Here is a 72,089-nt window from a genome sequence, read left to right as displayed (position 1 = left end):
ACAGTTCAGGGTGAAAAAGCTTACAGGAAGGGAGTTTGCATTTTCCTGTTGTCATATGGGCATGGCATTTCCTAGGGTGGTCATAGTTGCACGTCCCATCTGTTTTTCCAGATTTCCCATGCCAGCAGATACCGAGTGCATAGTATGTGCACAGGCTTGGTTTCCGTTTGCCTTGGGTTTCTGTGACTGTATTCCCTGTTGGTGCATGTTTCCCTGTCTTACTTCTATCCTCCCTAGCACCAACAATGGAGCTCCCACCATTTGTTTTTGGTAATATATCCTCACTATTGCTAGTGGAGTCCTCTTGTTTGCTATTTCCTGCGGTATTTCTAGTTTGCAATATTGGTTTTATCTTATCTTTGACTACACTTGTTTCCCTACTATGGCTCCTGTCCCCTATGCGGTCATTCATATGTATTCCTTCCTGCGTATAATTCCCGACTACCTGGACAAAATCTCCAGCTTCACCATTACTGTCTCCCAGGACAGCATCTCCAGCTTCCCCATTACTGTCTCCCAGGACAGCATCTCCAGCTTCACCATTACTGTCTCCCAGGACAGCACCTCCAGCTTCACCATTACTGTCTCCCAGGACAGCACCTCCAGCTTCCCCATTACTGTCTCCCAGGACAGCACTATCAGCCCCCCATTTACTGACTACCAGGACATCATCTCCAGCCTTACAGTTTCTGACTACATGGCCAGTATCAAGGGCAGTACCATTCAGCCCGGACTTTTTATGTTCCCATCTGTTGTAGAAAGCTTCCAGGTTTTCTATGAAAGCAGCTTTGATGTTGACCTCTTTTAATACCCTTGTGATTTTAGTCCACAGATTTATCTCATTTGGGCATACCCAAAAACACTTCCCTGTTTTAATACTGCTTGTAGCTAGTTCTTGGATATCTGCACAAGGGGCGTGACACCAATTTCCACAGAAATGACAATTTATGCATGTGGAAGCCCGTTTGTTTGACTGACCACAGACTACACACAGCTTCATAATGATTTGAATGGTTGATTTACTGCAATTCTACTAGCAACCTCTTGAATATTCTATTAATAACCTGCTAGGTGGTGCACAACGAAACCGTTTGAAACCAGTCCAGGGTTCGGACCAGTCAAGGGTTCGGACCAGTCAAGGGTTCGGACCAGTCAAGGGTTCGGACCAGTCTATCTGATCTGATCAGTGGGTCACTTATTTAAACCATACTGGTCGGTGATTTGAGCTAACACATGAAGGATCTACTGGAAATTATCTACCCGAGTAATATGTGATTTGATTGATACAAAAGTATAACTTGCGTGTTGAAGAGCCGGTGACTGCTGGCACTCCTACAATGACGAACGGTCGAGCCTCCACCTTTGTTTATCAATCGCTGTATCTAGCTTCTCTATTTTTTTTTTTTTCCGTCTCCACCACAATAAATGCTATATTATCACTATAGTTGACTGGTGCAAATTTTGGAGGAAGGGCGCTTTTTCTGTAGTAATAATTGCTTCTCGTTGTGTATATTGCGACCGCTGGTAACTACAGGTTATATGAAATTCACAGTAACGTCTGGTATTTCAAGAAAAAGAAACTAATGAAAGTCACTCCACTTCACTAAGTACCATTATAATACTGGTTAGTTGCTACTACAACACTGTATTCTGCTATTCACTGGTATCACTAGATTATATGCGAGTACACTAGCAGGCCAGGAAGATTATTAAAAACAGCTGACCTGTGGTAAGTTTCTGGCGACTTCTGGCACCTGCCTCTATAGGCTTATCACTTCATTTACAAATTCACCTGTTTTCAAATGACACTTTAGCCTTTATCATCAATATACTAGGGAGCCACTGTAGTATACACTATACACTATGTATACTCAATGCTTTCAGGGAGACTTTCTTTCCTCTGACACAAAGTTCAATATTATTATTTTTCCACACGGGACAGGCCTATGATTCCCCTCTGGCAGTAAACTCTGCTAGGAAGTGCACACTAATTCTCCTTTTTTTACTCAGTATATAATGTTTTCCGCCCAAGATTGGTTCCAGGCGCTAGAGGGATGTATCGTATAGGATTGATGACACAAATTAAAGTTCTAGCACGTAAGAGCGACCGTGAAAACACCAGAAAAACCGGGAGCACAACGAGGCACGCTGACACGCTATCCATATGCTCTCTCGCTACCGTCCACAGGATGGATATGGGGTGCACAATAAACTAGCCACTTCGGTACCAAAATCTAAATCTGCTGACCCGAAAACGGACGATTGCTGAATGTTTACACATGAAGCATAAGACCATTTTCCACAGAAGTTGCATGCAATCCAGGCAGAAGCCTGCTTGCCACTGAATGTGTAGACTACACAGTGTTTCATGATGGTAGTTTTGTGCTGGCTATTCTGTAGAGCCAACACAAAAATGAGATTAAGTCAGGAGTATCAGAGAGTTAGAGCTAAGGAAGGGGTAGCAATAATGTTGAAGGATCAGTTATGGAGAGAAAGTAGGGAATATAAATGTATAAATTCAAGGATTATGTGTATTAAAATAAGGGTCGGATGTGAAAAGTGAGTCATAATAAATGTGTATGCACGTGGAGAAGAGAGGAGTGTACAGGTGAGAGAGAATTTGGGAGATGTTAAGCGAGTGTGAAAGAACTTTTGAACCAAGTGAGAGGATAACTGTAGCAGGGGACCTAAATGTTAAAGTAGGTGAAACGTTTAGAGAGGGTGTCGCAGGTAAGTTTGGGGTGCCAGGTGGAAATGATTATATGGAACATTTGATTGAACTTTGTATAGAAAGGGGTTTAGTTATAGATAACACATATTTAAAGAAAAAGAGGATAGATAAGTATACAAAATATGATATAGGGCGTAATGAGAGTAGTTTGTTGAACTACGTATTGGTAGATAAAAGACCGTTGGGTAGACTTCAAGATGTACATGTTTATAGAGGGGCCACAGATATATCAGACCACTTTTTAGTTGTAGGAAAATGGAATCAGCAAGTAGGAGAGAGGTTAAGGTTTGTAAACTAAAAGAGGAGGCAGTTAGGGTAAGATATAAACAACTGTTGGCGGACAGATGGGGTAGTGTGAGTATAGGCAATGGGGTAGAAGATATATGAGGTATGTTTAAGAATATAGTGTTAGAGTGTTCAGCAAAAGTTTGTGGTTACAGGAAAGTGAGTGTGGGAGGGAAGAAGAGCGATTGGTGGAATGATGATGTAAGGAGAGTAGTAACAGAGAAAAGGTTAGCATATGAGAGATTTTTACAAAGTAGAAGTGATACAAGGAGGAAAGAGTATATGGAGAGAAAAAGAGAGGTTAAGAGAGTGATGAAGCAATGTAAAAAGAGAGCAAATGAGAAAGTGGGTGAGATGTTATCAACAAATTTTGTTGAAAATAAGAAAAAGTTTTGGAGTGAGATTATTAAGTCTAGGAAGCCTAGGGAACGAATGGCTTTGATAGTTAAAAATAGGAGAGGAGAGTTATTAAATGGAGAGTTAGAGGTATCGGGAAGGTGGAGAGAATATTTTGAGGAATTGTTAAATGTTGATGTAGATAAGGAAGCTTTGATTTCGTGTATAGGGCAAGGAGGAATAACATCTTTTAGGAGTGAAGTAGAGCCAGTTGTGAGTGTGGGGGAAGTTCGTGAGGCAGTGGGTAGAATGAAAGGGGATAAATCAGCTGGAATTGATGGGATAAAGATAGAAATGATAAAAGGAGGTGGGGATATAGTTTTGAAGTGGTTAATGCTTTTATTTAATTTTACTAATAATAATAATAATAATAATAATAATAATAATAATAATGATAATATAATATAATAGGAAGAGTAGGGGGTGTGTAGACCAAGTGTTTACAGTGAAACATATAGGTGAACAGTATTTAGATGAGGGTAAAGAGGTTTTTGTGGCATTTATGGATTTGGAAAAGGCGTATGACAGGGTGGACAAGGGGGCAATGTGGCAGATGTTGCAAATGTATGAAATAGGTGGGTTATTGAAAGCAGTGAAGAATTTTCACGAGGATAGTGAGGCTCAGTTTAGGGTATGTAGGAAAGAGGGAGATTATTTCCAAGTAAAATGTAGGTCTTAGACAGGCATGTGTGATGTCACCATTGTTGTTCAATATATTTATAGATGGATTTGTAAGAGAAGTGAATGCTCGGGTGTTGGCAAGATGTGTGGAGTTAAAAAATAAAGAATCTAACACAAAGTGGGAGTTTTCAGAGTTGCTCTTTGCTGATTTAGATTAGACTTTGCCACCGGAATGGCTAGTTTATTGTGCACCCCATATCCATCCTGTGGACGGTAGCGCGAGAGCATATGGATACACAAAAGGCCTAGGAACTAGGCCCCAAAATGGTTAACAGGAATACATATGGATTTATATCTACATATCTATAGTTCACTTATCTGTTACAAGCAAATTTAGGAAATTTGCTTAGTATATCTGGTATCTTATTTTCATTAATAATAAGATATCTTGACATGTCACATAGGTCTCTGTATTCTTCATTAAGTGGACAATTAAGTACATAGTGCTCGAGACATTGACCATATGCTTGACTACATAATTTACATTTAGTTTTATCATCGTCTGTGTGTCTCCCAAACTGTCAGAAGTACTTGTAACCAAGCCTAAGCCTGGCCACTACATCAGTTAGTACTTGTAACCAAGCCTAAGCCTGGTCACTACATCAGTTAGTACTTGTAACCAAGCCTAAGCCTGGTCACTACATCAGTTAGTACTTGTAACCAAGCCTAAGCCTGGTCACTACATCAGTTAGTACTTGTAACCAAGCCTAAGCCTGGTCACTACATCAGTTAGTACTTGTAACCAAGCCTAAGCCTGGTCACTACATCAGTTAGTACTTGTAACCAAGCCTAAGCCTGGTCACTACATCAGTTAGTACTTGTAACCAAGCCTAAGCCTGGTCACTACATCAGTTAGTACTTGTAACCAAGCCTAAGCCTGGTCACTACATCAGTTAGTACTTGTAACCAAGCCTAAGCCTGGCCGCTATAACATCAGTCAGTCTGTTCACATTGCAAGTTGTTTCATAAACATACTTATCTACGTTCATGTTATCATAGTGGGTTATAGATCTACTCAGGCTTCTAACTGCATTCCTATAACAATCATTTTCATTATTTACTTCTCTCCTAATATTATTCCTAATGCTAGACACAGATATACCAAAGTTATATTCTACACTCTCTTTCAGGGTACTCTTCCTGGCTAACATTTCAAGTTTATCATGAAGGAGTAATCCTATGTGTGATGACACTGTGCTTTTGGGAGATTTTGAAGAGAAGTTGCTGAGGTTGGTTGATGAGTTTGGTAGGGTATGTAAAAGAAGGAAATTAGAAGTGAATATAGGAAAGAGTGATGAATATGGAGAATACATTTTTGCTAATTTTACTGTAAAAAACCTTAAGACGCCTATAACAATCGGTGCCATTTACCGGATACCCCACACAAACATCCCAAATTTCAGTGAGAAATTAAAGGAACTAATAACAAACAGACAAATGAATAAGCACCACCTTCTCTTAGCTGGAGACTTCAACATCAACCTTGGCCTAACTGATTTCATCAACAATATGAACAACACACTTCTCATACCAACAATAACTAAACCAACCAGGCTCACTGAAACAAGTGCAACCATAATAGACCACATATGGACCAATATACTAGCCCCCCTTAAATCAGGGATAATCACAGATAGCACTACAGACCACTACCCTACCTTCCTCCTGACAAACATTAGTAAACCACCACTTGAATACAACAAAGTCTCATTTAGACTCCATGACGAGGCCTCAGTAAGGAAGTTCACAGCTAACCTAGAGACTGTTGACTGGCCTACAGAATTCTCCAAGGCCAATGGTATTGATGACTGGACAGACATTTTTCTTAACAAATTACTTAGACTATACAACAAACATTGTCCTATAAAAACGGAACAGATCACAAACAAATGGCTTGGTTGCCCATGGCTAACCAGCACCATTCTGAAATCCATTGATAAGAAACATCAATATAAAAAGCAATATAGACAGGGCCTAATACACAAAGATATTCTTAAACAATATTCATCAGTCCTCACCAAAGTAATAAAGAAAGCCAAACAACTATACTACTCCAGTAGATTCACTGACACAAGAGGATATATAAAAAAGACCTGGAAAACACTCTCTCAGATTCTAGGGACCCACAAACTGAAAAAAAAACAAGAATATTGTCCTAACTAAACCTAATGAAACACCACTGCATCCCACTGACACAGCTAACAAGATAAACGACTTCTTCTCAACCATAGGTTCTAATCTTGCCAATAAAATCCCACGTACCAATACCCATGCCAGGGACTACCTAGATGGGAATTTCCCAAATTCCTTCTATCTTGCTCCATCTGAGCCCACGGAAGTCACCAAGATTATAAAGTCACTTAAAAATAACTCAGGGAATCTGTCTTATGTCCCACCATTATTGTACAAGAGAGCGGCCCATGTCCTCTCGCATGCTATCTCATTACTTTTTAACAAGTCACTAGAAACTAGCACCTTCCCGAAACTACTCAAGATGGCAAGGGTTACACCAATACATAAAGGTGGTGACCCTACAGATTTAAACAATTATAGGCCAATATCAAACTTACCATTGCTATCCAAAATCTTTGAGAAACTCTTGCACAAGAGACTATATTCATTTATAATGGCACAAAACATGCTCAACCCCTGCCAATTTGGATTCAGGAAAAATAAAAGCACTAACGATGCAATCATAAAAATGCTAGATCTGCTTTACACAGCATTAGAAAATAAGGAATATCCGCTAGGAATTTTTATTGACCTAAGAAAAGCTTTTGACACAGTAGACCACGGCATCCTACTCCACAAACTTGAACATTATGGTATAAGAGGCCATGCGCTTGCATATTTCAAATCTTACCTTACTAATAGGTATCAGTATGTCACCATTAAAGACACAACATCACAGTTAATTTTAAGCCAGCCCGTAATGCTATGCATAGTATAAGTGTCTTTGGCATACTGCTCTTACCTGTATTTGTTGTACCTCTGTATGTGTGCTCAAATTTTTTAAATAAATAAATAAATAAAAACAACACAGCCACTTGATACTGGAGTTCTGCAAAGCTCCAGGCGGACATCAACCAAATCTTTCAGTGGGCTGCAGAAAACAATATGAAGTTCAACGATGAGAAATTTCAATTACTCAGATATGGTAAACATGAGGAAATTAAATCTTCATCAGAGTACAAAACAAATTCTGGCCACAAAATAGAGCGAAACACCAACGTCAAAGACCTGGGAGTGATCATGTCGGAGGATCTCACCTTCAAGGACCATAACATTGTATCAATCGCATCTGCTAGAAAAATGACAGGATGGATAATGAGAACCTTCAAAACTAGGGAGGCCAAGCCCATGATGACACTCTTCGGGTCACTTGTTCTATCTAGGCTGGAATATTGCTGCACACTAACAGCTCCTTTCAAGGCAGGTGAAATTGCCGACCTAGAAAATGTACAGAGAACTTTCACGGCGCGCATAACGGAGATAAAACACCTCAATTATTGGGAGCGCTTGAGGTTCCTAAACCTGTATTCCCTGGAACGCAGGAGGGAGAGATACATGATTATATACACCTGGAAAATCCTAGAGGGACTAGTACCGAACTTGCACACGAGAATCACTCACTACGAAAGCAAAAGACTTGGCAGACGATGCACCATCCCCCCAATGAAAAGCAGGGGTGTCACTAGCACGTTAAGAGACCATACAATAAGGTCAGGGGCCCGAGACTGTTCAACTGCCTCCCAGCACACATAAGGGGGATTACCAACAGACCCCTGGCAGTCTTCAAGCTGGCACTGGACAAGCACCTAAAGTCAGTTCCGGATCAGCCGGGCTGTGGCTCGTACGTTGGTTTGCGTGCAGCCAGCAGCAACAGCCTGGTTGATCAGGCTCTGATCCACCAGGAGGCCTGGTCACAGACCGGGCCGCGGGGGCGTTGACCCCCGAAACTCTCTCCAGGTAAACTCCAGGAAGTGTCCTTGGTCCCCTGCTCTTCCTCATATACATCAATGATCTCCCAAACGTATCTCAACACCTGAACCCCATTCTCTTTGCTGACGACACGACTTATGTCATCTCTCACCCTAATCTTGCCACCCTCGACACCATTGTTAATGAGGAGCTGATCAAAATATCGACTTGTATGACAGCCAATAAACTTACGCTTAACACTGACAAAACCTACTACATTATGTTTGGTAGCAGAGCAGGAGATGCGCAAATTAACATTAAGATCGACAACACTCTAATTGCCACGCATAATGAGGGCAAATTCCTAGGCCTATACCTCGACAACAACCTGAACTTCAGCACCCATATCCAACACATAACCAAAAAAGTATCCAAAACGGTTGGGATCCTCTCCAAGATACGATACTACGTGCCGCAAACTGCCCTTCTCACACTATACCATTCACTTATATATCCATACCTCACCTATGCTATCTGTGCTTGGGGTTCAACTGCAGCAACACGCCTAAAGCCAATAATAACCCAACAAAAAGCCGCAGTAAGAATAATCACTAAATCCCATCCCTGGCAACACCCCCCCCCCCCACTCTTCATAGATCTAAACTTACTCCCTGTTCAGTACATCCACACTTACTACTGTGCAATCTACATCTACAGGACCTTAAATTCCAATATTAACCTTGACCTAAAATGCTTTCTTGATAGTTGTGACAGAACCCACAGGCATAACACCAGACACAAACATCTCTACGACATTCCCCGTGTCCGACTAAACCTTTACAAAAATTCAATGTATGTCAAAGGCCCTAAAATCCGGAACACCCTACCTGAAAAATCTAAAACTGCAGACACATTCATCACCTTCAAAACTACTATCAGAAAACATCTTATCTCCCTGATACACCCCGTCAACTAACTACACGACTACCACCTGGTGGTTCACACTTACACTCACTCATTTGACCATAAACAGAAATATTAATCTCAATCTTAAAATAATGAATCCAATGATACTCCAATACTGAAACTATGTACTGTGCCAAAACAAAAGCATTCACATTGCTAAACTCACAAACTAGTATTTAGTCACTTAGCCATAATACCAACTTACCTCATAATTTGTAATATTTTACAATTAAGAATAAAACTAAGTCTGCCCGAAATGCCTAGCCATGCTAGGCGTTCTAGTGGTACACTCTGTAATCATTATTTAACTACATGTAAACCACACAACAACCAAATTCTGTAAATTCAACATTGTAATCCTTATAGAGAACAAACTTTGAATTGAATTGAATTGAATTGAAGTATGCATGAACATGTTAAATAGAAGTGAATGGAGATAAATGGTTTCTAGGACTTGATGTGCTGTTGGATTATAAGCAAAGTAACATTTATGAAGGGATTCAGGGACACCGGCAGGCCGGACTTGAGTCCTGGAGATGGGAAGTACAGTGTCTGCACTCTGGAGGGGTGTTAATGTTGCAGTTTTATAACTGTAGTGTAAGCGCGGCCGTTTCCCTGGCGGAAACAGCGGATGTATTAATAATGAAAAAAATAATACTCTGTATATTATTCCACTAATCCCACGGATTAGTTCAGTTTTGTCTCAGGATGTGACCCTTACCAGTTACCTAACACCCAGGTACCCATTATACTGCTAGGCGAACATCGACAACAGATGTTTTATGGAAACACGTCCTAATGTTGTTTGGTAGCAGAGCAGGAGATGCACAAATTAACATTAAGATTGACAACACTCTAATTACCAGAAATAATGGGGGAAAATTCCTAGGCTTATACCTTGACAACAACCTGAATTTCAGCACCCATATCCAGCATATAACCAAAAAAGTATCCAAAACGGTTGAGATCCTCTCCAAGATACGATACTACGTGCCGCAAAATGCCCTTCTCACACTATACCACTCACTTATTTATCCATACCTCACCTATGCTATTTGTGCTTGGGGATCAACTGCAGCAACACACCTAAAGCCAATAATAACCCAACAAAAAGCTGCAGTAAGAATAATCACTAAATCCCATCCCTGGCAGCACACCCCCCCCCACTCTTCAAAGATCTAAACTTACTCCCAGTTCAGTACATCCACACTTACTACTGTGCGATCTATATCTACAGGGCCTTAAACTCTAATATCAACCTTGACCTAAAACGCTTTCTTGATAGTTGTGACAGAACCCATAGGCATAACACCAGACACAAACATCTCTACGACATTCCCCGTGTCCGACTAAACCTTTACAAAAATTCAATGTATGTCACAGGCCCTAAAATCTGGAATACCCTACCTGAGAACTCTAGAACTGCAGACACATTCATCACCTTCAAAACTACCATTAGAAAACATCTTATCTCCCTGATACACCACGTCAACTAACTACACGAATACCACCTGGTGGTTCACACTTACACTCGCTCACTCATTTGACCATAAACAGAAATATTAATCTCAGTCTTAAAATAATGAATCCTATGATACTCCAATACTGAAACTATATACTGTGCCAAAACAAAAGCATTCACATTGCTAAACTCACAAACTAGTATTTAGTCACTTAGCCATAATACCAACTTACCTCATAATTTGTAATATTTTACAATTAAGAATAAAACTAAGTATGCCCGAAATGCCTAGCCATGCTAAGCGTTCTAGTGGTACACTCTGTAATCACAATTTTACTACATGTAAACCAAACAATAACCAAATTTCTGTAAACTCAGCATTGTAATCCTTATAGAGAATAAACTTTGAATTTGAATTTGAATTTGAATTTGAATGTTTTACAGCCATAACGGGGATCGATCCCCGGACCTCAGGTTGTGAGATAATCTGCTGCTAACCGAATTATGGGGACTCACTCGATCCTAGTCACTGGTGACAAGCTTCATCTTCCTCTATGTATTATAATTGCACTCATGTGCACCTGTGTGTTAGTGAACTTCATCATACACAGCTCGCTGAATTAGTTGGGCCACCATATATTACTTCTTTATAGTTACAGAGGAACATAATGGGTCCAGGGACGGTTAGTTAGTTTAATATGTTTATTATGCACCCCATACCCATCCTGTGGGCGGTAGTCAAAAGATTACAGAGGTACATAATTGGTCCAGGGACTGGACTCCAAAGTTTTGATAGCTGAGCAAGTTACAAGGTAATGAACTCACAATTTACAAAGGTAATGAACTCACAATTTACAAAGGTAATGAACTCACAATTTACAAAGGTAATGAACTCCAGGTAGGTCTGGTCACAATCATGACAAGTTACAAAGGTATTTACAGATTACGACCCCAAAGTTATGGTAGCTGAACTACTTACATTTTTTCACCCGGCGAAGTTTTAAGGCCTGAAAGAAGCCAGTTTTTGACTCGAAGTTAGGACGTCTGGCTATACCGGGGTTAAGACATTTTGTTCACCAGACATAATAGTCAACTTTTTATTCCCGTTTCTGTACTTGAAGAGAACTTGTGTTCTCTACCAGTTTCTTCCGAACTTGAACAGTAATTCTTTTCCAGAATGGGGGCAGTAGGATTCACTAGGAGCCCAATGGCCAGGTGGCTAAAGCTCTCGCTTCACACGACGATGTCCGAGTTCGATTCCCGGCGAGGGTAGAAACATTGGGCGTGTTTCCTTACAACTGTTGTCTATGTTCACTCATCAGTAAAATGGGTACCTGGGTGTTAGTGGACTGGTGTGGGTCGCATCCTGGGACAAAACTGACCTAATTTACGGGAAATGCTCAGCATAGCAAGGTACTGTCTATACAGTAGTATGTCATTGATGTTAGCTATGGTCTGTATAAGTTGTATCATGTACTGGTAGTAAATATATTATTATTTAAGACAGCGTAAGCAGTGGTGACCCTCAAAACCTCTAACAACAACAACAATACAACAAGTAAGCTGACAAAATAATACAACACTTGTATTAAATACATGATTATTGTAGGTATACAGTGGCTTCAGATCATTATGGTATGACGTAAAATAACCCAAGAAAGTCACATACAATTTTTTTTTCTTAAAGTAATAAGTTGGTGGTAGGGAAGTAGTGACGTAATGGAAACTAAAATTTGTGGCAAACTTTTAGAAAAACTTTACCTTCAGTTACTTGCTTTAAAATATACCAAAAAAAAATCTCCTAAATCTAAGTTAAACTTGCTTAGATTAATTATGCTGTATAGCCCTTGTGGCTTAGCGCTTCTTTTTGATTATAATAATAATTAGATTAATTATGTTAAAGTTTGATTTATCAATAACATCCTGTTGATATAAACTAAACACTGATAATAAAGTTCTCACTATTAACAGTCAGTTACAGAACAGTGGAACCTCGGTACTCGAACATCTCGGTACTCGAACATCTCGGTACTCGAACATCTCGGTACTCGAACATCTCGGTACTCGAACATCTCGGTACTCGAACATCTCGGTACTCGAACATCTCGGTACTCGAACATCTCGGTACTCGAACATCTCGGTACTCGAACATCTCGGTACTCGAACATCTCGGTACTCGAACATCTCGGTACTCGAACATCTCGGTACTCGAACATCTCGGTACTCGAACATCTCGGTACTCGAACATCTCGGTACTCGAACATCTCGGTACTCGAACATCTCGGTACTCGAACATCTCGGTACTCGAACATCTCGGTACTCGAACATCTCGGTACTCGAACATCTCGGTACTCGAACATCTCGGTACTCGAACATCTCGGTACTCGAACATCTCGGTACTCGAACATCTCGGTACTCGAACATCTCGGTACTCGAACATCTCGGTACTCGAACATCTCGGTACTCGAACATCTCGGTACTCGAACATCTCGGTACTCGAACATCTCGGTACTCGAACATCTCGGTACTCGAACATCTCGGTACTTAAAAAATTCGGTATTTGAACGCTTTGATCAGTAAACAAATCACTTGGTGGTCGACCATTTCCTTGGCACTCGACCAAGCAAACACGACCTGCCAGAACTTCGCTGTAAGCTATTTCGTGTTTCTTCGCATTTTTTAGTGTTTTTTTTATATTGTATAAGTCACCATAGGGCCTAAGAGAGTAATAACAGCCAACTAGAAAGAAAAATGGTTGTGAAAAATTTGTTCTGTACTGGAACAGATCAGCACACAAACGACCTTCTGGACCTAATTAAATTACATTTCAGTACCAGGTACCAAGGTGTTACTATAGATAATAACTATTTTTTTCCCTCAGTATTCACAAATATAACTTCTGAATGGGTCATTAAGCCGTGTTGCTACATACTTTTTTTGGGTTATCCTGGGTAATTTACACTATGTATGATAATTGACTTATGTGTACCTATACCTTAATAAACTTTATTACTTTACACTATATAAAATGTCATATATTACACACTAGAACATTCTAGTGAACCATCCTTATTTTATAATTGTTATTAGTTACAAGTTAATTTTAAGGCTGCACAAAATTGTCTGCATAACAAGCGTCTTAATATACTTTATTCATGTCAGTTAATACTATATCAACTGTATACTGTACTTTACTTGATGGAAATATGTATCTTTGTATTATCAGTTATGTACTGTACTGTATGATAGAGATATGTATCTTTGTACTGTCAGTTGTGAAATGAAAATCTCTGCATTTTTTCCAGTGGCAAGATTATTGAACTTTTTCTTTGTCTTGAACATGTAAGATGTCGGGTAAATCATACACTAGACTCTTTACTTTCACTATACATATTCCTTTGCTTTCCTATGTGCTTCTTAGGTAATTATTGAGAATAGGTCCTTGACTGAGACGAGTGATAATTTATTCATTAAAATGAATAAATTATCACTCAACAGCCATTTAAGGAACACTGCATTGCCAAACATGTCAAGTTTTGTTATTTTCAGTTTACTCAATTATGCCTAAAAATACTTTTTGGTAGTTTTATATAACTTAACCTAAACCAAAACCTAGTCATTGTGGTAGTCTACAAGCCTCCGGATGCAACATCCCAGCAATTCCAGGAACAGCTGTTAAAAATTGACCACTGTCTGGAAAATCTTCCAGCTCCTGCACCCAACATCTTGCTCCTGGGGGATTTCAACTTAAGGCACCTAAAATGGAGGAATATAGCAAATAATATTGTTGCAGTAATAACACCAGGAGGCAGCTCTGATGAAAACTCACACTCACACGAGCTTTTAAATCTCTGCACAAAATTCAATTTAAACCAGCAAATAATAGAGCCTACTAGACTGGAGAATACACTAGACCTCATCTTCACTAACAATGATGATCTGATAAGAAATGTCACCATATCAAAAACAATATACTCAGATCACAACATAATTGAGGTTCAGACATGTATGCGTGGAGCCCCAGACCGACAAAATGAGACTAGTCACAAGGGAGCATTCACCAAATTCAACTTCAATAACAAAAACATAAAGTGGGACCAAGTAAACCAAGTCCTAACCGATATAAGCTGGGAAGATATACTAAGCAACACAGACCCCAACTTATGCCTAGAACAGATTAACTCAGTGGCACTCGATGTATGCACAAGCTTATTCCTCTAAGAAAAAGGAGGAGTAGATGTAAAATAGAAAGAGACAGGCGCTCCCTTTACAGGCGACGGAAAAGAATAACAGAGCGGCTAAAAGAGGTCAATATATCTGAAATGCGCAGGGAGACACTGGTCAGAGAAATAGCAAGCATCGAACTTAAGCTAAAAGAATCCTTTAGGAGTCAGGAATCGCGGGAAGAACTAAAAGCCATAAATGAAATCGAAAGAAACCCAAAGTATTTCTTCTCCTATGCCAAATCAAAATCGAGAACAACGTCCAGTATTGGGCCCCTACTTAAACAAGATGGGTCCTACACAGATGACAGCAAGGAAATGAGTGAGCTACTCAAGTCCCAATATGACTCAGTTTTTAGCAAGCCGCTAACCAGACTGAGAGTCGAAGATCAAAATGAATTTTTTATGAGAGAGCCACAAAATTTGATTAACACAAGCCTATCCGATGTTATCCTGACGCCAAATGACTTCGAACAGGCGATAAATGACATGCCCATGCACTCTGCCCCAGGGCCAGACTCATGGAACTCTGTGTTCATCAAGAACTGCAAGAAGCCCCTATCACGAGCCTTCTCCATCCTATGGAGAGGGAGCATGGACACGGGGGTCGTCCCTCAGTTACTAAAAACAACAGACATAGCCCCACTCCACAAAGGGGGCAGTAAAGCAACAGCAAAGAACTACAGACCAATAGCACTAACATCCCATATCATAAAAATCTTTGAAAGGGTCCTAAGAAGCAAGATCACCACCCATCTAGAAACCCATCAGTTACACAACCCAGGGCAACATGGGTTTAGAACAGGTCGCTCCTGTCTGTCTCAACTACTGGATCACTACGACAAGGTCCTAAATGCACTAGAAGACAAAAAGAATGCAGATGTAATATATACAGACTTTGCAAAAGCCTTCGACAAGTGTGACCATGGCGTAATAGCGCACAAAATGCGCGCTAAAGGAATAACAGGAAAAGTCGGTCGATGGATCTATAATTTCCTCACTAACAGAACACAGAGAGTAGTCGTCAACAGAGTAAAGTCCGAGGCAGCTACGGTGAAAAGCTCTGTTCCACAAGGCACAGTACTAGCTCCCATCTTGTTCCTCATCCTCATATCCGACATAGACAGGGATGTCAGCCACAGCACCGTGTCTTCCTTTGCAGATGACACCCGAATCTGCATGACAGTGTCTTCCATTGCAGACACTGCAAGGCTCCAGGCGGACATCAACCAAATCTTTCAGTGGGCTGCAGAAAACAATATGAAGTTCAACGATGAGAAATTTCAATTACTCAGATATGTTAAACATGAGGAAATTAAATCTTCATCAGAGTACAAAACAAATTCTGGCCACAAAATAGAGCGAAACACCAACGTCAAAGACCTGGGAGTGATTATGTCGGAGGATCTCACCTTCAAGGACCATAACATTGTATCAATCGCATCTGCTAGAAAAATGACAGGATGGATAATGAGAACCTTCAAAACTAGGGAGGCCAAGCCCATGATGACACTCTTCAGGTCACTTGTTCTATCTAGGCTGGAATATTGCTGCACTCTAACAGCACCTTTCAAGGCAGGTGAAATTGCCGACCTAGAAAATGTACAGAGAACTTTCACGGCGCGCATAACGGAGATAAAACACCTCAATTACTGGGAGCGCTTGAGGTTTCTAAACCTGTATTCCCTGGAAGGCAGGAGGGAGAGATACATGATTATATACACCTGGAAAATCCTAGAGGGACTAGTACCGAACTTGCACACGAAAATCACTCACTACGAAAGCAAAAGACTTGGCAGACGATGCACCATCCCCCCAATGAAAAGCAGGGGTGTCACTAGCACGTTAAGAGACCATACAATAAGTGTCAGGGGCCCGAGACTGTTCAACTGCCTCCCAGCACACATAAGTGGGATTACCAACAGACCCCTGGCAGTCTTCAAGCTGGCACTGGACAAGCACCTAAAGTCAGTTCCGGATCAGCCGGGCTGTGGCTCGTACGTTGGTTTGCGTGCAGCCAGCAGCAACAGCCTGGTTGATCAGGCGCTGATCCACCAGGAGGCCTGGTCACAGACCGGGCCGCGGGGGCGTTGACCCCCGAAACTCTCTCCAGGTAAACTCCAGGTAATGAACAAGTTGACCACTCTTTGAGAGTTGTCTCATTAACCTTTAACAGACTGTTAACCAGCTGTGAATCAGCCAGTTGCAGGTCTAAATTTCCCTAATTTATGAGAGAGATTTTATTTTGATTAACTTTTTTATATGAAGATTGAGACACTTATACAACATATGGGAATCTTTATTCAGGAAACGTTTTGCCACACAGTGGCTTCATCAGTCCAGTGCAAAGCAGAAGGTGTAAGGAGAGGAGGAGTATGAGGTAATCAGTCCCTCTGCCTGGAGTCGATGTGTTCAGTCTATCAATCTTGTAGAATGGACAGCATAGGGCCGTAGACATGGCTTATATACTCTAGTCAGGTGAGGCGAAGCAGGATGAGTCGGGGTCATAGTGGTACCATCCACTAGTCGAAGTAGGTCTTCATCCAAATAATATCTTTATTTACTACACGTACATGTACATGGTATACAGGCCTAGTTGACAACAATGACATACTACTATATATAGAAAGCCCCTTGTTATGCTCCGCATGTCGGGCAAATTAGGTCAGTGTCCCAGGATGCCACCCACACCAGTCGACTAACACCCAGGTACCCATTTTACTGATGGGGAACGTAGACAACAGGTGGAAAGAAACACGCCCAATGTTTCTACTCTGGCTGGGAATCGAACCCAGGCCCTCGCCGTGTGAAGCGAGAGCGTTAGCCACCAGGCCACCAGAGCTCCTTAAGTAAAGGTTGGACAAGTGTTGAAGAATACTTTGTAACAATATCCCATGATGCTGCAGTGTCTGACAGTTGTGATGAATGGTTTGGAAAACCGACAAGTTGAAGATTGAGACACTTATGCAACATATGGGAATCTTTATTCAGGAAACGTTTCGCCACACAGTGGCTTCATCAGTCCAATACAAAGCAGGTGTAAGGAGAGGAGGAGTTTGAGGTAGTCAGTCCCTCAGCCTGGAGTCGATGTGTTCAGTCCATCAGTCTTGTAGAATGTACAGCATAGGGCCGTAGATGTGGCTTATGTACTGTAGTCAGGTGAGGTGAAGCAGGATGAGGTGAGGTCATAGTGGTACCATCCACTAGTCGAAGTAGGTCTTCGTCCAAAGGTTGGACAAGTGTTGAAGAATACTTTGTAACAAGATCCCATGATGCTGCAGTGTCTGACAGTTGTGATGAATGGTTTGGAATGTACTCCTCCTCTCCTTACACCTGCTTTGTATTGGACTGATGAAGCCACTGTGTGGCGAAATGTTTCCTGAATAAAGATTCCCATATGTTGCATAAGTGTCTCAATCTTCAACTTGTTGGTTTTCCAAACCATTCATCACAACTTTTTTATATGTTTAATGATTTGTAATATAATTTATACGTATTTCATTACAGCATCAAGATAAAATTTTAGAAGAATTCCTGACCCATGTTAATTATTTTAGTGTTGGTTTAAAAGAATGTTTTACTGTATTTGAAAGTTAAAAACCTAAGATATCCATAGGAAGACAAACTGAGGTCTGTTTCTATTGCAGTGGTCAACTAACTTCTTGGTACAGTATCAGTTTGCTGCTAGGTAATGGACTGCAGATGTTACCAGATGTGTTCATATCTCTCCTTCTCCAGATGATTCAACTCAGTTCCTTTAGGTCGTTAGCTAAATTTTTTTCATAATATTAGTACAGGTCGACCATCACTAATCCAGCATCATTGGGACCTGTATGGTGCCAGATTAGTACAGGATCAATGATGGCTGACTTGTACCATTTCCCTCCATAGTGTCCACTTGTTTTGCCGAAATTAGTGATAGAACCAGATTAGTGACTGCCGAATCAGTGATGGCCGACCCGTACAGTAATACAGTCTCTCCTCACTTCATGATGTACTTGTTTAACGACCACTCAGACTTAGGACCAGCTCTCTGACCAGTATGCATACCTAAGTAATGTGTTTTGAGCTGATTTCCTCTATTCTGTTTATTACAATATACAGTACACTACTGTATAAACATTACTACTGTATAAACATTACCAACGCCCATGCTGGAGACTACCTAGATGGGAATTTTCCAAATTCCCTCTATCTTGTACCAACTGAGCCCACGGAAGTCATCGCGATTATAAAGTCACTCAAAAATAATTCAGGGAATCTGTCTCACATCCCACCATTATTGTACAAGCGAGTGGCCCATGTCCTTTCGCATGCTATTATATTACTTTTTAACAAGTCACTATAAACTAGCACTTTCCCGACACAACTCAAGACAGCAAGGGTTACACCAATACATAAAGGTGGTGACCCTACAGATGTAAACAACTATAGGCCAATATCAAACTTACCATTGCTATCCAAAATCTTCGAGAAACTCGTGCACAGGAGACTATATGTATTTATTTATAACGGCACAAAATATACTCAACCCCTGCCAATTTGGATTCAGGAAAAATAAAATCACTAATGATGCAATTGTAAAAATGCTAGATCTGCTTTACACAGCATTGGAAAATAAGAAATATCCGCTAGGAATTTTTATTGACCTAAGAAAAGCGTTTGACACAGTAGACCACGGCATCCTACTCCACAAACTTGACCATTATGGTATAAGAGGCCATGCGCTTGCATATTTCAAATCTTACCTTACTAATAGGTATCAGTATGTCACCATTAAAGACACAGCCTCATCAACATGGCCACTTGATACTGGAGTTCTGCAGGGAAGTGTCCTTGGTCCCCTGCTCTTCCTCATTTACATTATTGATCTTCCAAACGTATCCCAACACCTGAAACCCATTCTCTTTGCTGACGACACGACTTACGTCATCTCCCACCCTAACCTTGCCACCCTCAACACCATTGTCAACGAGGAGCTGCTCAAAATTCTGACTTGGATGACAGCCAATAAACTTACACTTAACACTGACAAAACCTACTACATTATGTTTGGTAGCAGAGCAGGTGTTGCCCAACTTAACATTAAGATCGACAACACTCAAATTGCCAGACATAATGAGGGCAAATTCCTAGGTCTATACCTCGACAATAACCTAAATTTCAGCACCCACATCCAACACATAACAAAAAAAATATCCAAAACGGTGGGGATCCTCTCCAAGGTACGATATTACGTGCCGCAAACTGCCCTTCTCACACTATACCATTCACTCATTTATCCATACCTCACCTATGCTATTTGTGCTTGGGGATCAACTGCAGCAACACATCTAAAGCCAATAATAACCCAACAAAAAGCCGCAGTAAAAATAATCACTAAATCCCATCCTGGCAACACCCCCCCCCCACTCTTCATAGATCTAAACTTACTCCCTGTTCAGAACATCCACACTTACTACTGTGCAATCTACATCTACAGGACCTTAAATTCCAATATTAACCTTGACCTAAAATGCTTTCTTGATGGTTGTGACAGGACCCACAGGCATAACACCAGACACGAACATCTCTATGACTTTCCCCGTGTCCAACTAAACCTTTACAAAAATTCAATGTATGTCAAAGGGCCTAAAATCTGGAACACCCTACCTGAAAACTCTAGAATTGCCGACACATTCATCACTTTCAAAACTACAGTTAGAAAACATCTTATCTCCCTGATACACCCCATCAACTAACTACATGTGTGCAAGAAAGGTATAAAATACCGACACTATGAAAGTAAAGACACATGTGCAACATCTGGAAATCTTTAATGTAGACGTTTCGCCATCCAGTGGCTTTATCAATACAAATTCTAGGACATAATTGGAAGACTGTAGAAATATATACAAAAGATGAGGTAATCAGTCCCTCAGCCTTGGAGTTAGTGTTCACAGCATCGTGGTGGAGAATCTGGAGCAAAGGCAAGAAGACTGGCGGTTATATAGGCGTCGGTGGATAAGGACATGCAGCAGACGAGGGCATAGTCACTGGTAGGCGGGATTCCCCAGTGGAAGTAGGTCCTTCCCAAAGAGATGGGTTAGTTGCAGCAGCCGTGAAGGACCTACTTCCACTGGGGAATCCCGCCTACTAGTGACTATGCCCTCGTCTGCTGCATGTCCTTATCCACCGACGCCTATATAACCACCAGTCTTCTTGCCTTTGCTCCAGATTCTCCTCCACCACGATGCTGTGAACACTAACTCCAAGGCTGAGGGACTGATTACCTCATCTTTTGTATATATTTCTACAGTCTTCCAATTATGTCCTAGAATTTGTATTGATAAAGCCACTGGATGGCGAAATGTCTACATTAAAGATTTCCAGATGTTGCACATGTGTCTTTACTTTCAACTAACTACATGTAAACAACCTGGTGGTTCACACTTACACCCACTCACCCATTGACTATAAACACAGAAATACGAATCTTAATCTTAAAATAATGAATCCTAACTAGTCATAAGTTTGCCTATTATACTCCAATATAGACACTATGTATTGTGCCAAAACAAAAGCATTCACATTACTAAACTCACAAACTATAATGTAGTCACTTAGCCTTAATACCATAATCTGTAATAATTTAAAGTTTAGAATTAATCTAAGTCTGCCCAAAATGCCTAGCCATGCTAGGTGTCCTAGTGGCCCCCTCTGTAATTAGTATTTTAAAACATGTAAACCACACAATATTCAAAATCTGTAAACCTCGCATTGTAATCCTTATAGAGAATAAACTTGATTGATTTAAAAATATACTAAAAATGTTTTAAATGGTGCAAAGGTGACATAAAAACAAAAGATGGTTGACATGAACTCACTACCAGTATAGTATGCTCCTCGCTTAACCACTTTGTTTACCTACCCACTCTTAAGAACGGAGCTCCGTCATTAAGTGAGGAGAGACTGTACTGTATTTAGCATTTTGGGGGAATTTTTTTATCGTTAGTTTTATTTACTGTATCAAGATTTTTAAATACAACTTTGATATTAAAAGTCTTAAGAAGCGAAGGCATATCAGCCAAGTGTTTATGGTAAAGGAGAACCAACATATTTTTATGTTTTAAAAAGTATTTTTGGCAATTTTAAAGGATTTATCAATTAAGTTTCTTGGGTATTTTTAGCTCATTAGCTATTTCATAAATTTTTGAGATTTCTTCATCTATGAATTCTGTACTACAAATACAGTAGGGCCCCACTTATATAGCAAGTTAGGTTCCAGGCTACTGCCAGGAAGCAGAACGCCATTTTTTCCACTTATAAATGCATATAAATGCCAGATAACAAGTTTACACTAACATATGCAGTGGATCCCCGGTTAACAATATTTTTTCACTCCAGAAGTATGTTCAGGTGCCAGTACTGACCGAATTTGTTCCCATAAGAAATATTGTGAAGTAGATTAGTCCATTTCAGACCCCCAAACATACACGTACAAACGCACTTACATAAATACACTTACATAATTGGTCGCATTCGGAGGTAATCGTTATGCGGGGGTCCACTGTATTATGTTAGCAATAGAACTAGGCATTAATAAACAATAAAAAGTAAAATACACACATAGTACATTCATTATTTACCTCAAAATATTTGTAGTCTTAATGTAGGGCAAAAGGTGAGTAGTATTTACTGTAAGAAGTCAGGTGTGGTAGCCCTCCCGGCCACCCCCACCCACACATAATATACTACAACGCTTAAAGTGCCCTAGAGTGATAAAATGCATATACAGTAGTCTTAATGGTCTTAATGTAGGGTGAGAGGTGAAAAGCATTTATTTATAAGTCATGTGTGGGAGGTAGGATAGGGTAGCCCGACTGGCCACCCCACCCACTATGTAAACAAACAGATGATGCGTCTGGTTATGGTTCATAAACATTCATACAAACTCCTTACATTGTGTACAAGTTGTCTCCACAGTGGTACAGTAGAATAAATAAAGACCAACACTTCCATTCTCATGTAATTTTTAGAAGGAATGATGCTCTGACAAATTATTATTATTATTATTATTATTATTATTATTACAAGTTGTTACACCTACCATCCGACTTACGACCTGCTCGACATACGTCCACTCGACTTACGACCATGCATCTGGCAGCTGGGCTGGGCCGGCTGATGCACACTGCTGTACAATATTTGACAATACTCGCGGCGGCAATGCGTCATGCAGGCAGCATCAGTTTGAGTAACCCTGTCCTATCAGCAGCATTATACTGTATTAACTGTACTAACTGGACAGCAAATTTCACCATGGCCCCTAAGATGAAGTCTGAATCTTGCACTGGAGATTGTGGCAAGAAAGACTCTTACTCTCGAACTCTCTATTTGTTTTCACTGTTGCACATGAACCTGTCTGTATCTGTCTGCCTGTATATCTGTGTCTGTCTGTATCTCTGTGTGTCTATCTGTCTGTCTACCAGTGTGTCTGTCTTTCTGTCTACCTGTGTCTGTCTTTCTGTCTACCTGTGTGTCTGTCTTTCTGTCTACCTGTGTGTCTTTCTACCTGTGTGTCTGTCTTTCTGTCTACCTGTGTGCCTGTCTTTCTGTCTACCTGTGTGTCTGTCTTTCTGTCTACCTGTGTGTGTCTTTATGTCTACCTGTGTGTGTGTCTTTATGTCTACCTGTGTGTCTGTCTTTCTGTCTGTGTGTCTATTTTTTTGTCTGCTTGTCTGTCTCAGAGCCACTCATTAAGAGTGTACTTGGTCTTGAAGATGCCATATTAATAATGATAATAACAATAATAATAACTGAGGCGCATTAAATGTGTATAAAACGTTAATATAGACATTTTGCTTAATCCATCTATGATTTTTTTTTCAAAATTATATAATAAACATGCTACATAACATATAAACATATAAATTAACAAATATGAGATGTTTTTCTGGTCGGCTTGACAGAGTGAACAAAAACCATTCGTGTCCGGGCTGGCGGCAACAACAACGTTTGCTTACATAACTCGTGAATATTCTACACTCTCATTTATTCATTTAATCTTGTTTACTCACCTCTCACTCTACATTAAGACTACAGATATTTTAAGGTAAGTAATGAGTGGACACGATTATTATATTATACTTTAATAATAATATTATTATTAATATTAGTGCATATGTATTATTGTAATAATAATAATGATTATTAATATTATTATTAATTTAGGGCAGTGGAGCACTTTGTCTGGATTTTTTGGGTTATCCTAGGTAATTTATACTATGTATGATAACTTGACTTATGTGTACCTGTGAGAGAGAGAGAGAGAGAGAGAGAGAGAGAGAGACACTGAGAGAGAGAGACAGCCACATTCGGTCAGCCAGTCAGCCAACCACCCACCCTCTCAGCCACCCACCCACCCGGCCAACCACAGACCCGGCCACCCACCCACCTGGCCAACCACAGACCCGGCCACCCAGCCAGCCGGATACGTATTACACGTGTTCCAGAGTTGTTTCTCTTTACTTAGGGTATAGGTTATACTACATTCTGGCAGGATAACACTACCAGTGGTATTCTCCCATTCACTGTGTCGACAATACACAAAGATAATAGTAACATATTACGTATACTGTATGCGATGTAAAATTTACAATACAGATCACTACCATGTACACATTATATACAGTACATAAATAATTCAAATGTAACAATAGAAGTAAATTATGGTAAAAAGAATGAAATAATGATTGTACACTACATTACAGTATTATGTAGGTAGTTTATATAGGAAAGTTTTGACATTATTCCCTACTCAATATGTCGGCAATTTTCAAAGGTTCGACTTATGTCCATTTTGACTTACGACCGTTTGGTCGGAGCCAAGCATGGTCGTAAGTCGGATGGTAGGTGCATTATTATTACAAGTTGTTATTATTATAATCATAGTAAAAAAGGAGTGCTAAACCCACAAGGGTTGTGAATAGCTATAGATAGAGCGAAGGCATATGAATGGAATAAATTTCTAGTTAAGTTATTGGCGTTTGACTAGAGAAAACGTAATTCTTCCGATCCTCCCACCAACCGCTTGGTAAACAAATCTCATATCTATGTCAATTTTTATACTGTGGGTGTATGTATCATGTTTATATGTTATATAGCATGTTTATTATATAATTTTGAGAAAATATCATAGATGAATTAATAGAAATGTCTATATTAGCGCAATATACGTCATTTAATGCCCCCATTAGAGTAATATACGACATTTAATGGCGTCAAGAGTAGAGACATTCTGAGTGATTTTAGTGTGTACCTGCATGCCAGCACAGTGTGTAAGTATATTTAGATACAGGTACACATATGTATAATTATCAGAGTACATATAAAATATGCAATAATTTTAAAACGTTTGAAGTCTTGGAAAATTTCCAGACATAATAGAGATATGTGCTCATGGAGAACGTAAACAAACCGGGTGCAGCACGCTGTATGTGAAAGACCACTTGCCATATAGCAAATTTTGGTGATAATTTTTAATCACATATCAAAATGGTATACAATACCGACAGGTTGGTAGGTAAGACACATAGGCAACATTTAGACAACTTTATTCCAAAACGTTTCGCCTACACAGTAGGCTTCTTCAGTCGAGTACAGAAAGTAGGCAGGAGCAGTAGAGATGTGAAGACGATGTAATCAGTCCATCACCCTTGAAGTCGTAGATCTGAGGTTGTCAGTCCCTCAGCCTGGAGAAGTTCTGTTCCAAAGCCTGGAACTAACTGAAGATCAAGGGACAGTGTTGAGACTTAAATACTGTCCGAAGGAGAGGTGCAGAGTAGTAGTAGTAGTGAGAATGTAGTCACTGAGAGGTCACGTCTCTCTCAGATCAAACAGTTCTCACTTGAAAAAGTTGTCCAAGGTGTTTTCTCTTCTGTACCAAGATGCCATTGTGTTGCAGTGTCTGACAGAGTGAATATCAAAATGATATACAATACCGACAGGTACTGCTCCTGCCTACTTTCTGTACTCGACTGAAGAAGCCTACTGTGTAGGCGAAACATTTCGGAATAAAGTTGCCTAAATGTTGCCTATGTGTCTTACCTACCATCCTGTTGGTATTGTATACCATTTTGATATTCACTCTGTCAGACACTGCAACAGAATGGCATCTTGGTACAGAAGAGAAAACACCTGCGACAACTTTTTCAAGTGAGAATTGTTTGATCTGAGAGGGACGTGACCTCTCAGTGGCTACACTCTCACTACTGCTACTCTGCACCTCTCCTTCGGACAGTATATAAGTCCCAACACTGTTGCTTGATCTTCAGTTAGTTCCAGACTTTGGAACAGAACTTCTCCAGGCTGAGGGACTGACAACTTCAAATCTACGACTTCAAGGGTGATGGACTGATTACATCGTCTTCACATCTCTACTGCTCCTGCCTACTTTCTGTACTCGACTGAAGAAGCCTACTCTGTAGGCAAAACGTTTCGGAATAAAGTTGCCTATGTGTCTTACATACCAACCAATTTTTAATCACCATATTAGCAGAACGCTGTAAGGCAAAATGCCATAAAACAGGGCCCTACTGTACGCAAATCTCTCAAAAACATTGACGAGGATACCAACAGTTTAACCATATCTTGATGTGAAGAATAATAGTGTACATTGGCATAGTTATTTGTTGGTGTCTGTAAATTTTAAATTTTAAATCATTGTTACCCTTAATAATTAAAACATCTAGGAAAGATAATGAGTTATTTTCTTTGAACTCAACAGTAAAATTTATAGAATGAGCTAAACTCTTAAATTTAACAAGGAAATGGTTTATATCTATATTTTTAGGCATAAGGCACAAAATATCATCAACATATCTTTACCACTTAGCTCTATTAGGAAGGATTGTGTTAAGTACTCTTGTTTCAAAAAATTCCATGTATAAATTACAGTGGAACCTCAAATATCGAACTGCTCCCAGCTCAACCAGTTATGTAAGTGTATTTTTGTAAGTGCTTTTATAAGTGTATTTTTGAGGGTCTGAAATGAACTAATCTAATTTACATTATTCCTGATGGGAATAAATTCATTCGGTAACAGCACTCGAACAGCCGTCTGGAATGAAGAAAGTTCGATATTTGAGGTTCCACTGTACTAAGAACAGGTGAGAGAGGATTTCCCGTTGCCATAAACTTCTGAGTATAAAACTCATAATTAAACACAAATTTTGCATCAATAATACTAAGTTTAATAGTTTAACGATAGTATTGTTGAATCAAAATTTGTGTTTAACCCTTTGACTGTTTCGGTTGTATATATACGTCTTACAAGCTACCGTGTTTGACGTATATATACATGTATACTCAAAAATTCATGCGGCTTCAAATCAAGCAGGAGAAAGCTGGTAGGCTCACATGTAAGAGAATGGGTCTGTGTGGTCACTGCACCATATAAAAAAAATCCTGCAGCACGCAGTGCATAATGAGAAAAAAAAAAAACTCTGACCATGTTTTTGGATTAAAACGCCGACTTTGTGGTGTATTTTCGTATAGTATTTATGGTTGTATTCTTGTTTTCTTGGTCTCATTTGATAGAATGGTAAACATATTATAGAGATAGAGGTGACTTTGATTGGTTTTACTATGAAAAGAATCTTGCAATGGAGCTCAAAGTAGGGGAAATGTTTGATTTTTGCTGATGTTCAAGAGTAAACGAATGATGTCATTGTCTAATAAATGTCCAGCTAGCCATTCTAATATGCAGTCATGAATGGGTTGACATTATTTATACAATTGCTACAATATTGTAGTAGTCTGCATAACAGTAAATCTTCTATTTTTTGTCTGAATAAAAATTCAAACTAGAAAGCAAGAGTAATATCAGAGGGGCCTAGAGATGTGACTGATGAACAAAGAAAATGTTATTTTAGAGCCGGGAATGTCTGCATTGTTCATTCTGGACTCTATTTTGAAACTGGCCTATTTTTTTAATTTGTGTGAAATTGGATAAATTGCAAATTTCTGACCACGTTATTGGGCAGTCGAAATCGGTAAATGGGCAGTTTGTTGTACTCAATCGATAGAACAAATGGAGTTCTAAAAAAATAGCTGTGAGTTTGGTCGACTGGAACAATGAAATTAGCCAAAAATAAGGCTCAAAGTGGGCGAAATTGCCAATTCGTAAATATCGCCGAGGTTGCTAACTTCGCGAGAGCGTAATTCCATAAGTTTTCCATCAAATTTTGTTCATTTGGTGTCAGTACCATTGGGAAAAGATTCTCTATAATAAGATTTTTTTTTTTTTTTTTTTTTTTTTTTTTTTTTTTTTTTTTTTTTTTTTTGACACCAGGAGACACCTCAGGATTTGGGGTTGCGACAGTCAAAGGGTTAATGTTAATAATAATAACACTATGTAACACAATTTTTGTTCCTGGCAAGTAAGTGTTATTTTCCAACTCCTTTTAGTGCAAAACATTATTATTCCATTATTCCTTTTAAACTTTGCTTTTGTGGCTTACAGGATGAATTTTTGACGAAAAAAAGGCTAAATTTCAAGATTTTTTGTTAAGTTTGGATGTAAAACAAAAATACATAATAAAACAAAATTGTGTAAATAAAATAAAATTTACACATTTTATTTTAAACTTTCTGAAGCACATTTATAAAGCTTAAACTTTCTGAAGCACATTTATAAAGCTTAAACTTTCTGAAGCACATTTATAAAGCTTAAACTTTCTGAAGCACATTTATAAAGCTTAAACTTTCTGAAGCACATTTATAAAGCTTAAACTTTCTGAAGCACATTTATAAAGCTTAAACTTTCTGAAGCACATTTATAAAGCTAAAAATGAACAGTTTTTCTAGACTTGCGAGCAGCAACAAATCACTTTCCTGTTTAAGCCCACAAATGTTGTCTCAGATCATGTTTTCATTATAAGATCCCTGATATCTGTGTTCAGTGTCCATTATAAGATCCCTGATATCTGTGTTCAGTGTCCATTATAAGATCCCTGATATCTGTGTTCAGTGTCCATTATAAGATCCCTGATATCTGTGTTCAGTGTCCATTATAAGATCCCTGATATCTGTGTTCAGTGTCCATTATAAGATCCCTGATATCTGTGTTCAGTGTCCATTATAAGATCCCTGATATCTGTGTTCAGTGTCCATTATAAGATCCCTGATATCTGTGTTCAGTGTCCATTATATCTTGGTGGAAGTGCTCTCCTTGCTCCTCTGAGTATGCTTACATATTCTCCTTGAAATTGTCAAGATGAGCATCATGGATATAGACCTTAAGGGACATCCTACAGCCCATCTACTATTTTTTATGCTAATTCGGAATATACACGTAAAAGTGTAAAATCGGATAATTTTAGCATCAAATGAGGCCCTCCTTTCCCGGTAATGCCTAACAGAGGAAGCAAGTATTTTCATTAAGATTATTCATTATAGAAAATAACTAAAAATCATACAGCTTTCATCATTTTAGCATCATAAGAGGGTTTCGTATCGTACTAAAATGATCTGATTTTGCATTTTTGGTGTATATTTGGAATCAGCATAGAAAATAGTACTGCTACTTGGACTGCCTGTCTGGCTGCCCCACCAAGGAGGGACAAGCATCTAGCAACATCTGTTATTAGGCCATTCATTTCTAGTATATATTCATTGTCTTCTATTTTTTGTTGTATTCCAACAGATTGATAATTAATTTTCAGAGTGAACTCTATTATAATTTATTATTCTTCATATTTTTTTTATATTGTCATAATTCTTGTGATCTATTCATCATCTTTTATTCAATATTTTATATAATTTGTTTTATGTGTCATTTTTATATAATTTCTTATCTGCCACATTTGATTTTTTATATTAATGTAATATTATTGATAAAGTAACAAAAGGACCCCAATGGAAATAAGTCACTTTGTCTGAGTTTTTCTGGGTTATCCCAGGTTCTCTACACATATGCTGCTGTGTATGATAATCTATGTAACTGTATTTGTGTGTACCACATAATTGTCAGCCTTGTTGTTGCCCAGAAAGCCCTGTGCTACAGCAACAAAACTCTCCCAGGCTTCCTTTTCCTTCTCTGTGAGCTTCTTTGAAAATTCTGAGCACTCCATGATTTTCCTAACTTGTGGTTAGGAAAATCATGGAGAAGATGGCAGCCTTCATCTTTGCCTCTGATAGCTTGGGAAAGAAATCTTGAAGATACTTGAAGGCTGCAGACTCTTTGTCAAGAGCTGTAACAAACTGTTTCATTAGCCCTAGTTTGTTGTGTAATGGAGGTAACAGAACCTTTTGAAAATCCACCAATGGTTTATATTTGATATTATGTCTTCCTACTGAGAACTCAGTCCTTTCAGGCCAGTGCTTCCTCTGGTAATGTGCTGCTCTGTCTCTACTATCTCAATGACAGAGGTAACAGGGAAACTTGGTAAAACCTCCTTGGAGTCCCATCAAAAATGCCACCATTTTGAAGTCTCCAATAACCTCCCAGCCATATTTATCATAGTTCAAAGCTTCCAGTAGAAGTCTGACACTGTTGAGCCAAGGGAAGAGATGGATACTTGTTCCCATTGTGCAGAAGTACAGCTTTCAGGTTTCTGGAGGAGCTGTCAATGAAGAGTCTCCACTCATCTGGATTCCATTCAATTCCAGTTGCATCAGACAGGCTTGATGCATCATTACAGTTACACAACCTGTCTTCATAAGTGAAGAAGCTTGAGAAATGTTGGTGACTTTTTCTTTGACTTGTCACTTGTACACTTTCATCTACCAAGTCCCACTCCTTGAGCCTTGAAAGCAAAAGGTCAGCATTTGACTTTGTCAAACCAAGACCTCTGATAAGGTCATTGAGGTCTGTTTGGTTTGGGTAGTAAGGATTCCTCACAACAGTTGCATCCGTGAGATCATAGTCTTGTTCACTCTGTTCTTCATTTTCTGATTTGCTGCTTTCTTCTTTTGATGGTTGACTTCTTTCTGGAGGTGTAGGTACAAGAAGATCAGTACTGTGTGGTAATGATTCACGAAATCGTAATGACACGATTGCAAACGGTCTGGAGTTTTGAGACTCTCTGATCGCGGGTTCTATCCCCGCCCGTGGTATGGTCTGTGTGGTACTGGTGCAATAGAAGAGAGAAAGTCTGGATAAGAAGTAGCAGGTGCATTTTTCTCAGTTCGGCGTTTTGAAAGATCCACCACCAGGCAGAAATAGCAGTTGGTTGAGTGATCAGCGGGTTCACACCATATTCTAGCAACACCAAACTTCATGGCTCTTTATTCTCCTCTATACCATCCTGTAAGAGAACAAAACAACTAGTTTCTGTTACATACATTTCATTTAAAATATGTTCCTGTTCAAGATTTTATCCTTCATATAACTAGTGACTTTCTTACCTACCAGTGTTTTCTTACAATGTTCACCAGCAACATGAGGCGCCCAGGTCTTGTCTTGGTCCACAACTGGCATGACAAAATATGCTTTGTAAGCTTCACACATTTTTTTGGATGCTGTTACAGAGAACTTCTTTGCTCTTGTCTTAATGAATTGACCACATATATAGCAGAATGTATCTGGAGAATGATTGCACCCTCTTGATGCCATTTCAATTCTTCTGATGTGTCGTCTCAGGCAGCCAGAGCTGAACTGAATGCTGGTTTGTGAGCCGCTGTTTTTATATTTGCCAAACAAAACCCTAGAACATAATACTTTTACATCAGCCCTCCTTGAAAGTGTTCCAGAAATATCCTGACCACAAGAGCAACATTTTGGGATGAAAATTGCTGTTTTAAGTTTTGTTTAGTTATAAAGAATTAGAAAATGATGCTTATTTCCCAGGAACACAACAAAAGTGAAATTTTGTTACATAGTGTGATATTATTATCTTATTTCTACAAGTACATGTACAAGGTATACAGGCCTAGCTGACATGATTGATTTACTACAGAAAACCCCTTGGTATTTACCTGGAGTTTACCTGGAGAGAGTTCTGGGGGTCAACGCCCCCGCGGCCCGGTCTGTGACCAGGCCTCCTGGTGGGTCAGAGCCTGATCAACCAGGCTGTTACTGCTGGCCGCATGCAAACCAGCGTACGAGCCACAGCCCGGCTGGTCAGGCACCGACTTCAGGTGCTTGTCCAGTGCCAGCTTGAAGATTGCCGAGGGTCTATTGTTAATCCCCCTCATGTGTCCTGGGAGGCAGTTGAACAGTCTCGGGCCCCTGATACTTATTGTATGGTCTCTTAACGTGCTAGTGACACCCGTGCTTTTCATTGGGGGATGTTGCATCATCTGCCAAGTCTTTTGCTTACGTTGTGAGTGATTTTCGTGTGCAAGTTCGGTACTAGTCCTTCTAGGATTTTCCAGGTGTATATAATAATGTATCTCTCCCGCCTGCGTTCCAGGGAATACAGGTTCAGGAACTTCAAATGATCCAAATAATTGAGGTGTTTTATCTCCGTTACGTGCGCCGTGAAGGTTCTCTGTACATTTTCTAGGTCAGCAATTTCACCTGCCTTGAAAGGTGCTGTTAGTGTGCAGCAGTATTCCAGCCTAGATAGAACAAGCAACCTGAAGAGTGTCATCATGGGCTTGGCCTCCCTAGTTTTGAAGGTTCTCATTATCCATCCTGTCATTTTCTAGCACATGCGATTGATACAATGTTATAGTCCTTGAAGGTGAGATCCTCCGACATGATCACTCCCAGGTCTTTGTCGTTGGTGTTTCGCTCTATTTTGTGGCCAGAATTTGTTTTGTACTCTGATGAAGATTTAATTTCCTCGTGTTTACCATATCTGAGTAATTGAAATTTCTCATCGTTGAACTTCATATTGTTTTCTGCAGCCCACTGAAAGATTCGGTTGATGTCCGCCTGGAGCCTTGCAGTGTCTGCAATGGAAGGCACTGTCATGCAGATTCGGGTGTCATCTGCAAAGGAAGACACGGTGCTGTGGCTGACATCCTTGTCTATGTCAGATATGAGGATGACAAACAAGATGGGAGCGAGTACTGTGCCTTGTGGAACAGAGCTTTTCACCGTAGCTGCCTCGGACTTTACTCTGTTGACTACTACTCTTTGTGTTCTGTTTGTGAGGAAATTATAGATCCATCTACCAACTTTTCCTGTTATTCCTTTATCACGCATTTTGTGCGCTATTACGCCATGGTCACACTTGTTGAAGGCTTTTGCAAAGTCTGTATATATTACATCTGCATTCTTTTTGTCTTCTAGTGCATCTAGGACCTTGTCGTAGTGATCCAATAGTTGAGACAGACAGTAGCGACCTGTTCTAAACCCATGTTGCTCTGGGTTGTGTAAGTGATGGGTTTCTAGATGGGTGGTGATCTTGCTTCTTAGGACCCTTTCAAAGATTTTTATGATATGGGATGTTAGTGCTATGGGTCTGTAGTTCTTTGCTATCGCTTTACTGCCTCCTTTGTGGAGTGGGGCTATGTCTGTTGTTTTCAGTAACTGTGGGGTGACCCCCGTGTCCATGCTCCCTCTCCATAGGATGGTAAAAGCTCGTGATAGGGGCTTCTTGAAGTTCTTGATGAACACGGAGTTCCATGAGTCTGGCCCTGGGGCAGAGTGCATGGGCATATTATTTATCGCCTGTTCGAAGTCATTTGACATCAGGATAACATCAGATAGGCTTGTGTTAACCAAATTCTGTGGCACTCTCATAAAAAATTAATTTTGATCTTCGACTCTCAGTCTGGTTAGCGGCTTGCTAAAAACTGAGTCATATTGGGACTTGAGTAGCTCACTCATTTCCTTGCTGTCATCTGTGTAGGACCCATCTTGTTTAAGTAGGGGCCCAATACTGGACGTTGTTCTCGACTTTGATTTGGCATAGGAAAAGAAATACAGTGGACCCTCGACCAATGATGGCATCGATTAACGATAAATCCGACCAGCGATACATTTTAATGCAAAAATTTTGCCTCGACTTGCGCTAAAAAACTCGACCAACACTATTCGTTCCGTCTGAGACGCGCCCACTTCAGGTAAGTGTTTACAAGCCAGCCAGCCATCGCTGTCGCTTCCAAGCATACAATCGGAACATTTCATATTATCACAGCCTTTTTAGTGATTGCACCTGCAAAATAAGTCACCATGGGCCCCAAGAAAGCTTCTAGTGCCAGCCCTACAGCAAAAAGGATGAGAATTACTATGGATATGAAGAAAGAGATCATTGCTAAGTATGAAAGTGGAGTGCGTGTTTCCGAGCTGGCCAGGTTGTACACAAAACCCCAATCAACCATCGCTACTATTGTGGCCAAGAAAACGGCAATCAAGGAAGCTGCTCTTGCCAAAGGTGCAACTATTTATTTATTTTATTTATTAACAATTTGAGCACACATACAGAGGTACAAAAAAATACAGATAAGAGCAGCATGCCAAAGCCACTTATACTATGCATAGCATTACGGGCTGGCTTAAAATTAACTTAAGATTAGCTAAGCAATGATGAAATCAGTGATAAAACATTAATGTAAACAGATTACTATAAAGCACAAGTGAGTATTACAAAGACAGGTCATATGGTTGCATGCATTGTTGTACATTCAGTTGTATGAAGTATTCTGTTAGGTAGTGTATTTAAAAAATAATAAAGTTAGATTCGGTTTTAGGTTTAACATTTATGTGATATAATTGTGAGAAACATTTAAGATATACAATTTATAAGGTTCAGTTATTCAGTATTTATTTGGTTTTGGGTGAGTAAGTGATCTTTGAGAAGAGACTTGAATTTATAAACAGGTAGTGTTTCTTTTATATTTACAGGTAATGAATTCCAGATTTTAGGGCCTTTTATGTGCATTGAGTTTTTGCATAGTGTGAGATGGACACGAGGTACATCAAAGAGTGATCTGTGCCTTGTGTTATGGTCATGTGTTCTGTTGAGGTTGGCAAGGAGATGTTTGAGGGGAGGGTTAATGTCAGAGTTAAGTGTTCTATGTATGTAATAGGTGCAGTAATAAGTATGGATGTTTTGTATGGTGAGTAGGTTTAGTGTATTGAATATTGGTGGAGTGTGCTGCCTGTAGTGAGAATTTGTTATCATTCTAACTGCAGCCTTTTGTTGGGTAATTAGTGGTCTGAGATGGTTAATTGTTGTTGAGCCCCATGCACAAATTCCATAGGTGAGATAGGGGTAAATAAGAGAGTGATATAGGGCCAGGAGGGCTGACTGTGGAACATAGTACCGTATCTTCGATAGTATGCCTACAGTCTTGGAAATTTTCTTAGAAATTTGTTGTGTATGTGTATGAAATTTGAGTCTATTATCAAGGTGGATTCCTAAGAATTTTCCCTCTGTTAGCTTTGTGATAGGTGATCCGTTTATCATTATGTTAAGAGGGACATCTGTAGCTCTGTTACCAAACTGAATGAAGTAGGTTTTGTCAATGTTTAGTGTAAGTTTGTTAGTCCTCATCCAGGTAGATATTTTCTGTAATTCGGTATTTACAGTATTGGCTAGCGTGACTGGGCTCGGGTGAGAGAAGACGTATGTAGTGTCATCTGCAAATAGTGTGGGTTTGAGTAATTGCGAAGCATTTGGAAGGTCATTTATGTATAGGAGAAAGAGAAGAGGGCCAAGGACACTTCCCTGTGGGACACCACCTGTGCTTTCGAAACTGAGATCGCAAGTGATAGAAGATGTTGAGAGACTGTTATTGGTGTGGATAAACGAAAAACAGATAGCAGGAGATAGCATCTCTCAAGCGATCATATGTGAAAAGGCTAGGAAGTTGCATGAGGATTTAATTAGAAAAATGCCAGCAACTAGTGGTGATGTGAGTGAATTTAAGGCCAGCAAAGGTTGGTTTGAGAGATTTAAGAATCATAGTGGCATAAATAGTGTGATAAGGCATGGTGAAGCTGCCAGTTTGGACCAAAAAGCAGCTGAAAAATATGTGCTGGAATTCAAGGAGTACATAAGACAGTGAAGAATTGAAACCTGAACAAGTGTTTAATTGTGACACTGACAATGTTGTGAAACACTTTAGGAATGTCATAAAGGAACGGGAGGTACAGGCCTCTACGGACAGATATGTTTTGCGACAGAGGTCCTAGTGGCATTAAAAGAAGAAGGGAAGTAACCCCGAAAAAGGACTTGCCACCTCAAGTCCTAATGGAAGGGGATTCCCCTTCTGAGCACTAACACCACCAACACTCTCCCCTCCTCCCATCCCATCAATCATCACCAGATCTTCAATAAAGGTAAGTGTCATGTAACTGTGCATGTCTTCTTCAGTTTGTGTGTATTAAAATTAATATTTCATGTGGTAAAAATTTTTTTTTTCAATACTTTTGGGTGTCTTGCATGGATTAATTTGATTTCCATTATTTCTTATGGGGAAACTTAACTCGACTAACGATAATTTCGATTAACGATGAGCTCTCAGGAATGGATTAATATCGCTGGTCAAGGGTCCACTGTACTTTGGGTTTCTTTCGATTTCATTTATGGCTTTTAGTTCTTCCCGCGATTCCTGACTCCTTTAAGATTCCTTTAGCTTAAGTTCAATGTTTGCTATTTCTCTGACCAGTGACTCCCTACGCATTTCAGATATACATGTATTGGCCTCTTTTAGCCACTTTGTTATTCTTTTCCATCGCCTGTAAAGGGAGTGCCTGTCTCTTTCTATTTTACATCTACTCCTCCTTTTTCTTAGAGGAATAAGCCTTGTGCATACATCGAGTGCCACTGAGTTAATCTGTTCTAGGCATAAGTTGGGGTCTGTGTTGCTTAGTCTATCTTCCCAGCTTATATCGGTTAGGACTTGGTTTACTTGGTCCCACTATATTTTTTTGTTATTGAAGTTGAATTTGGTGAATGCTCCCTCGTGACTAATCTCATTATGTCGGTCTGGGGCTCCATGCTTGCATGTCTGAACCTCGATTATGTTGTGATCTGAGTATATTGTTTTTGATATGGTGACATTTCGTATCAGATCATCATTGTTAGTGAAGATGAGGTCTAGTGTATTCTCCAGTCTAGTAGGCTCTATTATTTGCTGGTTTAAATTGAATTTTGTGCAGAGATTTAAAAGCTCGTGTGTGTGTGTGTGAGTTCTCGTCAGAGCTGCCTCCTGGTGTTATCACTGCAACAACATTATTTGCTATATTCCTCCATTTTAGGTGCCTTAAGTTGAAATCCCCCAGGAGCAAGATGTTGAGGGCAGGAGCTGGCAGATTTTCCAGACAGTGGTCAATTTTTAACAGCTGTTCCTAGAATTGCTGGGACGTTGCATCCGGAGGCTTGTAGACTACCATAATGACTAGGTTTTGGCTCTCGATGTTTACTGCTAAAACTTCCACTACGTCATTTGAGGCATTAAGCAGTTCTGTGCAAACAAGTGACTCTGCGATGTACAGGCCAACCCCTCCCGTTTGCCTGTTCACACTGTCGCATCTGTATAGGTTGTAACCTGGGATCCATATTTCATTGTCCAAGTGATCCTTTATGTGGGTCTCTGTGAAAGCCACGAACATTGCATTTGCCTCTGCAAGCAGTCCACGGATGAAAGGTATTTTGTTGTTCGTTGCTGGCTTTAGACCCTGTATATTTGCAATGAAGAATGTCTTCTGACTGGTGGTATTGTTGGTACCGGGGGGGGGGGGTACTTTTTTTTCCGGCATTAGTATCTGTATCTGTTGGTTTGGAGTGGTTCCACTCCAGGAATGACTGGATTTGGTGTACGATTTCCACCATTTCCTGCCAGTTTTTTTTCCTTCCTGGCACTAAAAAACCTCTCCCTCTTGAGTGGCTGTGGCTACCCAGGTTTTCCCATGGCCTGGATGTTTTGTATCTTTTTGTCCCCTTTAGATGGTGTGCCTGGCAATTTAAGTTATAGCACAGTCTTTCCTGTACTGAAGAGGGACACATTTCAGGGTGAAAAAGCTTACAGGAAGGGAGTTTGCATTTTCCTGTTGTCATATGGGCACGGCATTTTTTAGGATGGTCATAGTTGCACGTCCTATCTGTTTTTCCAGATTTCCCATGCCTGGAGATACCAAGTGCATAGTATGTGCACCTATTTTGGTTTCTGTTTGCCTTGGGTTTCTGTGACTGTATTTCCTGTTGGTGCATGTTTACCTGTCTTATTCCTATCTTCACTAGCACCAACAATGGAGCTCTCACCAGTTGTTTTTGGTAATATATCCTCACTATTGCTAATGGAGTCCTCTTGTTTGCTATTTCCTGTGGTATTACTAGTTTGTAATATTGGTTTTATCTTGTCCTTGATTACACTTGTTTCCCCACTGCAGAGCATTTCGGGCAAATTAGGACAGTTTTGTCCCAGGATGTGACCCACACCAATAGACTAACACCTAGGTACCCATTATTACTGATGGGTGAACATAGACAGCAGGTGTAAGGAAACACGCCCAATGCTTCTACCCTTGCTGGGAATCGAACCCGGACTCTCATCATGTGAAGCAAGAGCTCAAATTATGATCATCCATCGGGTAATTTAGAGACTGTCCATACCATTAATCTACGTTTTCACTGCTAGCGTTCTGAATATTTTGATTTTTTTTTTAAATAAAGAGGGCAATATTGAGTGTGTAATAAGGCCAAAAAAATTTTTTTAGGGTCACTACTTACCAAGATATAAGGCCGTAAAGTTGGTGCTGGACTTTCAATTGACGGCAACATGGAGTGCTGCCTCTTGCAGAAATGTTGCAAATATATTGTTGTTCCAGTTTTTTGTAATTTTCTTAGCTTTTATATTAGGATAATTATGTTTTATAGTAACTCTTTTGATTTTTTAGCCAGTTATTGTTCAGACATAAATACAGTGGACCCCCGGTTAACGATATTTTTTCACTCCAGAAGTATGTTCAGGTGCCAGTACTGACCGAATTTGTTCCCATAAGAAATATTGTGAAGTAGATTAGTCCATTTCAGACTCCCAAACATACACGTACAAACGCACTTACATAAATACACTTACATAATTGGTCACATTCGGAGGTAATCGTTATGCGGGGGTCCACTGTAATTGGTACAGAATTAGTAATCATATCATCACAAACACACAGTACACACAGATAGGTGAATTTGTACACCTGGGTCAATCATATACTATTGCCTACAAATATATACAAGGTATTTAAAGGTCCCAGTTATGTTTCTAGAAGTTCAGGATTGTATGATACCCCATGAAGCATGGAGTCATACAGAGTGCCACCCCACATTGCTGACACATGAATCGTGTGGCCTTCTGCTGTTGGGGTTCACCTTGTGGTGTGAACACACACAAAACACTTTTTCTAAGAATACCTCTTTTTAGGGATAGGTTGTATCTATATCAGGTAGTGACAGTTAGTGAGGATTCTCTGTGGCACTTCCACTTGTGGTTGTGATTAGTGGGCAGGTTGCTGATGAGTGGCAGGTGCAGGTGTTGCATTATACTTTTGTATTGTCTACTTTATGACACTGAGGGTGGATTGTGCATGGTGAAGTCATTTCCATGTATTTCATACATGCTGAAGGCATTGAGCATTGCAATATCTACAAGGTGGAAGAATACTTTCATGTACCACTTGCAGCTCCTATGCACACAATCCATGAACCCTATTTGCATGTCACACTTGCCTACTAGTCACATATTGTTTGTATAGTTGACAACAGCATCTGGCTTTACAATACATTCATTGATGTCCCTGTTCACTTCTTACCATTTCATTTCTGTGGATGGTTGACTGCAGTGTCATGTCCCATTTATAATGCCATGTCAGTGCCATGACATCAGTGGCGTGAAACACTGGCACGGCACCTTCAGCACTGCCTCCAGTCAACCTTGACATGTGTTTTCTATTTCTTCTCGCTGTTCCACATATATCAGTATTGTTCACATGGGGAAATCAACGAACATAGGGCTTGTATACCAGTTGTCTGTGAACAGCGTATGACCTTTCCAAAGGTATGGCCCCATCATCTTGCGAACAACATCACCAGAAATGCCTACCATCCGTCTGGCATCATCGAATGTGTTTCCTCCGGTGTAGACAGTGACATCCAACACTATGCCACTCTCACAGTCACACATAACAAAAAGTTTTATACCAAATTGATTACGTGTGCTTGGTATGTATTGTATGAATGACCTTCGTCCCTTAAATAGAATCAAGGACTCATCAACAACAATGTTCTTGTAGGGATAAAAGTGGGCACACTGAATTTCTGCTTCATATACATAAACACTTCCTTGATTTTGTATACAGTAGGGCCCCGCTTTTCGGCGTTTCGCCTTACGGCGTTCCGCTAATACGGCGATCTCAAATTATGACCAAAACTTTCTATACGGTAAGTAGTCTTTCAAATATGGCGCAGGCCACCCGGTTTGTTTACATTCTCCATGAGCACATCTCTCTATTATGTAATAATAATCACTCTTGGACACATTAAATGTCTAATTTTATGTCAATATAGACATATTCATTAATCCATCTATGATATTTTCTTCAAAATTATATAAGAAACACGTTACATAGCATATAAACATTTTGTTTATATACTATGGAGGTGTGGTAGCCTGGCGGAGGGAAAACATTGTCACTCCCCTTAATACATAACACTTTTAATATTTACAATTCTTGGCATGAATTATTCATTACTTCTCTCTTTGTTTATGATGGCATCTAAAGGTAGTTGTTATAAATGATTAAACTTAGTGAACATGGTATTTTGATGGTAATAATATGGCTCTGGACCACATTATTTATTGTGTAGATATGTAGGTAGGTGTAGGTATGTAACCCAGGCAGACGACATACCTACATTATTATAATAACTGATACGTATGTGTACCTGTACCTAAGTAAACTTACACACTGTGCTGGCATGCAGGTACACATTAAAATCACTAAGAGTGTCTTACTAGTCTTGAAGATGCCATATTAATAATGATAATAATAACAACACAATAATAATCACTCTAAGGAGCATTAAATATAGTATAAAATGTTAATATAGACATTTTGCTTAATCCATCTAAATACACCCCACAGTAGAATAAATTAACATAAATATGAGATGTGGTAGCCAGGTGACTTGTAGGACTTGTGGTAGCCAGGTGACTTGTAGGACTTGTGGTAGCCAGGTGACTTGTAGGACTTGTGGTAGCCAGGCAACTTGTGGTAGCCAGGCAACTTGGAGGACTTATGGTAGCCAGACAACTTGTAAAACTTGTGGTAGCCAGGTAACTTGTAGGACTTGTGGTAGCCAGGCAACTTGTAAAACTTGTGGTAGCCAGGCAACTTGTAAAACTTGTGGTAGCCAGGTAACTCGTAGGACTTGTGGTAGCCAGGCAACTTGTGGTAGCCAGGCAACTTGTAAAACTTGTGGTAGCCAGGCAACTTGTAGGACTTGTGGTAGCCAGGCAACTTGTAAAACTTGTGGTAGCCAGGCAACTTGTAGGACTTGTGGTAGCCAGGCAACTTGTAAAACTTGTGGTAGCCAGGCAACTTGTAGGACTTGTGGTAGCCAGGCAACTTGTAAAACTTGTGGTAGCCAGGCAACTTGTAGGACTTGTGGTAGCCAGGCAACTTGTGGTAGCCAGGCAACTTGTAAAACTTGTGGTAGCCAGGCAACTTGTAAAACTTGTGGTAGCCAGGCAACTTGTAGGACTTGTGGTAGCCAGGCAACTTGTAAAACTTGTGGTAGCCAGGCAACTTGTAGGACTTGTGGTAGCCAGGCAACTTGTAAAACTTGTGGTAGCCAGGCAACTTGTAGGACTTGTGGTAGCCAGGCAACTTGTGGTAGCCAGGCAACTTGTAAAACTTGTGGTAGCCAGGTAACTTGTAGGACTTGTGGTAGCCAGGCAACTTGTAAAACTTGTGGTAGCCAGGCAACTTGTAGGACTTGTGGTAGCCAGGCAACTTGTAAAACTTGTGGTAGCCAGGCAACTTGTAGGACTTGTGGTAGCCAGGCAACTTGTAAAACTTGTGGTAGCCAGGCAACTTGTAGGACTTGTGGTAGCCAGGCAACTTGTAAAACTTGTGGTAGCCAGGCAACTTGTAGGACTTGTGGTAGCCAGGCAACTTGTAAAACTTGTGGTAGCCAGGCAACTTGTAGGACTTGTGGTAGCCAGGCAACTTGTAAAACTTGTGGTAGCCAGGCAACTTGGAGGACTTGTGGTAGCCAGGCAACTTGTAAAACTTGTGGTAGCCAGGCAACTTGTAGGACTTGTGGTAGCCAGGCAACTTGTGGTAGCCAGGCAACTTGTAAAACTTGTGGTAGCCAGGCAACTTGTAGGACTTGTGGTAGCCAGGCAACTTGTAAAACTTGTGGTAGCCAGGCAACTTGTAGGACTTGTGGTAGCCAGGCAACTTGTAAAACTTGTGGTAGCCAGGCAACTTGTAGGACTTGTGGTAGCCAGGCAACTTGTAGGACTTGTGGTAGCCAGGCAACTTGTGGTAGCCAGGCAACTTGTAAAACTTGTGGTAGCCAGGTAACTTGTAGGACTTGTGGTAGCCAGGCAACTTGTAAAACTTGTGGTAGCCAGGTAACTTGTAGGACTTGTGGTAGTCAGGCAGCTTGTGGTAGCCAGGCAACTTGGAGGACTTGTGGTAGCCAGGCAACTTGTAAAACTTGTGGTAGCCAGGCAACTTGTAGGACTTGTGGTAGCCAGGCAACTTGTAAAACTTGTGGTAGCCAGGTAACTTGTAGGACTTGTGGTAGCCAGGCAACTTGTAAAACTTGTGGTAGCCAGGTAACTTGTAGGACTTGTGGTAGCCAGGCAACTTGTAAAACTTGTGGTAGCCAGGTAACTTGTAGGACTTGTGGTAGTCAGGCAACTTGTGGTAGCCAGGCAACTTGGAGGACTTGTGGTAGCCAGGCAACTTGTAAAACTTGTGGTAGCCAGGTAACTTGTAGGACTTGTGGTAGCCAGGCAACTTGTGGTAGCCAGGCAACTTGGAGGACTTGTGGTAGTCAGGCAACTTGTAAAACTTGTGGTAGCCAGGCAACTTGTAAAACTTGTGGTAGCCAGGTAACTTGTAGGACTTGTGGTAGTCAGGCAACTTGTGGTAGCCAGACAACTTGGAGGACTTGTGGTAACCAGGCAACTTGTAAAACTTGTGGTAGCCAGGCAACTTGGAGGACTTGTGGTAGCCAGGCAACTTGTAAAACTTGTGGTAGCCAGGCAACTTGTAGGACTTGTGGTAGCCAGGCAACTTGTAGAACTTGTGGTAGCCAGGCAACTTGTAAAACTTGTGGTAGCCAGGCAACTTGTAGAACTTGTGGTAGCCAGGCAACTTGTAAGACTTGTGGTAGCCAGGCAACTTGTAGAACTTGTGGTAGCCAGGCAACTTGTAAGACTTGTGGTAGCCAGGCAACTTGTAAAACTTGTGGTAGCCAGGCAACTTGTGGTAGCCAGGCAACTTGTAGAACTTGTGGTAGCCAGGCAACTTGTAAAACTTGTGGTAGCCAGGCAACTTGTGGTAGCCAGGCAACTTGTAGAACTTGTGGTAGCCAGGCAACTTGTAAAACTTGTGGTAGCCAGGCAACTTGTGGTAGCCAGGCAACTTGTAGAACTTGTGGTAGCCAGGCAACTTGTAAGACTTGTGGTAGCCAGGCAACTTGTGGTAGCCAGGCAACTTGTAAGACTTGTGGTAGCCAGGCAACTTGTAGGACTTGTGGTAGCCAGGCAACTTGTGGTAGCCAGGCAACTTGTAGAACTTGTGGTAGCCAGGCAACTTGTAAAACTTGTGGTAGCCAGGCAACTTGTAAAACTTGTGGTAGCCAGGCAACTTGTGGTAGCCAGGCAACTTGTGGTAGCCAGGCAACTTGTAAAACTTGTGGTAGCCAGGCAACTTGTAAGACTTGTGGTAGCCAGGCAACTTGTAAAACTTGTGGTAGCCAGGCAACTTGTAAGACTTGTGGTAGCCAGGCAACTTGTAGAACTTGTGGTAGCCAGGCAACTTGTAGAACTTGTGGTAGCCAGGTAACTTGTAAGACTTGTGGTAGCCAGGTAACTTGTAAGACTTGTGGTAGCCAGGCAACTTGTAGAACTTGTGGTAGCCAGGCAACTTGTAGAACTTGTGGTAGCCAGGTAACTTGTAAGACTTGTGGTAGCCAGGTAACTTGTAAGACTTGTGGTAGCCAGGTAACTTGTAAGACTTGTGGTAGCCAGGTAACTTGTAAGACTTGTGGTAGCCAGGCAACTTGTGGTAGCCAGGCAACTTGTTGGACTTGTGACGAAAACCAGACGCATTCATCTGGTTTGTTTACATAATGTGTGGGTGGGTGGGGTAGGGAGGGCTGCCCTTCCTGGCTACCCATACTTTCCAACTTCATACAAATAAAACTCACCTCTCACCCTACATTAAGACTACAGATATTTTAAGGTAATTAACCCTTAAACGGTCCAAACAGATCGACGTTCAAATTCGTAGCTACAAAAGTAGATCTACCTTTTTTTTACATATTTTCAAATATAACAAAAAAAAATGTAGATAAATGTTTTTGTTTACACGTTTTCAAATGTAAAACAAGATGGAAGATCTACATTTTTTTACATACTTTCAGATGTTGAAAAAACGTATATGTACGTTTGGACCATTTAACCCTTTGACTGTTTTCAACGTATAAATACGTCTTACGAGCCAATGTTTCTGACGTATATATACTCAATAATTCTAGCGGCTTCAAATCAAGCGGGAGAAAGCTGGTAGGCCCACATGTGAGAGAATGGGTCTGTGTGGTCAGTGTGCACCACATAAAAAAAATCCTGCAGCACACATTGCGTAATGAGAAAAAAAAAACTCTGATCGTTTTCTTGGAATAAAACGCCGACTTTGAGGTGTATTTTCGTATAGTATTTATCGTTGTATTCGCATTTTCATGGTGTTAGGTGATAAAATGGAAAACGTATTACAGAAATAGAGATGATTTTCATTACTTTTACGATGAAAACGACCTTGAAACTGAGCTCAAAGAAGCGGAAATGTTCGATTTTTACCAATGTTCAAGAGTAAATAAATCACACCACACGTCCAATACACGTCAACTGGGGAGTCTAATATTCTTTCACTAGTGCACTGATATTATTTATACCATTTTTACAATAATGCAGTCATCTGCATAACAGTAAATTTTGTATTTTTTTGTATGAATAAAAAATCAAAATAGAAAGCAATAATAATATAAGAGGGGCCTAGAGATGTGACTAATGAACAGAGCATATGTTATTTTAGTGCCATGAATGTCTACTTTGTTTATTCTGGACCCTATTTTGAAATTGGCATCTTTTTTAGTTTGCGTGAAATTGGCCAAATTGCCAATTTCTGACCACCATATTGGGTAGTCCAAATTAGTAAATGGGAGGTTTCTTGTACTCAGCTGATAGATAAAATGGAGTTCTAAAGAAATAGCTATGAGTTTGGTCAACTGGAACAATGGAATTGGCTGAAAATAGGGCTCAAAGTCGGCGAAATCGCCGATACGCATATGTCGCCGAGACCGCTAACTTCGCGGGAGCATAATTCCACGATTTTTCGACCAAATTTCGAACTTTTGGTGTCATTACCATCGGGAAAAGATTCTCTATCATTTCATAAGAAAAAATAATTTTTTTTTTTAAAAAATTGAGCAACATAGAATGACAGTTTCAGAGAGGGGCCTGAAACAGTCAAAGGGTTAAGGGTTAATGAGTGTACTGTATATGCATTGTCAAAGTATAATTGGGAATACTCTAACTCTGTAGACTCATTTGTGATGGGACATTCTGGGAGGATGCCATTTCCACTGGTGTCAAAATCGAAAGTATGTGGCACGAATGTTGTACTTTGTGTCCAGTTCCATTCACCATCTGATGGTTTAGGGTGGACCTATGACATGGGGCATGGGGTAGCAGGAGGGACGGGAGTGGAGGCATCACATGGTTGAGGGAGTGCCGGCCTGTCCTTTGTCTGCCCGCCCACTGTGCCATGTGGCCCAGGCACCATGCCACCCACCACCTCCTCCTCCATCCCTGCATATTCCCCTTCATGATCAGTATCACTGTCGTTGGCCAGGGTTTTTGGTCATGACCTGCCACGACCCTTGGGGACCGCATATGGCACACTGCCTGAATGTAGGTGACGCTGCCTAAAGGTACGCTTCACTGGGAAATAATGTGTATCACTATCACTCGAAGAATCCTCTAGGGGCATAAAATCAATCTCATCATCACTTTTAGCACTTTCACTATTGTCATCACCAAAGCTGCAAGAAAATGATAATTTCCACTTGTGTAGTTGTCACTGAATAGTAACAGTGGCCACCTCAGAGGTGCTGGGCTGAGGGTCTGGTGTGGCCACACTGGCCACCTCAGAGGTGATGGGCTGAGAGTCATCTGGGTTATCCTCAATATTTGCACTAATTCTTCAATCATTTGTGGCCACATCAGTCTCAGAGCCACTGAACTTGGATTTTTATCACTTTCCTCTACTAAAAGTGTTAATATGACAGGGCATGAATGAATCCCAGGGGTTTGCCATGATGTTGACCCAAACTGGTGCTGAAACTAACTAGTGCTACCATGAGGTACTACGGGGTCTCTGATTTGTTTCATACTGCGCACATTGAGTGCACTGACCCATTCTCTCATGTCTAGGCCTCTCAGGCCTATTGCACCAAATTTGAAGGCAGGGAAAAATGAAACGATCTATGTTTGCAGCACTAGCAGTAAGAACATAAGTCAACATTTGGACAATTAAAGGGTTAAGTTATTTATTTCTATGATACATCAGATCGCCTTTCTGGACAATGAATATACTGTATAAAACAATTATGTTACTTGCAAAGAGAGGCTGTGATCTGACTCTCATAAATGAATGAGGGGATAAGTGTGTTTAGACAATATACTGGTTGGTCTATTTTTTCAAGAATGCTTATAGTATATCCATCTCAAAATTGTTGAAAACTGTAATGAAAGGAGAATGACGTGTGGATATTTACTGTACCTTTTCTATGATAACTGGTGTACAGATTTTCATATTATAACTTACTGAATTTGTTATAGCATGGCCTAAATTTTAAATGGTCATATTTTCTCTAAAATTATGTTTGTTTCCCAGGTTACACCTTGAGAAGCCATCCAGTTTAATAAGTGTTTGGTTTGGAGGGACAATGGCAGGTGTTGTGAGAGTATCAGAAGACTCAGTACAAGCCCATCACCACCCACCTTCAAGTGTCCAAGTTGGTAAACTTCCAAGTCAAGGCCAGGTCCTCCTCAAGCTCTTTGTCCACAGTGTTGCTATGTTTACACTTCCATTTGTAGCATATTATACAAGCAAAGACTTTTTGGAAAGTAAATTTGGTGTTGAACACCCAATGAATTTTATTTATGGAGCATTATGTGCAGTAGTTATGGTGCAAATTATCATCTTTTCCTACGTGTATCAAGCATTCAAAGAAGAACAAATTGCCAGTAAACTCAAAGTAGCATTAAAGAAAGAATAAACTTTCTCACTAATATCTCACATCTTTATCTTTTAAAGTACAAGTAATAAATATAAATTTTTGTAATGTCTGTGAAATAATTACATCAAACATCTTATAAATTTAGCCATAACATTTTACTGTAAATAAAGTAATGTTGATCTTTAAACATGGCAAAGCAAATAAAGAGTAGATGTGTGTTAGTACACTTGCTGAAGCTTCTTATGCATAATATCTTCATTATGGGCTGACACTTTAAAATAACTCTGGGTGAAATAACAAAATACAGTCCATTAATATGCATTCCACCAAGTGTATAACATTATTTAGGTTTTTGTACAGTATTCAATTAAGATAATAAACAAATTGAAGTTTTTCTTTCCTTGATGAGTGTGTGGCTAGAGTTGACACTTGATAACTCCGGCAATAACAGTGCATTAATTTTTCAATCTTTTCCATAATGTGGTGCACTTGTAAATTTATTATAAGTTTACAATGCAGTTCTCAGAAACATGAAAAGGTTTGTATTCCTGAGAAAATAATTTGCTCAACTACAATAGTGATTTTTAATGAAAGAAAAGTATTAAATTAATAACCATAAAAAGAAAGAGGGAAATATTTTCCTTTGGATCATCTTAGGTTATCTTAGATTAAATACAATGTAGAGGAACATGACTCATGAAACAGGAAGTCAGTTTTGACACTGAGTCACAACTGGTCTGGTGACATACCACCACAAGCTACATGGAAAACATGATTATTAGTTCCACAAATTTTTTCCCCTTCCTTTCACCCATGTACAGTATTACCTTGCATAGTACTGTACAGTTAATGTATGCTATAAAATACCATACTCTGCAAAAACCACACTGATCAATGCATTATTATAATGTGTTTTATTGTAATGCGTTCCAACAATAGGATTAGGTATATTCCAAACCCCTCGTTTAGGATGCACACGCTGTACTTCCCTTTCCCTCAAGAAAGGTTCCTTGATGCTGGTGAGGGACTCTTGAGCTAGGGAAATGGATATGTGCTCCAGTTCTCTGACTTAAACCTGAATATCTTCCACATCCCCCCACAGGTGCTGTATAATCCTACGGGTTTAGTGCTTCCCCCTTGATTATAAAAATAATAATGTACTTCCCATCTCCAGGACTCAAAGTCCAGCTAACTAGTTTCCCTGAATCCCTTCAGCTGTTTACATTATAATTTGAAACACTTCTTCCAATTTGGTGCAGTAACTCATTACAACAAAACAACATTAACATTATTAGCAGTATGGCTAAAGATATTACTTGTTTTACCATGTAGTTTTCTTTATTTCCAGGGCAACCCAGGTTGGGCAGAGTTACAGGAATTAGAATGCGGTGGGTTGGTCAGTAACACTACAGTCTCAACCTGCTGCTTTAATAACTATTACAATCCAGGAGTCCCAAAGGCCTGTTATCCTGGGTGTAAAGGGAGCAAAATAAACACAGCAGAAAAACTTTCGACTTGTATTATCCTTCACCAATTTAGAACAGAAATATGTGCACTATATAGACTATGTACAACAATAGGTATTAGTGCACTCCACGGTAAGCAAGGCAGAATAGAAGCCACTAGAGAGCAGACCGTGCTTCAACTAGCTCTAGAATGGAAATGACAAGGGCAGACAGGAGAGTGGTACCCACAACACCTCTGCGATTGCCAAAACCATCTTCTCATTGGCTGGAACCTGGGTACTGATTGAACGACAGGTCCCCATCATCAACCCTTAGTACCTGGATCGCTGATTGGGGGAGATAGCCTTTCAATGAGGGTGTGTACATGCACCGAATAAAGGTTACGTACTCTTTGCATGCCACAGTAACATACATTTTCATAGTGTTTATTACAATAAAATAATTATTAAATAGGCAATCTATATAATATATTTTTTTGTATTTGGAAAACTTCATACTAGTATGCATTTACATGAAAAGCTTTAATATAATCATGATTAGAATTATGATGTCTTTTTCTCTCAGATTGCAAAAGTTGCAGTGCATGCAGAAGACAACTCCAGGATGCTGCTGTGTATTACCTTGCCTTGAAAAAGAAGAATCTAGTGTAGAGGTCTCTTTTGCTCAATTGGTGGTAAACAAATGACAATTATTATAATAAAGAAGCACTGAGCCTACAAGGGTCATACAGCATAGTGGGGTGTGAGGGAAAAGTTCATTAGATAGGAGTGGTGGAAATATGAATGATTGGTGGTGGTAGTTTGTTGGGCAGTATGCTTGTTTTGTTAGGTGTGGACATTGTTACTGCTACCCCACCTTTTTTACCTGGTGGGAGGTGACGTGTGTCCCTCCGACTAGTTCACAGTCACTTGACTTTAGGCTCCCATCAAATCTGTAAGTATTCATTTCTCCTGTTTAATTTATCATGTGGGTTAATTTGGTTTAAACAAGAGCTTCACTCTCGTTTAGGTTTCACTAATTCTTCCTGTCATGATTTGGACTGATGTAGTGTAACATCATCATTTATCCTCACCATTTCTTTTAAAGGTTGTACTCCACTGGACACTGGACAAGCACCTAAAGTCAGTTCCGGATCAGCCGGGCTGTGGCTCGTATGTTGGTTTGCGTGCAGCCAGCAGCAACAGCCTGGTTGATCAGGCTCTGATCCACCAGGAGGCCTGGTCTCAGACCGGGCCGCGGGGGCGTTGACCCCCGGAACTCTCTCCAGGTAAACTCCTATCATGTGAGTGATTTTTCGATTGATGTGTAATTTTGTGTTTATTTTAGCACTGTCAGCTCGGGTCATCCAACAGGCAAGATGAGAGGGGCAGCATAGATCTTGAACAGATCTTACATTCAGTCTGGCATCTGTACCTGCACTGGTCCCCTTCCACTGGTAGCTGACTCACAATCAGCTACACACCATTCTAGCAGCTGTTCCCCAGTTATCACCTCACCAACGTTTCATGGTGGTTCTCTTCTGGCGACTCAACTTCACAAGTGTTGTGGTGGTCAGAGGATCCCAGTACCTCTGTTAGTCAGAATCCCTACTCGTGCTGGAGTCACTGTCTACTCAGTGTGTCAACAGTCATGTCCACCTGTGACCCACCCCCCATTATCATCATCAACAATGGCTCAGTGTTCCAACCCATAATTCAGAGCTGCATTCCCAGATTATTATTATTATTATAATCAAGGGGGAAGCGCTAAACCCGGAGGATTATACAGCGCCTGGGGGGGGGGATGTGGAAGGCATTCAGGCTTAATTCGGGGAACTGGAGCACAGATCCAATTCCCTAAATCAAGAGCCCCTCACCAACATCAAGGAACCTTCCTTGAGGGGTGCATTCCCAGAACATTGGTATGGAATCATTATCCACTACATATTGTACATATTAGCTTTGAGTCATTAATTATTTATACATTTCATTTTTCATTTCTTTGCTTCAAGTAGGATTAATTTCATATTTAAGTATTTTATATTCTTTACTAGTTTTACATATTACAGTGGAACACCAGTTTTTGTCTTTAATCCGTTCTAGAAGGTCAGCCGAAAACTGATTTGTTAGAAAATAAAAAATTAACCTCACACCAGAAAATAGATGAAGGTATACTGGATCAACACCCGACTACCTCTAGTGTACCAGTGCTGAACTTGCCTCCATTCACAGAAGGTTCGAAAATACCGCTGCCCTCTGTGAATGGTCCGTTGATATCTGGGCAACTAGGCTAGGTATGCTATTCTCAGGATTGCTTTAAATATACGTATGTGCCACCTTATCCCAAGATACAATCTGTGACTATAATTTATTAAAAAAGGCTATACTTAAAGGGTACTAGAAAACTCCGAATTATTTTAGGAAAGATTTCAGGTTTGTTTCTTTATAGGCGGGACTGAACTTTCAGCAATTTCCAATGACACTTTTTTGACTTTTTTGCTTCTGGATAGAGAGCACTGGAATTGATCACGATTATGAATCTCTTATTTCATGGCAGCTGACCAATTTCTGTCTGCTCTCCCACACCAAACTCAAACTTTTGTTAGAGAATGAGAATTGATCAAAGCTGATAAGGTTGCTGAAGCGGCTGACATACCTAGGGTATACCTGGAGAGGGTTTCGGGGGTCAATGCCTCTGCAGCTCGGTCTGAGACCAGGCCTCATGGTGGATCAGGGTCTGATCAACCAGGCTGTTTCTGCCAGCCGCATCCAAACTGACATACGAACCACAGCCCGGATGGTCAGGTACTGACTTTATGTGCCTGTCCTGTGGTTTCTTGAAGACAGTCAGAGGTCTATTAGTAATCCCCCTTATGTATGCTGGGAGGCAGTTGAACAGTCTTGGGCCCTGGACACTTACTGTGTTGTCTCTCAGTGTACTCATGGAGCCCCTGCTTTTCATCGGGGAATGTTGCATCTCCTGCCGAACCTTTTGCTTTCATAGGGAGTGATTTTCATGTGCAAGTTTGGTACTAATCCCTCTAGGATTTTCCTAGTGTATATTATCATTTATCTCTCTTGCCTGCATTCCAGGGAATACAAATAAAGGGCCTTCAACAGTTCCCAGTAATTTTGGTGCCTTATTGTACTTATGTATGCTGTGACAGTTCTTTGTATGCTCTCCAGGTCAGCAATTTTGCCTGCCTTGAAGGGGCCAGTTAGTGTACAGCAGTATTCCAGCCTAAAGAGAAAAGCAATTGGAAGAGAATAATCATGGGCTTGGCATCCCTAGTTTTGAAGTTTCTCATCATTCATCCTATCATTTTCCTTGCAGATGCAGTAGATACATTGTTGTGGTCTTTGAAAGCGAGATCCTCTGACATTATCACTCCCAAGTCCTTTGCATTACTTTTTTGCTCTATTTTATGGTTAGAATTTGTTGTATACCCTGATACAGTTTTAATTTCCTCAAGTTTTCCATATCTGACTAGTTGAAATTTCTCTTCATTGAACTTCATATTGTTTTGAGTGGCGCATTCGAAGATTTGGTTGATGTCCGCTTGGAGTCCTGTGGTGTCTTTGATGGAGGTCACTGTCATGGCAATTTGGGTGTCATCCGCAAAGGATGATAGGTATGAGGATGAGGAATAGAATGTGAGCGAGTACTGTGCCTTGTGGAACAGAGCTTTTCACCGTAGCTGCCTCAGACTTTACTCTGTTTACCATTACTCTTTGTGTTCTATTTGTCAGGCAGTTATAGATCCATCCAACTTTTCCTGTTATTTCTTTATCATGCATTTTATACACTATTACACCATGGTCACACTTGTCAAAAGCTTTTGCAAAGACTGTGTATACCAATCTGTATTTTGTTTATCCTCTACAGCATCCAGGACCTTGTCATAGTGGTCCAGTAGCTGGGACAGGCAGGACCACAACTTGTGTTGCCCTGGGTTGTGTAATTGATGAGTATCTAGGTGGTTGGTGATCTTGCTTCTTAGAACCCTGTCAAAGATTTTTATAATATAGGATATTTGTGCTATTGGTCTGTATTTCTTTGCAATTGCTTTACTGTCACCTTTGTAGAGTGGGGCTATGTCTGTTATTTTTAGCGAGTGTGCGATGACCCCCGTGTCCATGCTCCCTCTCCATAGAATGCTGAAGGCATGTGACAGGGGCTTCTTGCAGTTCTTGATGAACACAGAGTACCATGAGTCTGGGCCTGGCACAGAGTGCATGGGCATATCATTTATTGCCTTCTTAAAGTCTTATGGTGTTAGGATAATGTCAGAGATTTTTGAGATGGCCAGATTTTGGGTATTGTTCAAAAAGAATTCATTTGGATTGTCGACCTGTAGTCTGGGCAGCAGGTTGCTGAACACTGAGTCATATTGGGACTTTAGTATCTCACTCATTTCTTGGCTGTCATCTTTGTATGTCCCATCTCACCTAAGCAGGGACCCAATACTGGATGTTTTTTCCTTAAATTTTGTGTAACAGAACTATTTTTTTTCCAGTTTCCTTTAAGGCTTTTAGTTCTTCCTGAGATTCTTGTCTCCTGTAAGATTCCTTCAGCTCAAGTTTGATATTTGCAATTTCATTGGCCAGAACCTACCTTCGTATTTCAGATATATTTGCCCCTCTCTGCAGCTCTGTGATTCTTTGCCTTTGTCTGTGTAGGGAATGCCTCTCTCTCTCTAGTTCACATCTTCTCTGTGTGGTTCTTGAGCAGACCTCAAGAACCACAGAGTTTATTTTTTCTACGCAAAGGTTCGGATCTGTGTTGTTCAGGATATCTTCCCAGCTTGTTTCACTGAGGATGTGGTTGAATTGTTCCCATTGTATGTTTTTGTTATTGAAATTGAATTTTGTTAAGACACCCTCATGACTTGTCACATTTTGCTGGTCAGGAACCCTGTGCATATATATCTGTACCTCTATTATGTTGTGATCTGAATGTGTTGTCTTTGATACAGTTATATTTTGTATCAGATTTTATTTATTTATTTATTTTATGTCTTTGCAAACAGTACATTGAGATTTTATATTTACAATAGTGGGTTGCAATGCAAAGAGAGCCTCTATTATGCCTAGGCATTATGAGCTAACTTAACATTATTGGCTTACAGTCTACTTAACACTAAGGATTTTATCATAGTTGTACAGTAGGACAGTAATTATTTCATAGTTGAACAGTAGATTATTAATTAACTATAAGTGAATTAAATTTGTATAAGAATAAGGATATATTCTTATAGTCTAAAATGCTTTTTGTGGAAAACAATGGTTCAATTATATTCCTGTCAACAATGGATAAAAGGTTCAAAGTGATTGTTGAAGTTATGATGTGGGAGTGCATAGGTGAGTATGTGTGTACTGAGTATTTAGCATTTAGTGAAGTTGAGGTCCAGCGTATTTTCTAATCTTGTAGGCTCTTGTATTTGCTGCTTTAAGGTGAATGTGGTGCAGAGATTTAATAGTTCGTGTGTGTGTGAATTTTCATCTGAGCTGCCTCCCGGGGTGATCTCTGCTAAAATATTATTTTCTACACTCTTCCATTTTTGGTGTCTGAAGTTGAAATCCCCCAGTAGCAAGATGTTTGGGGTAGGAGTAGAGAGATTATCCAGACAGTGGTCAGTTTTCAAAAGCTGCTTCCAGATTTGCTGGGAAGTTGCATCTCGAGGTTTGTATTTAACCACAATGACAAGATTTTTGTTTTCAATCTTTACCGCCAAAACTTCAACTACATCATTTGAGGTGTTTAGTTGTTCTGAGCAAATGAGTGACTCTGTGATGTACAGGCCAAACCCCATCCCCCTTGTTGCTTGTTTGGTCTGTTGCATCTGAATAGGTTATAACCTGGGATCCATATTTCGTTGTCAAAATGATCCTTTATGTGGGTCTCTGTGAATGCTGCAAACATTGCATTTGACTCCGTGAACAGTCCCTCGATGTAAGAAATTTTGTTGTTTGTTGACGGCTTTAGACCCTGTATTTTTGCAAAGGCAAATGTCATTATATTGATGGAATTTAGGGGGGTCATTTGCTGGCTCCTTTCAATTTTAATGCCAGTGGAAGTGACATCCTCCCAGAACATCCCATCATGAATGAGTCTTCAGAGTTAGAGTATTTCCAACTATACATACTTTGATGAGCCCATCATGAGCCTGATAGTCACCCAGACGAACAATTACTACTGCTATGTAATGGACAACACAGAGGTTGCAGAATCGTCATGGCTACGCAGGTGGAAAGATACAACTGTTGCCGAAATGCATTTATTTCTTGGCATTGTCACACTTATGCCTCATACAGATAAGCACAGTATAGCACAGTACTGGTCCACAGACTACTTCCTCAGTACTCCAGTTTTCCATGACCTCCTTCCCTGCAACAGATTCACTCTGTTGCTACGAATGTTGCATTTCTCAGATAGGAAGAGGCCTAACAAAAATGACCTACTATACAAAATCTGGGAAGTGTTTATGTATCTGAAACAGAAATTTAGTTCCTACTTTTGTTCCTTCATGAACATTTTTGTTGAGGAGTTCTTCATTCAAGGGACGACTGTCATTTGAACAATATACACTGGACCGCTGCCTTACGAACACATTGTGTTACATTAAATCCGCCATACGAAGCATTTGAACGCAAAAATTTTGCCTCGCCTCACGATAAGCTTGCCTTATGTGATTCGTCTAGGACGCGTCCCATGTGTGGCCTCAGCACCAGTGTTTACAAGCCAGCCAGTGCGGTTGCATCTACGCATATATTCAGTACATTTCACATTATCCCAGTGTTTTTAGTGCTTGTAACTGCAAAATAAGTCACCATGGACCCCAAGAAAGCTTCTAGTGCCATCCCTGTGGTAAAAAGGGCAAGAATTAGTATGGAATTGAAAAAAGAGATTAAGGAAATATGTGCAAAGTTGGTTGAACTGCAAACCTTTACGGATGAAAATCACCCTGACACAGCTACTGCAAGCCATGTTGGCAACCTGTACAATAACAATGTTATGGCCCATTTTAAGAAAGTCTTAAAGGAACAGGAGGTACAGAGCTCTGTGGACAGATTTGTTGTGCAACAGAGGTCCAGTGATTCTTAAGCTGGTCCTAGTGGCATTAAAAGAAGTAGGGAAGTAACCCCGGGAAAGGACTTGTTACCTCAAGTTCTAATGGAAGGGGATTCCCCCCTCTAAACAATAACTTCCACACTCTCCCCTCCTCCCATCCCATCAATCATCATCAGATCTTCAATAAAGGTAAGTGTCATGTATTCTATTCTTAGTAGAGTAGTAATTGTGCATGTCTTCTTCAGTTTGTGTGTATTAAAATTAATATTTCATGTGGTAAAATTTTTTTTTTTTTTCATACTTTTGGGTGTCAGGAACAGATTAATTTGAATTCCATTATTTCTTATGGGGAAAATTAATTCAGCTAACAATAATTTTGGCTTATGATGAGCTCTCAGGAACAGGTTAATATCATAAGGCGGGGGGCCACTGTATACCGAGCAAACATCGCTTGATACAAAATTTTTTGTTACTTGTGACTTTGAGACTTATGTCAATGTCTATGCGGGGAAAAATGCACTTGACGATACCAGGTGGATGTTGGGAATTTCCAGTGATGTTGTTCACAAGATGATGGGGCCATACCTTGACAAGGGTCATACATTGTACACAGACATATGGTACACAAGCCCTATGTTCACTGATTTCCTCCACTTGAGCAATATCGATATATGTGGAACAGTGAGAAGAAAGAGAAAATACATGTCAAGGTTCAGTGGAGGCAGTGCTGAAGGTGCAGTGCCAGTGTTTCATGCCAATGCCATCATGGCACTGATGTGGCATGACAAACGTGATGTGACATTGCTGTCAACCATCCAAAGAAACAGGATGGTACAAAGTGAACAGGAACACCAATGTAATACTGTATTGCTGCACACTTACAGCACCTTTCAAGGCAGGTGAAATTGCTGACCTAGAAAATGTACAGAGAACCTTCATGGCACGCATAACTGAGATAAAACACCTCAGTTACTGGGAGTGCTTGAAGTTCCTGAACCTGTATTCCCTGGAATGCAGGTGGGAGAGATACATGATTATATACACCTGGAAAATCCTAGAGTGACTAGTACCAAACTTGCACACGAAAATCACTCCCTACAAAAGTGAAAGACTCGGCAGACGATGCAATATCCCCCAATGAAAAATGGGTGCCACTAGCATGTTAAGAGACAACACAATAAGGGTCAGGGGCCCAAGACTGTTCAGCTGCCTCCCAGCATACATAAGGGGGTTTACCAATAGACCCCTGGCTGTCTTCAAGCAGGCACTGGACAAGCACCTAAAGTCGGTACCTGACCAGCCGGGCTGTGGCTCATACATTGGACTGCATGCTGCCAGCAGTAACAGCCTGGTTGATCAGGCCCTGATCCACCATGAGGCCTGGTCACAGACCGGGCCACGGGGGCGTTAACCACCGGAACTCTCTCCAGGTAAACTCCAGGTAATGTATTGTACAGCCAGCTGCTGTCGTCGACTATACAAACAACATTGTGACTGGTAGACAGGTGTGACATGCAAATAGGGCTTGTTGATTGTGTGTGTAGGAGTCGCAAGTGGTACATGAAAGTATTTCTCCAGTGTAGACATTACAATGCTCAGTGCTTTCAATATGTACAAAATAAAGACTGGAAAATGACCTCACTGTGCAGAATTCACCCTCAGTGTCATAAAGTAGAGAGTACAACAGCATAATACCACACCTGTACCTGCCTCTCTGTCCATCAACCACAACCACAGGGAAAAGTGTCAGAGCGAATCCTCACTAACTCACTTCTTGATACAGTGACCATCTACCCCGAGAAAGTGTATTGTGTGTGCTCACACCACAAGGCGACCCCAGCCGCGGAATGACACACAGTTCATGAGTCAGCAATGTGGGGTGGCACTCTGTATGACTCCATGCCTCATGGAGTATCGTACAATCCTGGACTTCAAGAAACATAATTGGGTCCTGTAAATACCTTGTATATATTTGTGACTGAGCCAGGTGTACAAATTCACCTATCAGTGTGTACATGTGTGTTTGTGACAGTATGATTACTAATTCAGTAACTGTGTCTGAACAATAATTGCCTATGAAATCAAACGATCTGCTGTAAAACATAATTATCATACCATAAAAAGTAAGAAAACTACCAAAAATTAGACAAAAATGATATATTTGCAACATTTCTACAACATTTCAGATATGGGAAACTTGAAGAAATTAAAAATGTGTCAGGGTATACCACAAATTCTAACCATACAATAGAGCAGAAAAGTAATGTGAAGGACCTGGGAGTGATCACGTCAGACGATCTCGCCTTCCAAGACCACAACAATGTATCTACCTCTTCCTCTAGGAAAATGATAGGATGGATAATGAGAACCTTCAAAACTAGGGATGCTAAGCCCATGATGATTCTTTTCAAATTGCTTATTCTTTCTAGGCTGGAACACTGCTGTGCACTAACTTCCCCATTCAAGGCTGGCGACATTGCGGACCTGGAGAGTGTACAAAGAACTTTCACGGCACACACAAGTACTATAAGGCACCTAAACTAATGGGAACGGTTGAAGGTCCATGATCTCTATTCCCTTGAATGGAGGCAAGAGAGATACATGATAATATACAATTGGAAGGTCTTGGAGGGATTGTTACCAAACCTGCAATCGAAAATCACTCACAACGAAATTACAAGACTCGGCAGGAGATGCAACATTCCCACGATGAAAAGCAGAGGCGCCACGAGTACACTGAGAGACAACACAATAAGTGTCTGGGGCCCACGACTGTTCAATTGCCTCCCAGCATACAAATTGGTGAGTGTTATGATTAAGATACATTCTCCTTCTGTTATATAAATGTGTATTTATATATAATAATTTTTTAATTTAATATACAGTCCACAAATTTATATATTTACCAGTATTCCTGGTCCAGAGCAACTTGTGGATATGACAGTGGTAGGTATCGAAGGGGGACATTTTTTGCGACCTAGGTGTCCCAAATTCCTACTTGTCTAACTGATAAATAATAATTATCTTTATTCATTTACTGTTATGTATATAATGATACATTCAGATAAATGTAATTTTCCACATTTAATTTGCCCATTGTTGAAGGTAAGCAACTGCTCCATATGCCAATTTTGAAGCATCACAAAAAATGTGGAGTACATTTTTCCCATTTGGATTGGCCACCTGGTGTGGGAACTCCAACATTGATTTTTTTTTTATTATCACACTGGCCGATTCCCACCAAGGCAGGGTGGCCCGAAAAAGAAAAACTTTCACCATCATTCACTCCATCACTGTCTTGCCAGAAGGGTGCTTTACACTACAGTTTTTAAACTGCAACATTAACACCCCTCCTTCAGAGTGCAGGCACTGTACTTCCCATCTCCAGGACTCAAGTCCGGCCTGCCGGTTTCCCTGAACCCCTTCATAAATGTTACTTTGCTCACTCTCCAACAGCACGTCAAGTATTAAAAACCATTTGTCTCCATTCACTTCTATCAAACACGCTCACGCATGCCTGCTGGAAGTCCAAGCCCCTCGCACACAAAACCTCCTTTACCCCCTCCCTCCAACCTTTCCTAGGCCGACCCCTACCCCGCCTTCCTTCCACTACAGACTGATACACACTTGAAGTTATTCTGTTTCGCTCCATTCTCTCTACATGTCCGAACCACCTCAACAACCCTTCCTCAGCCCTCTGGACAACAGTTTTGGTAATCCCGCACCTCCTCCTAACTTCCAAACTACGAATTCTCTGCATTATATTCACACCACACATTGCTCTCAGACATGACATCTCCACTGCCTCCAGCCTTCTCCTCGCTGCAACATTCATCACCCATTCTTCACACCCATATAAGAGCGTTGGTAAAACTATACTCTCATACATTCCCCTCTTTGCCTCCAAGGACATTAATATTGTAATAATTATAATCCACTACACATTAAGTAAATTTGTGGACTTAACATCCACCTCCTTCTGTCATTTCACATATAATTATTAAATAATTAATTCACTAATTAATGACTTTACTAATTACATCCAGTTCAATCAAGGACCAATGGGCAACTATGTGGAAAATTAAATTTACTTTAATGAATCTCATTAGATACATACCAGTAAATGGTAACAAAGATAATTATTCTTTATCAAGGTTACAGAGACAAGTAGGAATTTTAGGACACCTAGGTCGCAAAAAATGTTCCCCTTCGATACTTACTACAATCTATATCTCCACAAGTCACTCTGGACCTATATTAATTTCAAATGAAATATACATCACCAGGAATTCTGGTAAAACATTAATATAAGTGTGTGGACTGTATGTTAAATTTAAAAAATGAATACATATACATTGAAGGAGAATTTATCTTAATACCACTCACCAATTAGTCTGGAGATTATGGTGTGTCATACACAAAACCCCCTGCCTGAAATATGAAGAAAATACTGGCGAGAATTTCAACATAAATAGACATCACTCAGCTGTGGTAATATCCTGTTTCCATCTAATTATGGAGTCCTGTCCAGTCGCGTAATTCTCACGTTCTGCAGGACTGCAATTCCAACAATTTCGGCTCCTATTTGAGAGGTTTTAAGCCCAATATAACCTCTAGTGCAATGAAAATTCTTCCGATTTTCACTAACATTTCTTTTGGTCAGTTTAAAACAATGGCAATTCTCCCCAGTGACACTCACCAATTTCACTGGTTCTTTATTATTTACAAATTAATTTTTATTGCCTACAATATATTCCATCAATTTACAAAAAACACTGTATTCTCGGAAAATATACAGTACAGTGGACCCCCGCATAACAATTACCTCCGAATGCGACCAATTATGTAAGTGTATTTATGTAAGTGCGTTTGTACGTGTATGTTTAGGGGTCTGAAATGGACTAATCTACTTCACAATATTCCTTATGGGAATAAATTCGGTCAGTACTGGCACCTGAACATACTTATGGAGTGAAAAAATATCGTTAACCGGGGGTCCACTGTATTTTCCACACACAGGTTTGTTAACTAACATTGGTGCATGGTAACCGTATTAGAGTCAGGTGGGGGGAGCCGTATAGTGAATTTTGGTCACAGTTTGAAATATCCATATTAATGAAATGCCATACTGCTAATCAGGTCCTCACTAGAGTGTCTGCCAACATCGTTGCCTCCAGTACTGAGACAGCTAATAACATTACTTCCATTAACTCTCATAATGTTTTCTGAATGGCTAACAATAATCCTTTATCCCAGTCACAGGAAAACACACCCTCTGCCTCCTTTTCCCATCTCTTAAGACAAAATTCCCTATCCATAAACTTAACGTGACTGTCTTCAACTAAAAGAATGTTGAAATTAAGACATATGTGGAAGATCTGGGTATCTTTTTTTGTAGACGTTTCACCATCCAGTGGCTTTATCAATACAAATTTCAGGACATAATTTGAAGACAGTAGAACTGTGTACAGAAGATGAGGTAATCAGTCCTTCAGCCTTGGAGTTGGTGCGAAGAGCACCGTAGTCCTGGAAGTTCTGGAGCAGAGGCAAAGTGCCTGGCGCTTACATACTAACGTTATCTTCTATGTACTCTATACTAACCTCATCTTCTGTATATAATTTTACTGTCTTCAAATTATGTCCTGGATTTTGTATTGATAAAGCGACTGGATGGCGAAACGTCTACAATAAAAATACCCAGATGCTGCACATGTGTGTTATTTTCATCTTGTCGATATTGTATACCATCTTGTACAACTTGTCAGACACTGCAACATCATGGAATCTTGATTCTGAGAACATGTACATAACCTTCTTCATGGCTACGACAACTACTACTACAACTAACCCATCCCTTTGGGAAGGACCTACTTCCACTGGGGAATCCCGCCTACCAGTGACTATGCCTTCGTTTGCTACACGTCCCCTTTCCACCTGACGTTAGTATATAAGTGCCAGGCTTCTTGCCTCTGCTCCAGAACCTCCACGACTATGGTATTCTTTACCAACTCGAAGGTTGAGGGACTGATTACCTCATCTTCTGTATATAGTTCTATCTTCAAATTATGTCCTGGATTTTGTATTGATAAAGCTACTGGATGGTGAAACGTCTACAATAAAGATATCCAGATGTTGCATAAGTCTTAATTTCACCTTGTCGGTACTGTATACCATTCTTGTAAAAGAATGTTCTTACCTTCACTGGTGATGTTCGTCGTGACGTTCTCGATGGTCTTCATTAGGATGGTCTTTGTTGGGGATGGTCTTCACTTCACTGGGGTGTCTAGGGTCGTCTACTCACATTCGTCTGCCAATGCTGAGAAGAAATTGCTAGTTACCACAGCAGTCTCCTGGACCATCCTTAGTTTTAGCTTCATTCCAACCAGCCTCTAATCATTGGTCCAATCATTGACACGACTGTTCTCAATGACACTGTTCCAGTGATAATCCTTGCACATACCTTTCACTTGTTGACTCTCTCTTCTAGTTTCCATTAACTGTTCCTTAAGCTCAAGATATAGCCGCTTGTAGTCGAGGGAAGCCATCATCGCACTCTCTCAGAGAGGGCACAAGACACTTGTTCACAGTAGCAAGTCCACGTCACCACTGAGCAAGTTATTTCTTCATCTGAAAAATGGCAGAAGCAGTTGAATGTGGTCAAGTGTAATGTCCTAGTCCTTGGAAATGAAAATATCCCTCAAAGTTATAAACTTGGTGATGTGAAAAAGACTTGGGAGTCATGATAAGCAGAAATCTAAAGGCAAGAAAACAGTGCCTTAGTGTGCACAATAAGGCTAACAGGTTACTTAGATTTATATCAAGAAGTGTAAGTAACAGGAGTCCAAATGTTATTTTATAGCTAGTAAACCCTCATTTACATTATGCTGCTCAGTAGAATGCTCTGTAGAATGGATATAAATTCGTTGGAGAACATACAGAGAGGGATGACTAAGGTGATTGACTGTGTAAAGAATCTCTCATATCAAGATACTTAGAGCCTTGACTCTTCACTGTCTTGAGAGACGCAGAATGATATATCATTAACGTGTATAACTGGATGATGGACATTAACAAAGGCGATAGTTATAAAATACTGAGTATATCTATTCAAACAAAAACCAGAAACAACAGAATTAAATTAGATAAATTTAGATTTAGAAAGGACATGGGCAAGTTTTGGCTTTCAAACAGAATTGTCAATGCGTGGAACAATCTTCCGAGTAGGATAATGGATGGACTGATTACATCAACTAAAACTTGTGGGGAATTGATTACCTCAAACTTCTTCCAAACTTCACTATTCTTATTTGTATTGAACTAATGAGCCGCTGTGTTGCATAAGGTTTCTACAATAAAGTTACCCCAGGTGTTGCACATGTGTCTAATTTACTCGCCAATATCCTAAGTTACAGTCGCACATTAAATCTGGAGCTTCTCAGATTTACATTATCAACTTATCTACGTTGAAGAATAATTGTATGTGGAAGACAGAAATTATTGCAAGTAAATCAGTATACTTCAGTTTAATCAGTTTCTTTCATACAAAGGAAAACCGGGACCAACATAGGCCAAAATAAATCCAAACTTTTCTCTAAGTAAGATGAACCAGCGTGTGAGGTTTAAGTAAGCTTGCTTGTAAGTAATTAAGTAAGTTTTATTAACAGAACGTTATATATATAATAGTAATAATTCTGTAAAGTCAGACACTGATATTTTTTATGATCAGAAGGACGATCTTCAGTTATTTTACAGAAGTTAATATAATTATTAAAATTTGCACATTAAAGTTTAAACAACCTAAAAGCAAAGCAAAGTTTATCTTGAGGAAAATACATCAGCATTAAAAGTTTAAAGCTGAGCAGAAGAGGCATTCTCCAGTTATTGCACATAATCCAACAAAATGTTGACCTATGCTGCCTAAAGCCAAGAAATTTTTCATCCATTTCGTAAGATGAATCGGCCAATAAACACTGATGCTGCTCAGTTTTATTTTAATTAGGGAAAGCACTAAACCACTAGGGGTCATGCAGAGCCTACGGAATGGGAGACATTCAGATTCGATCCAAGAAAAGGGTAGGAAAAATCAAATTCTTGGAACAAGAGCCATCACGAGCATAAAGGCAAAATAATGTAAACAGCACCTAGACTCTCCATTAACAATACAAACATTCTTCTAAGTACATACTGTCAGTTTTAAAATTTTGAAACCTGTCCTAAGAAGCAAGATCACCACACACCCAGAAACCCATCAGTTACACAACCCAGGGCAACATGGGTTTAGAACAGGTCGCTCCTGTCTGTCTCAACTATTGGATCACTACGACAAGGTCCTAAATGCACTAGAAGACAAAAAGAATGCAGATGTAATATATACAGACTTTGCAAAAGCCTTCGACAAGTGTGACCATGGCGTAATAGCGCACAAAATGCGCGCTAAAGGAATAACAGGAAAAGTTGGTAGATGGATCTATAATTTCCTCACAAACAGAACACAGAGAGTAGTCGTCAACAGAGTAAAGTCCGAGGCAGCTACGGTGAAAAGCTCTGTTCCACAAGGCACAGTACTCGCTCCCATCTTCTTTCTCATCCTCATATCTGACATAGACAAGGATGTCAGCCACAGCACCTTGTCTTCCTTTGCAAATGACACCCGAATCGGCATGACAGTGTCTTCCATTGCAGACACTGCAAGGCTCCAGGCAGACATCAACCAAATCTTTCAGTGGGCTGCATAAAACAATATGAAGTTTAACGATGAGAAATTTCAATTACCCCGATATGGCAAACATGAGGAAATTAAAACTTCATCAGATTACAAAACAAATTCCTGCCACAAAATAGAGCGAAAAACCAACGTCAAAGACCTGGGAGTGATCATGTCGGAGGATCTCACCTTCAAGGACCATAACATTGTATCGATAATAATAATATAATAATATCTTTATTTACTACAAGTACATGTACATGGTATACAGGCCAAGCTGACAACAGTGACATACTACTATATAGAAAGCCCCTTGTTATGCTCCGCATGTCGGGCAAATTAGGTCAGTGTCCCAGGATGCGAACCACACCAGTTGACTAACACCCAGGTACCCATTTTACTGATAGGGAACACAGACAACAGGTGGAAAGAAACACGCCCAATGTTTCTACTCTGGCTGGGAATCGAACCCAGGCCCTCGCCGTGTAAAGCGAGAGCGTTAACAACCAGGCCACCAGAGCTAGACCTAGAAAAATGACAGGATGGATAATGAGAACCTTCAAAACTAGGGATGCCAAGTCCATGACGACACTCTTCAGGTCGCTTGTTATATCTAGGCTGGAGTATTGCTGCACACTAACAGCACCTTTCAATGCAGGTGAAATTGCTGACGTAGAAAATGTACAGAGAACCTTCACGGCGCGCATAACGGAGATAAAACACCTCAATTACTGGGAGCGCTTGAAGTTCCTGAACCTGTACTCCCTGGAATGCAGGCGGGAGAGATACATGATTATATACACCTGGAAAATCCTAGAGGGACTAGTACCGAACTTGCACACGAAAATCACTCACAACGAAAGCAAAAGACTCGGCAGACGATGCAACATTCCCCAAATGAAAAGCAGGGGTGTCACTAGCACGTTAAGAGACCATACAATAAGTGTCAGGGGCCCGAGACTGTTTAACTGCCTCCCATCATACATAAGGGGAATTACCAATAGACCCCTGGTTGTCTTCAAGCAGGCACTGGACAAGCACCTGAAGTCGGTACCTGTCCAGCAAGGCTGTGGCTCGTACGTTGGATTGCGTGCAGCCAGCAGTAAAACAGCCTGGTTGATCAGGCTCTGATCCACCAGGAGGCCTGGTTACAGACCGGGCAGCGGGGGCGTTGATCCCCAGAACTTTCTCCAGGTAAACTCCAGAGGAGCCTTTCTCAACCTATAATATCGTAAAAAACCTGGTTGGATTATGCAACATTGTACATAGTGCAGCCAAGCATACATAGTGCAGCCAAGCATACATAGTGCAGCCAAGCATACATAGTGCAGCCATGCATACATAGTGCAGCCAAGCATACATAGTGCAGCCAAGCATACACAGTGCAGTCAAGGATACATAGTGCAGCCAAGCTTACATAGTGCAGCCAAGCATACATAGTGCAACCAAGCATACATAGTGCAGCCAAGCATACATAGTGCAGCCAAGCATACATAGTGCAGCCAAGCATACATAGTGCAGTCAAGCATACATAGTGCAGCCAAGCATACATAGTGCAACCAAGCATACATAGTGCAGCTAAGCATGCATAGTGCAGCCAAGCATACATAGTGCAGCCAAGCATACACAGTGCAACCAAGCATACATAGTGCAGCCAAGCATACATAGTGCAACCAAGCATACATAGTGCAGCAAGCATACATTTATTTTTTTATTTATTTATTTATTTATAATTTGAGCACACTTACAGAGGTACAAAAAAAAAAAATACAGATAAGAGCAGCATGCCAAAGCCACTTATACTATGCATAGCATTACGGGCTGGCTTAAAATTAACTTAAGATTAACTAAGCAATGATGAAATCAGTGAAAAACATTAATGTAAACTGATTACTATAAAGCACAAGTGAGTATTACAAAGACAGGTCATATGGTTGCATGCATTGTTGTAAATTCAGTAGAATGGAGTATTCTGTTAGGTAGTGAATTTAAAAAATAATAAAGTTAGATTGGGTTTTAGGTTTAACATTTATGTGATATAATTGTGAGAAACATTTAAGATATACAATTTATAAGGTTCAGTTATTCAGTATTTATTTGGTTTTGGGTGAGTAAGTGATCTTTGAGAAGAGACTTGAATTTATAAACAGGTAGTGTTTCTTTTATATTTACAGGTAATGAATTCCAGATTTTAGGGCCTTTTATGTGCATTGAGTTTTTGCATAGCGTGAGATGGACACGAGGAATATCAAAGAGTGATCTGTGCCTTGTGTTATGGTCATGTGTTCTGTTGAGGTTGGCAAGGAGATGTTTGAGGGGAGGGTTAATATCAGAGTTGAGTGTTCTATGTATGTAATAGGTGCAGTAATAAGTATGGATGTTTTGTATGGTGAGTAGGTTGAGTGTATTGAATATTGGTGGAGTGTGCTGCCTGTAGTGAGAATTTGTTATCATTCTAACTGCAGCCTTTTGTTGGGTAATTAGTGGTCTGAGATGGTTACTTGTTGTTGAGCCCCATGCACAAATTCCATAGGTGAGATAGGGGTAAATAAGAGAGTGATATAGGGCCAGGAGGGCTGACTGTGGAGCATAGTACCGTATCTTCGATAGTATGCCTACAGTCTTGGAAATTTTCTTAGAAATTTGTTGTATATGTGTATGAAATTTGAGTCTATTATCAAGGTGGATTCCTAAGAATTTTCCCTCTGTTAGCTTTGTGATAGGTGATCCGTTTATCATTATGTTAAGAGGGACATCTGTAGCTCTGTTACCAAACTGAATGAAGTAGGTTTTGTCAATGTTTAGTGTAAGTTTGTTAGTACTCATCCAGGTAGATATTTTCTGTAATTCGGTATTTACAGTATTGGCTAGCGTGACTGGGCTCGGGTGGGAGAAGACGTATGTTGTGTCATCAGCAAATAGTGTGGGTTTGAGTAATTGAGAAGCATTTGGTAGGTCATTTATGTATAGGAGAAAGAGAAGAGGGCCAAGGACACTTCCCTGTGGGAGTGCCCTCTTATACCATAGTGTGATAATTTTACGTGGAGCAAGTCATGGTCAACTGTATCAAAAGCTTTACGTAAGTCAATGAAGATCCCCAGTGGGACTTCTTTTTTCTCTATTGCAGTGTATATATGTTCTAGCATGTGTATAATAGCATCATTAGTATTTTTATTAGGCCTGAATCCAAATTGGCAGGGGTTGAGTATGTTTTGGGAGATAAGGTAGGAGTAGATTCGTTTATGAATTAATTTTTCGAAGATTTTTGAGAGAGGGTGTAAGTTGGATATTGGCCTATAGTTATTCAACTCTGTTTGGTCTCCTCCTTTGTGGATCGGGGTGACCCTTGCTATTTTGAGTACTGTAGGGAAGGTGGAGGATTCAATGGATTTGTTAAAGAGTGTTGCAATGATTGGTGATAGCACTTGTGACACTTTTTTGTATATAAAGGGTGGTAAGGTATTTAAATCTCCTGCCTTGTTTTTTAGTGCGTTGATAATAAGGGAGACTTCGTATGGGTTAGTCGGAGCTAGGAACAGTGTGTTCGGGTAGTTGCCGGTGAGGTAGTCATTTGGTGGGGTATCTGAGCTTGGGATTTTATTGGCAAGGTTTTGTCCTATAGTGGAGAAGAAATCATTGAGTCTGTTTGCTGTTTCTGTTGGTGGGAGTTGGGGTTCATCTGATTTTGCTAATTTTATTTCGCTATTTCGTGATATCTTTTTTGTTCCCAGAATTTCTGATAGGGTTTTCCAGGTCTTTTTTATATCACCTCGTAAGTTGGATAATCTGTTCTCATAATACAATTTTTTTTTTTGCCCTTCTTATCAGGCTGGTTAGGATTGACGAGTAACGTTTTGTTTGGTCTCTGGTTATGTGACCCATTCTGTACTGTTTTTCATATTGGTGTTTTGTATTTATGGATTTGAGAATGCTGGGTGTTAGCCAGGGACTGTTCAGTCTCTTAGCTGTCATCTGCTTAGTTTTTTTAGGGCAGTGCTTGTTATAGAGGTATTGAGTCTTTTTTAGAAAATTATTAATACATTCGTCAATATCTGTATTGATTTCTAGCTCAGTGTGCCAATCAATGTTTGCTAATGCTGTTGTGAAGTTATTAATGGCTGCCTCATTGTGAAGTCTGAAGGTGACTTTAGTAGTGTCTTGGGGTAATTTACCAAGAGTTGTTATGAGGAAAGTAGGGTAGTGGTCTGTGGTATTATCTGTAATTATGCCTGATTTTAAAGGGGATATGGTGTTGGTCCAGATGTGGTCAAGTAGGGAAACACTAGTCTCTGTAACTCTTGTAGGTTTTGTTACTGTTGGTAGCAACATACAGTTACTCATTGTGTTTGTGAATTCAGTAACGTGTGGGTCCTGGTCTTGCACATAGTGCAGCAAAGCATACATAATGCAGCCAAGCATACACAGTGCAACCAAGCATACATAGTGCAGCCAAGCATACATAGTGCAGCCAAGCATACATAGTGCAGCCAAGCATACATAGTGCAGGAAAGCATACATAGTGCAGCCAAGCATACATAGTGCAGCCAAGCATACACAGTGCAGCCAAGCATACACAGTGCAGCCAAGCATACATAGTGCAGCCAAGCATACATAGTGCAGCCAAGCATACATAGTGCAGCCAAGCATACATAGTGCAGGAAAGCATACATAGTGCAGGAAAGCATACATAGTGCAGCCAAGCATACATAGTGCAGCCAAGCATACATAGTGCAGGAAAGCATACATAGTGCAGCCAAGCATACATAGTGCAGCCAAGCATACATAGTGCAGGAAAGCATACATAAACACCTCAATTACTGGGAGCGCTTGAGGTTTCTAAACCTGTATTCCCTGGAACGCAGGAGGGAGAGATACATGATTATATACACCTGGAAAATCCTAGAGGGACTAGTACCGAACTTGTACACGAAAATCACTCACTACGAAAGCAAAAGACTTGGCAGACGATGCACCATCCCCCCAATGAAAAGCAGGGGTGTCACTAGCACGTTAAGAGACCATACAATAAGTGTCAGGGGCCCGAGACTGTTCAACTGCCTCCCAGCACACATAAGGGGGATTACCAACAGACCCCTGGCAGTCTTCAAGCTGGCACTGGACAAGCACCTAAAGTCAGTTCCTGATCAGCCGGGCTGTGGCTCGTACGTTGGTTTGCGTGCAGCCAGCAGCAACAGCCTGGTTGATCAGGCGCTGATCCACCAGGAGGCCTGGTCACAGACCGGGCCGCGGGGGCGTTGACCCCCGAAACTCTCTCCAGGTAAACTCCAGGTAGTGCAGCCAAGCATGCATAGTGCAGCTAAGCATACACAGTGCAGCCAAGCATACATAGTGCAGCCAAGCATACACAGTGCAGCCAAGCATACACAGTGCAGCCAAGCATACATAGTGCAGCCAAGCATACATAGTGCAGCCAAGCATACATAGTGCAGCCAAGCATACAAAGTGCAGACAAGCATACATAGTGCAGACAAGCATACATAGTGCAGCCAAGCATACATAGTGCAGCCAAGCATACATAGTGCAGCCAAGCATACATAGTGCAGCCAAGCATACATAGTGCAGCCAAGCATACATAGTGCAGCCAAGCATACATAGTGCAGCCAAGCATACCTAGTGCAGCCAAGCATACAAAGTGCAGACAAGCATACATAGTGCAGACAAGCATACATAGTGCAGCCAAGCATACATAGTGCAGCCAAGCATACATAGTGCAGCCAAGCATACATAGTGCAGCCAAGCATACATAGTGCAGCCAAGCATACATAGTGCAGCCAAGCATACCTAGTGCAGCCAAGCATACCTAGTGCAGCCAAGCATACATAGTGCAGCCAAGCATACATAGTGCAGCCAAGCATACATAGTGCAGCCAAGCATACATAGTGCAACCAAGCATACATAGTGCAGCCAAGCATGCATAGTGCAGCCTAGCATACATAGTGCAGCCAAGCATGCACAGTGCAACCAAGCATACATAGTGCAGCCAAGCATACATAGTGTAACCAAGCATACATAGTGCAGCCAAGCATACATAGTGCAGCCAAGCATACATAGTGCAACCAAGCATACATAGTGCAGCCAAGCATGCATAGTGCAGCCAAGCATACATAGTGCAGCCAAGCATGCACAGTGCAACCAAGCATACACAGTGCAGCCAAGCATACATAGTGCAACCAAGCATACATAGTGCAGCCAAGCATACATAGTGCAGCCAAGCATACATAGTGCAACCAAGCATACATAGTGCAGCCAAGCATACATAGTGCAGCCAAGCATACATAGTGCAGCCAAGCATACATAGTGCAGCCAAGCATACATAGTGCAGCCAAGCATACATAGTGCAGCCAAGCATACATAGTGCAGCCAAGCATACATAGTGCTGCCAAGCATACATAGTGCAGCCAAGCATACATAGTGCAGCCAAGCATACATAGTGCAGCCAAGCATACACAGTGCATCCAAGCATACATAGTGCAGCCAAGCATACATAATGCAACCAAGCATACATATTGCAGCCAAGCATACATAGTGCAGCCAAGCATACATAGTGCAACCAAGCATACATATTGCAGCCAAGCATACATAGTGCAACCAAGCATACATAGTGCAGCCAAGCATACACAGTGCAACCAAGCATACATAGTGCAGCCAAGCATACATAGTGCAGCCAAGCATGCATAGTGCAGCCAAGCATACATAGTGCAGGAAAGCATACATAGTGCAGCCAAGCATACATAGTGCAGGAAAGCATACATAGTGCAGCCAAGCATACATAGTGCAGCCAAGCATGCATAGTGCAGCCAAGCATACATAGTGCAGCCAAGCATACATAGTGCAGGAAAGCATACATAGTGGAGCCAAGCATACATAGTGCAGCCAAGCATGCATAGTGCAGCCAAGCATGCATAGTGCAGCCAAGCATACACAGTGCAGCCAAGCATACATAGTGCAGCCAAGCATACATAGTGCAGCCAAGCATACATAGTGCAGCCAAGGATACATAGTGCAGCTAAGCATACACAGTGCAGCCAAGCATACATAGTGCAGCCAAGCATACATAGTGCAGCCAAGCATACATAGTGCAGCCAAGCATACATAGCACAGCCAAGCATACACAGTGCAGCCAAGCATACATAGTGCAGCCAAGCATACATAGTGCAGCCAAGCATACATAGTGCAGCCAAGCATACATAGCGCAGCCAAGCATACACAGTGCAGCCAAGCATACATAGTGCAGCCAAGCATACATAGTGCAGCCAAGCATACATAGTGCAGCCAAGCATACATAGTGCAGACAAGCATACATAGTGCAGACAAGCATACACAGTGCAGCCAAGCATACATAGTGCAGACAAGCATACATAGTGCAGACAAGCATACACAGTGCAGCCAAGCATATATAGTGCAGCCAAGCATGCATAGTGCAGCCAAGCATACACAGTGCAGCCAAGCATACATAGTGTAGCCAACCATACATAGTGTATCCAAGCGTATGTAGTGCAGCCCAGCATACATAGTGCAGCCAAGCGTATGTAGTGCAGCCAAGCATACATAGTGCAGCCCAGCATACATAGTGCATCCAAGCATACATAGTGCAGCCAAGCATACATAGTGCAGCCAAGCATACATAGTGCAGCCAAGCATACATAGTGCATCCAAGCATACATAGTGCAGCGACGCATACATAGTACTTGCAAACATACATAGTGCAGCCCGTCATATATAGAGCAGGCAAGCATAAACCGTGTAGGCAAGCGTACAAAGTGGAG

At 40.6% G+C, this 72,089-nt stretch overlaps 1 long non-coding RNA gene across 1 annotated transcript; it reads left to right on the top strand.

Moving 5' to 3' along the window:
- Positions 1 to 11,918: 11,918 nt before the first annotated feature.
- On the top strand, positions 11,919 to 47,466 carry LOC128693195 (uncharacterized). The gene is made up of 2 exons (XR_008407680.2): positions 11,919 to 12,000; positions 46,737 to 47,466. It is a non-coding gene; the product is annotated as an uncharacterized lncRNA (long non-coding RNA).
- Positions 47,467 to 72,089: the final 24,623 nt, after the last annotated feature.

Source organism: Cherax quadricarinatus, chromosome 28 (genome assembly GCF_038502225.1).
Source record: "Cherax quadricarinatus isolate ZL_2023a chromosome 28, ASM3850222v1, whole genome shotgun sequence".
Classification (NCBI taxonomy): domain Eukaryota; kingdom Metazoa; phylum Arthropoda; class Malacostraca; order Decapoda; family Parastacidae; genus Cherax; species Cherax quadricarinatus.
This window is presented reverse-complemented; position numbering and strand designations above follow the sequence as displayed.